Consider the following 72,089-nt stretch of genomic DNA (forward strand, 5'->3'; position numbering starts at 1 on the left):
GCCCGAGCCAGCGCCATCGCCGACTTCGTCGACAAGGGCGCCTTCGTCGCGGACCCGAACCCTCCTCCATCCGATGAAGATTACATGGAAGATGAGGAGGCGGAAGACGCGCCCGAGGACGACCCGGCAGCCGGCTCCGCTGATGCCCCTCCGGCTTAGTTTACCTGCTTTTCAGTTGTTCTTTTGCCAAGACAATTTATTAAATCCCCGGGATGCCGGGTGCGCGTGTATGAATATTATCGTCCTTTAATTATGTCACACTTTAATGTGTTTGTTAATCATTTGTGTGCCGAGTTGCTTTCTTCCGACTCGTTCGCTTTTTCCCATCCGCCCCACTCTTTGGCTGTGCTCTTGCCGGTCGTACGTCCGACTTGCGATCCGTCGCCGGATCAAGAGCGGGCCGCTGGGTGAGGCTGACAGTATTTCAGTCGGACGAGCTGAATTCGGCAATCCGGCACTTATATGAAAAGTTGCAAGTCAACTCGCTCTTACTCTTTCCCTTAGTCGTTTTTCGCGTGCCGGCTCCCTAGGCCTTACTCCCGCCAGCCGGACAGCCGGGTTGCGGTCTGTAGCTGGATCGGAAGCCGGCTGTCGGAAACCGGATCACGTTACTGAGCCGACCGTGTGAGAGGGTTCAAGTCAATTGGCGAAACAGAGGTAAAGTACGCGAAAAACTTGTCGGAAACGGCGCTCTTGGCGCGTGCTTTTTCATAGCTTACAAAAGGGATACAAGGGATACATACATTCCTGCTCTCATGTCTAAAATGGGCGGAGTAAGTTGACATTCCAGGGACGTTTAGTCTCCTCGTCAGCCTTGTCCGGCTTGTTTTTCTTAGCCTCTTGGGCATCTATGAGATAGTAGGAATCATTGCCTACTGCCTTGCTCACGATGAAGGGACCCTCCCATGGGGATGACAGTTTATGCTGTCCGGCTGTCCGCTGGATCAGCCGGAGCACTAGGTCTCCTTCTCGGAATGCTAAGGGCTGGACCTTCCGGCTGTGATAGCGTCGGAGGCTTTGCTGGTAGATAGTAGATCTAGACGCAGCAGCAGCCGGGCCTCTTCGACCAGGTCAACTCCATCTTCGCGGGCTTCTTTGGCCTCAGCTTCAGTGTAAAGCTTGATCCTTGGCGCGTCGTGCTCGATATCAGTCGGCAGGACGGCTTCGGCCCCGTATACGAGGAAAAATGGTGTGAAGCCGACTGAGCGGTTTGTCGTCGTGCGTAGGCTCCACAGCACATTGGGCAGCTCTTCAATCCAGCAGCCGGCTGCTCGCTCGAGCGGCTCCATCAGCCGGGGCCGGATGCCGGCTAGGACTAAGCCGTTAGCCTTTTCCACCTGTCCGTTGGACTCTGGGTGTGCCACAGAAGATAGGGCCATCCGGATCCCCATTTCCCCGCAATAGCGAGAGAAGATGCCTTGGGAGAAATTGCTGCCGTTGTCGGTGATAATGCTGTGGGGGTAGCCGAATCTCACAATGTTTTCCTTGAGGAATGTGACGGCTGTGGACCCGTCCAGTTTCTTTATCGGCTTGGCTTCAATCCACTTGGTGAATTTGTCAATCATCACCAAGAGATGTGTCATGCCGCCTCGCGCCGTTCTGAATGGGCCTACCATATCCAAGCCCCATACGGCAAATGGCCATGTGATGGGGATGGTTTTTAAGGCGGAAGCCGGCTGGTGTCTCTTCTTTGCGAAGCGCTGACAGCCGTTGAACTTCTTCACCAACTCTTCTGCGTCTTTGAGCGCAGTCGGCCAGTAAAAACCGTGCCGGAAGGCTTTGGCCACTATGGCTCTGGATGAGGCGTGATGTCCGCACTCTCCTTGATGGATTTCCCGTAGGAGTTCAATCCCTTCAGCCGGCTCGACGCACCGCTGGAACACCCCACTTACGCTGCGTTTGTACAGCTGGTGGTTGATGATGGTATAGGCCTTGGCCCTTCTCTCAATCTGCCTGGCCTGGACTCTATCCTCAGCAAAGACACCGTCGGTGAGGTAGGAGAGGAATTCTTGTGCCCATGAAGGTACGCATCTTATCTCGAATACGCTAACCAACAGGGCCTCCTGCGTGGGAGCTTCCGGATCCGACTGCATGGTCGCCGGGTTCGGCTTGCTAACCGGCGGGTTTGGCTTGCTAGCCCCCGAGTTTGGCGATGAAGCCCCCGGGTTGGACTGAGAAGTCCCCGGGTTCGGCATGGTAGCCGGCGGGTTCGGCTTGTTAGCCCCCGACTTGGGCGATGAAGCCCCCGGGTTTGGCTGAGAAGCCCCCGGGTCAGCCGGCACGAATATTGAATCCGAGTCCGGTGACGGTATGATGGACGGTTTCTTGAGAACCGCCAAGGCGATGCCCGGCGGAATGGCCTGCCGGGTTGAGCCAATCTTGGACAAGGCGTCAGCCGCCTCGTTGTTTGCCCGTGGCACATGGTGGAATTCGCAGCCGTCGAAGAAGCCGGATAGCTGCTGGACATGGAAGCGGTATGAGGCCATGTTGGCGTCCTTCGCGTCCCAGTCGCCAGATGCTTGCTGTATGACCAAGTCGGAGTCGCCGAAGCAAAGTATGCGACGCACGCCAATCTCCTTGGCCAGCTTCAGCCCATGGATGAGCGCTTCGTACTCCGCCACATTGTTAGATGCGGCGAAGTGGATCTGCAGGACGTAGTCCAGCTGGTCTCCCTTGGGAGAGGTGATGACGATGCCGGCTCCCAAGCCGTTGCGCATCTTCGAGCCGTCGAACTGCATCTTCCAGTGTGTGGAATCCGGCACAGGCGGCAGGTACTGCATCTCAGCCCGGGCCGACGAAGAAGTCCGCGAGGATCTGCGACTTGATGGTTGTGCGTGGCTCGTAGAGGATGGTGTGGGCGGCTAGCTCCAGGGCCCACTTGGCAACCCGGCCGTTGGCATCCTTGCTGCCGATGATTTCCGCCAAGGGCGCTGTGGCAACCACCTTGATGGGGTGTTCTTGGAAGTAGTGCTTCAGCTTCTTGGCCGCCATGTAGACGCCGTAGGTGACTTTCTGGTAGTGGGGGTAGTTTTGCTTCGACTGGGAGAGCACTTCGCTAAGGTAATAGACTGGACGTTGGACCAGCTGCTCCCTGCCGTCTTCTTTGCGCTCCACCACCAGGACAACGCTAACCACTCGATTGGTGGCTGCGATGTACAACAGCATCGGCTCCATTGAAGCCGGCGTTGCAAGGATTGGCGCGGTTGAGAGCACGCGTTTCAAGTCACGGAAGGCCTCATCCGCCTGCGGTGACCAGACGAATTTGTCCGCCTTCTTCATCAATTGATACAGGGGCAGTGCCTTCTCCCCCAGCCGGCTGACGAAGCGGCTCAAGGAAGCCAGGCAGCCAGCGAACTTCTGGACGTCCTTGAGACACTGCGGCAGTTCCATCTTCTCCAGGGCACTGATCTTGTCCGGGTTGGCTTCGATCCCTCGCTGAGAGACGAGGTAGCCAAGGAGCTGGCCAGACGGCACGCCGAATGTGCACTTGGCCGGGTTGAGCTTCATCCGAAATCTTCTCAGATTGGTGAAGGTTTCTCTCAGGTCATCAAGGAGGGTAGTCGTCTCCTTGGTCTTTACAACGACATCATCCACATATGCGTGAACGTTTCTGCCGATTTGATCCTGTAAGCATTTTTGCATGCACCTTTGGTAGGTGGCGCCTGCATTTTTCAAGCCGAACGGCATAGTCGTGTAGCAATAAGCCCCGTACGGGGTAATGAAGGAAGTCTTTATTTGATCAGCCGGATTCAAAGGAATCTGGTGGTAGCCTGAATAGGCGTCTAGGAAAGACAACAGTTCACAGCCGGCAGTCGAGTCTATGACTTGATCTATGCGCGGCAGGGGGAAGGGATCCTTCGGGCACGCCTTGTTCAGGCTGGTGTAGTCGATACACATGCGCCAGGAGCCGTTCCTCTTCAAAACCAGGACCGGGTTCGCCAACCAGTCCGGGTGCAGCACTTCCATGATGAAGCCGGCAGCTAGGAGCCGGGCGATTTCTTCACCGATGGCCTTCCTTCGTTCTTCGGCGAAGCGCCTGAGAGGCTGCTTCACCGGCTTGGCTTCAGGCCGGACGTGGAGGTGGTGCTCAGCCAACTCCCTCGGCACACCCGGCATGTCTCTTGGAGTCCACGCGAAGATGTCCCGATTCTCACGGAGGAAGCTGGTGAGCTCGCTTTCCTATTTCTTGCTCAAGCCGGCACCGATGGTGACGTACTTGTCCGGCTGCGCCGGGTCCAGCATTATCTTCTTGGTGTTGTCGGCCGGCTGGAAGTGAGTCGTCCCAGCCGGGTTGCCTGCAGCCGGCATGTCTGTCTGCGCGGCCTTGGCGAGGGCGACGGCGTCGCGGATGAGCTACTTCTCGGTGGCGATGACCAGCGTCTGGGCCATCTTGGAGCTCTGCGTGGCGCAGTCCATGGAGCGGCGATAGTCGCCGGCTACGGTGATGACCCCCTTGGGGCCAGGCAGCTTCATCTTCAGGTACCCATAATGGGGCACCGCCATGAACTTGGTCAGGGCCGGCCTGCCCAGGAGCGCGTGGTAGGGACTCACGAGGTCCACCACCTCGAACTCGATTCTCTCGGTGCGGAAGTGGTCCGGCTTCCCGAACATCACCTCCAGCGTGATCCGGCCGATCGGCTGGCAGCAGTGGCCTGGCACGATGCTATGGAAGACGGTGGGGGTGGGGCGCAACTCGGCCTCTTGGATGCCCAGCTTGCGGGCGGTGTCGCGGTAGAGGATGTTGATGCTGCTGCCGCCATCGATGAGGACGCGCGAAAAACGCACGCTGCGCCGGGTTGTGCCGATAGTGGGGTCGAGGACCATGGCGTAGCTGCCCGGCTTCGGCAGGACAGCCGGGTTATCGCGGCGATCAAAAGTGATGGCCTGCTCTGACCAGTTTAGGTACTGGGGGACCGGCGGTATGACCGCATTGACCTCGAGGGAACGGCTCTGCTGGCTCGTCTTGTCCTCGGGCTCGGAGGTGAAGATGATGTAGGTAGCATCTTCGGCCAGATATCGGCCGGCATGGTGCACTTGGTTAGTGATACGTCTCCGACGTATCGATAATTTCTTATGTTCCATGCCACATTATTGATGTTATCTACATGTTTTATGCACACTTTATGTCATATTCGTGCATTTTCTGGAACTAACCTATTAACAAGATGCCGAAGTGCCGCTTTGTTTCTGCTGTTTTTGGTTTCAGAAATCCTAGTAAGGAAATATTCTCGGAATTGGACGAAATCAAAGCCCAGGGGCCTATTTTCTCACGAAGCTTCCAGAAGTCCGAAGGAGAGACGAAGAGGGGCCACGGAGGGGCCACACCCTAGGGCGGCGCGGCCCCCCCCTTGGCCGCGCGGCCCTGTGGTGTGGGGCCCCCGTGCCGCCTCTTGACCTGCCCTTTCGCCTATAAAAAGTCTCCGTGACGGAACCCCAAGCATCGAGAACCACGATACGGAAAACCTTCCAGAGACGCCGCCGCCGCCGATCCCATCTCGGGGATCCAGAGATCGCCTCCGGCACCCTGCCGGAGAGGGGAATCATCTCCCGGAGGACTCTACGCCGCCATGGTCGCCTCCGGTGTGATGTGTGAGTAGTCTACCCCTGGACTATGGGTCCATAGCAGTAGCTAGATGGTTGTCTTCTCCCCATTGTGCTATCATTGTCGGATCTTGTGAGCTGCCTAACATGATCAAGATCATCTATCTGTAATTCTATATGTTGCGTTTGTTGGGATCCGATGAATAGAGAATACTTGTTATGTTGATTATCAAAGCTATGCTTATGTGTTGTTTATGATCTTGCATGCTCTCCGTTATTAGTAGATGCTCTGGCCAAGTTGATGCTAGTAACTCCAAGAGGGAGTATTTATGCTCGATAGTGGGTTCATGCCTCTGTGAATCTGGAGGAGTGACAAGAACCACTAAGGTTATGGATGTGCTGTTGCCACTAGGGATAAAACATTAGTGCTATGTTCAAGGATGTAGTCACTAGTTACATTACGCGCAATACTTAATGCAATTGTCTGTTGTTAGCAACTTAATACTAGAGGGGGTTCGGATGATAACCTGAAGGTGGACTTTTTAGGCATAGATGCAGTTGGATGACGGTCTATGTACTTTGCCGTAATGCCCAATTAAATCTCACTATACTCATCATGATATGTATGTGCATGGTCATGCTCTCTTTATTTGTCAATTGCCCAAGCGTAATTTGTTCACCCAACATGCTGTTCGTCTTATGGGAGAGACACCTCTAGTGAACTGTGGACCCCGGTCCAATTCTCTTTACTGAAATACAATCTACTGCAATATTGTTCTACTGTTTTCTGCAAACAATCATCTTCCACACAATACGCTTAACTCTTTGTTACAGCAAGCCGGTGAGATTGACAACCTCACTGTTTCGTTGGGGCAAAGTACTTTGGTTGTGTTGTGCAGGTTCCACGTTGGCGCCGGAATCTCTGGTGTTGCGCCGCACTACATCCCGCCGCCATCAACCTTCAACGTGCTTCTTGGCTCCTCCTGGTTCGATAAACCTTGGTTTCTTTCTGAGGGAAAACTTGCTGCTGTGCGCATCATACCTTCCTCTTGGGGTTGCCCAACGAACGTGTGAAATACACGCCATCAAGCATATTTTCTCGGGCGCGTTGCCGGGGAGATCAAGACACGCTGCAAGGGGAGTCTCCACTTCTCAATCTCTTTACTTTGTTTTTGTCTTGCTTAGTTTTATTTACTACTTTGTTTGCTGCACTAAATCAAAATACAAAAAAATTAGTTGCTAGTTTTACTTTACTTGTTATCTTGTTTGCTATATCAAAAACACAAAAAAATTAGTTTACTTGCATTTACTTTATTCATCATGTTTCCTTTTAATTTTACCACAAAAAACATACCGGTAGGACGTGGGTCTATAGTTGGGAGAAATAATATAGAAGAATTTTTCAATCATGTTAGTACTATTGAAAATTTTGAAGATAGACACTTGGTAGACCTTGCGCCTACTTATGAAATTGCTGCTGCACATTTAGTTCGCTTGTTGGAAACTAAATTTGTTAATCTTAATCCTATAATCCAACACATGTTCTTCACACTTGGCGATATGGAAGAAGGGGAAAAGAAAGATTTTGTATTAGAAACCCTTCTTAGAGAATTTGGTGGTCTAGCAAGAGAAGCTAGAAAGGTGTTTGCTAAATTTAATATGCTTGGTTCTCCTACTAATTTTGTTAGTCTCCTTGAAAAGATGGATATGGATAGAATAAGATTCACTAATAATATTGATGATGGAGGGGAGATAAAAGCACCAATACCATGTAAGCTCTTAGCTATGAATGATGCATTAGAAAATAACTATGCTTGGCTAGTTCCTGAAAATTTGTTTGATGAGAGTAGCACGCCTAAGACTAATGAAAAGGGAGATGCTGAAACTTATGTATCCAATATACTATGCCTAGTTGAGAAAACTCCACACCCCGCTGAGAATGCATCACCCTTCGATAATACTTGATACACACTTTCTGCGCCTAGCTGAAAGGCGTTAAAGAAAAGCGCTTATGGGAGACAACCCATGTTTTTACCTACAGTACTTTGTTTTTATTTTGTGTCTTGGAAGTTGTTTACTACTGTAGCAACCTCTCCTTATCTTAGTTTTGTGTTTTGTTGTGCCAAGTTAAGCCGTTGATAGAAAAGTAAGTACTAGATTTGGATTACTGCACAGTTCCAGATTTCTTTGCTGTCACGAATCTGGGTCCACCTCCCTGTAGGAAACTCAGAAAATTAAGCCAATTTACGTGCATGATCCTCAGATATGTACGCAACTTTCATTCAATTTGAGCATTTTCATTTGAGCAAGTCTGGTGCCATTTTAAAATTCGTCAATACGAACTGTTCTGTTTTGACAGATTCTGCCTTTTATTTCGCATTGCCTCTTTCGCTATGTTGGATGAATTTCTTTGATCCACTAATGTCCAGTAGCATTATGCAATGTCCAGAAGTGTTAAGAATGATTGTGTCACCTCTGAATATGTCAATTTATAATGTGCACTAACCCTCTAATGAGTTGTTTCGAGTTTGGTGTGGAGGAAGTTTTCAAGGATCAAGAGAGGAGTATGATGCAACATGATCAAGGAGAGTGAAAGCTCTAAGCTTGGGGATGCACCCGGTGGTTCACCCCTGCATATATCAAGAAGACTCAAGCGTCTAAGCTTGGGGATGCCCAAGGCATCCCCTTCTTCATCGACAACATTATCAGGTTCCTCCCCTGAAACTATATTTTTATTCCATCACATCTTATGTGCTTTTTCTTGGAGCATCGGTTTGTTTTTGTTTTTGTTTTGTTTGAATAAAATGGATCCTAGCATTCACTTTATGGGAGAGAGACACGCTCCGCTGTAGCATATGGACAAGTATGTCCTTGGTTTCTACTCATAGTATTCATGGCGAAGTTTCTCCTTCGTTAAATTGTTATATGGTTGGAATTGGAAAATGATACATGTAGTAATTGCTATAAATGTCTTGGGTAATGTGATACTTGGCAATTGTTATGCTCATGATTAAGCTCTTGCATCATATACTTTGCACCCATTAATGAAGAAATACATAGAGCATGCTAAAATTTGGTTTGCATATTTGGTTTCTCTAAGGTCTAGATAATTTCTAGTTTTGAGTTTGAACAACAAGGAAGACGGTGTAGAGTCTTATAATGTTTTCAATATGTCTTTTATGTGAGTTTTTCTGCACCGGTTCATCCTTGTGTTTGTTTCAAATAAGCCTTGCTAGCCTAAACCTTGTATCGAGAGGGAATACTTCTCATGCATCCAAAATACTTGAGCCAACCACTATGCCATTTGTGTCCACCATACCTACCTACTACATGGTATTTTCCGCCATTCCAAAGTAAATTGCTTGAGTGCTACCTTTAAAATTCCATCATTCACCTTTGCAATATATAGCTCATGGGACAAATAGCTTTAAACTATTGTGGTATTGAATATGTAATTATGCACTTTATCTCTTATTAAGTTGCTTGTTGTGCGATAACCATGTTTACTGGGGACGCCATCAACTACTCTTTATTGAATTTCATGTGAGTTGCTATGCATGTTCGTCTTGTCTGAAGTAAGAGAGATCTACCACCATATGGTTAAGCATGCATATGTTAGAGAAGAACATTGGGCCGCTAACTAAAGCCATGCTCCATGGTGGAAGTTTCAGTTTTGGACAACAATCCTCAAATCTCAAATGAGAAAATTATTAATTGTTGTTATATGCTTATGCATAAAAGAGGAGTCCATTATCTGTTGTCTATGTTGTCCCGGTATGGATGTCTAAGTTGAAGAATAATCAATAGCGAGAAATCCAATGCGAGCTTTCTCCTTAGACCTTTGTACAGGTGGCATAGAAGTACCCCTTTGTGACACTTGGTAAAAACAATGCATTGTGATGATCCGGTAGTCCAAGCTAATTAGGACAAGGTGCGGGCACTATTAGTATACTATGCATGAGGCTTGCAACTTGTAAGATATAATTTACATGATACATATGCTTTATTACTACCGTTGACAAAATTGTTTCATGTTTTCAAAATCAAAGCTCTAGCACAAATATAGCAATCGATGCTTTTCCTCTATGGAGGACCATTCTTTTACTTTCAATGTTGAGTCAGTTCACCTATTTCTCTCCACCTCAAGAAGCAAACACTTGTGTGAACTGTGCATTGATTCCTACATACTTGCTTATTGCACTTATTATACACTACAACAAAACAGAGCTTTGGTAACACAATCACGTAACACCGAGTAAAATATGTTACAGGAAAAATTGCAGTAACACGTAATTTGTGTGCCAACGGCCGATAGTAACACAAACAATATAAGTCCCTAAATTGTGTTACAAAGATATCGACGAAGTAACATATAAATATGTGTGGGAGGTAATGTGATACAAAATATATTGACATAGTAACATCGAGATATGTGTTGGCATGAGGGTGTTACAAACTTTAGTGCGAGTAACACATAATCTTGTGTCGATCGATAGTGTTACAAGCTCTATTATAGGACCGATCCCGAGTTTTGGGGGTCGTTGGGCGAAACTAGAACCGAGCGGCACATAATATTTATGCATAAAAATTGTATTGGATATATATATTGCATAAACCTATCGATAAAATATACTCCATCCGTACCACAAAACTTGTCTTAGAATTTCAAATTTTGGATGCATATAGATACTAGAGGGTATCTAGATACATCCAAATTTTACCAAATATAGGACCAAGAGTGAGTATAGGCAGTTGTTTCGGCCCCTGCACCACATGCTAATTCACCAGATTCATCCCTCTATTTGATGCTTGTGGTCGATGTCCGAGACTACAAATTCTTACTAGGTTGACTATTCTTTCCCCTTCCCTCGTTTCTCTGCTATGAATTCATGTCTTTTTGCAGTTCAAATTCTCGCTGGATATTTGATTAGTGAAAAGATATGGTTTTTTCTCATTTTTTGTAAATATGTTTTTAATAATTTTAATAAATATGCCGTGTCTCATGGTCAAAAAAGGTGAAGAGATAGGGTTCAGGATTACAAACGAAGCTATATGTAATTTAAGTGGTGGCAGTGCTCGTAATGTCAACAGAAAATATCGTAAATAAAAAGGGGCCAAAACTAGTATTTTTGCTTTTATTATTATGTCATATAGATGTATTATAAGTTGACTTGTTTAATATTTAATTAAATATGAAAACATAAAATACAATTAATGTGTTTCGATATTTTTTTAATAACTCCTGCTTTTTTTAGTCTTTTTACTAACTTCTTTGAGCGGGCCTGAAAGTTTTTCGACCCACGCGGGAAAGACAGGCGCGTAAATCAAAAATTCACAGGACTATAAGTGGGCCTAGGCTGGAGAGCCTTTATCATTATCTTCTCCCGCCGGGATGCTCGCCCTGACGGATCACGATCAGCGCTCCATCTTCCCCGCCGCCGCCGCCACAGCGGCACAACCCCCGCAGCCGTGCCTTGTCTTCATCCTCCTCCTTCCTCTGCGTCCTCCCGTGCGCAGCGCATCGATGCCCATGGTCTGCGGCGCGCAATCCCCTCGCCCCCCTCCTTCCTCCGTGTTCTCCACGTACATCAGATCGGTAGAGGGCATCTCCATCTCGACCGTCATCCCAGAAGGCATCGGGCTCAAGCTCGACTCGTAGTGCCCTCTTCTCGTGGAGAGCCGTGTCCTTGCTGTGTTTCTGTCAGTGCGTCGCAGGCGCATTGCTCTCTTGGAGCCAGCCACGCTCACCCCGCTCCCACGGATCCCGACCCGCCCGCCAATCAGGATGAAGAAGCACAGAAGAATGACGACGATCTGGTGAGTGCCCCATCCTTCTCTCCCCCAACTCCGTATGTGGCCGCGCCCGTAGTCATGACTAGGGGCTATCTCGGTTTTATCTGATGTTTTGCTCATCCTGATGTGTCTGTTGTTAGGTGCTGCCAGAGGAGAGATTCGAGGAGCACCTCCAGCTCTACGTCATGAGGATGTTTAGTCTTGTGCCTGGGCGAGCCTATCCATCTACAGCTCACGGGAACAGGAGACTGATCGAGCCTAGCATTATTAGCGATTTTCTGTGCAAGTATTACGTCAGTTTTGACAGGAGGAAGTATTCAGTCATTATTAAATAAATATGCAACTCTAAAGAGTGAAGCTTGCATTTAAGCATGAGAATAGTTTCTTCTGTTGTATAGAAAACCATATGTGACGTGTTTCTATGTTCATGAGAATTTCTTAATTTATCATCTTGTTATTATCTCAAACAAATTCATTGTCTTAGTTCTAGGAATGGAGTTAGCCTGTGCCAGTTTGCTTAGGTGCTGAACATTGAATTGGCTCAGATAACTGAAGTAAGCGTCCTCCTTTCCAGTTGTTTATTAGTGTGCTTTTAGAACGTGTGCTTAGTGTTATGCTTTTGTTTTTCATTTTTTTTATTATATTCATTGTAGCCTGTCCTCTAGCAGCAGTAGTGAATGTTATGCCATATATTTTTGCTTCAGATCAATCATTAAGAGAAAGGGAAAACAATAGGTACTTCTCTTTGGCTGCATACATGGTTCGTTATTAAGAACAATGGTTATTTGTACGCCCAAATGATGTTCTTGACTTCTTGGTATAAGCGGCTGTGTCCTTTTAGATACTGAACATAATTAGCAAACCACATAATTAGTTCACACCAATACAAAGAATTATTAGGAAACCGCATAATTAGCAAATGAAGTAATTGTTGTTTGGACTATGTTTTGGTGCCATCTCGTGGTGAACCTTGTAGCTCATAAATACTTTTCATTCTCGCATGCGTTCCGCCAAAGTGAAACCTCACTAACTTTGACTACATTTATTGAGATAATTATGTATATTTACAATATCTAATGCATACCATTGTAAAATATACTTCATGATAATTCGGATGGTATTGATTTGAGTTTCTAGATGTTGTTTTTGGTATAAATTTGGTCAAAGTTTACATGAGTTGACTTTGATAAAATCTTATAGGCACTATATTTTGGCATAGAGGGATTATATTGTTTACCTTCGCAGCTTATGGTAGAAAGATGTGTGGTAGGTAGAGGTATGTTTTGGTAAAGCCAAATTGAGGTGAAGGTGAACTTCTAGAAATATTTGGTTTCTTGTCAAACTGGGATTTTCTATGTAACTTCGATGACATTGTATGTTGTATTACCACAATGCGCATCAGATTATCACGTTGATATGTTTCCGAGGTTGGTTCATTTATAAGTTTGTTTGGGTTGTTATCGATTGCTATCACCCAAATATATGTCGATTGTGTAAAACTTTCGTAGCTGAATTTGTAGTTGCTTGTACGCTGGTTTAAGTTATTTTCTTAAATATTTTTACTATTTTTACGATGATTTAATCATAACTATAAAATCAAATGTTGTGTTGCAGATTCAAAAGCACGATGGTGGGAGTTGCAGTTGAAAGCTCAACAACAAATTAATGGAGAAGCCCAATAATTATTGTTAATTTAATAAGTATTGAGTGTTTTTCGGACTCATGAATTGAAAATGTAATGAAAGATGGTTTTTCTATAGTACAGCTTGTATGAATGATCTATTGATATATGAATAATATTGGTGTTGTTCTTATGTGATCTATATATTGTTGAGTCTGGCGTTTATGTTTCTGAATGTAATCAATTCATCCTTCTTTCCATTTACCAAGAATGTCAAATATGTGAAGTTATATATAAAAAATATATAAGTATGCATAAAATTATCGAGGAATTATGCAATGCAATACTAACGTATTAGTGTTACTACTTGTGTTACTTTTGGTTGACAATGTGTTACTTATCTGGTCGACAATCATCAGTTATTGTGTTACAATATTTGGATAAGTATGTTACTACTTGTGTTTCTAGAGCTAGAAAACTATGTTACTAGTATTGTTACTACATCTAGAAAGATGTTACTACATGTGTTCTTAAAGTTATAAATGGTGTTACTACCACATTTAGTAACACGTCTAATGCATGTTACTATAGCATAATTGTAACATTGTATTTAGCATCTAGGAACATTATTTTGTGTGACAGTGGACACATCTTAGTAACATGGCCTAAAGGAACACATCTCAAGTTGTGTTACTAAATGACCCAGTAACATGTTTTCAGACCTGTAGTAACACAAGAGTGTGTTACCAAAGCCATGTCCTGTTGTAGTGATATTACTCTATGTTGACAATATCCATGAGATATACATGTTACAAGTTGAAAGCAACCGCTGAAACTTAATCTTCTTTTGTGTTGCTTCAATACCTTTACTTTGAATTATTGCTTTATGAGTTAACTCTTATGCAAGACTTATTGATGCTTGTCTTGAAGTGCTATTCATGAAAAGTCTTTGCTATATGATTCACTTGTTTACTCATGTCATATACAATGTTTTGATCGCTGCATTCACTACATATGCTTTACAAATAGTATGATCAAGATTATGATGGCATGTCACTCCAGAAATTATCTGTGTTATCGTTTTACCTGCTCGGGACGAGCAGAACTAAGCTTGGGGATGCTGATACGTCTCCGACGTATCGATAATTTCTTATGTTCCATGCCACATTATTGATGTTATCTACATGTTTTATGCACACTTTATGTCATATTCGTGCATTTTCTGGAACTAACCTATTAACAAGATGCCGAAGTGCCGATTCTGTTTTCTGCTGTTTTTGGTTTCAGAAATCCTAGTAAGGAAATATTCTCGGAATTGGACGAAATCAAAGCCCAGGGGCCTATTTTCTCACGAAGCTTCCAGAAGTCCGAAGGAGAGACGAAGAGGGGCCACGGAGGGGCCACACCCTAGGGCGGCGCGGCCCCCTTGGCCGCGCGGCCCTGTGGTGTGGGGCCCCGTGCCGCCTCTTGACCTGCCCTTTCGCCTATAAAAAGTCTCCGTGACGAAAACCCCGCACCGAGAACCACGATACGGAAAACCTTCCGGAGACGCCGCCGCCGCCGATCCCATCTCGGGGATCCAGAGATCGCCTCCGGCACCCTGCCGGAGAGGGGAATCATCTCCTGGAGGACTCTACGCCGCCATGGTCGCCTCCGGTGTGATGTGTGAGTAGTCTACCCCTGGACTATGGGTCCATAGCAGTAGCTAGATGGTTGTCTTCTCCCCATTGTGCTATCATTGTCGGATCTTGTGAGCTGCCTAACATGATCAAGATCATCTATCTCGTAATTCTTTATGTTGCGTTTGTTGGGATCCGATGAATAGAGAATACTTGTTATGTTGATTATCAAAGCTATGCTTATGTGTTGTTTATGATCTTGCATGCTCTCCGTTATTAGTAGATGCTCTGGCCAAGTTGATGCTAGTAACTCCAAGAGGGAGTATTTATGCTCGATAGTGGGTTCATGCCTCTGTGAATCTGGAGGAGTGACAAGAACCACTAAGGTTATGGATGTGCTGTTGCCACTAGGGATAAAACATTAGTGCTATGTTCAAGGATGTAGTCACTAGTTACATTACGCGCAATACTTAATGCAATTGTCTGTTGTTAGCAACTTAATACCTGAGGGGGTTCGGATGATAACCCGAAGGTGGACTTTTTAGGCATAGATGCGGTTGGATGACGGTCTATGTACTTTGTCGTAATGCCCAATTAAATCTCACTATACTCATCATGATATGTATGTGCATGGTCATGCTCTCTTTATTTGTCAATTGCCCAACTGTAATTTGTTCACCCAACATGCTGTTCGTCTTATGGGAGAGACACCTCTAGTGAACTGTGGACCCCGGTCCAATTCTCTTTACTGAAATACAATCATCTTGCAATACTTGTTCTCTTGTTTCTGCAAACAATCATCTTCCACACAATACGGTTAACTCTTTGTTACAGCAAGCCGGTGAGATTGACAACCTCACTGTTTCGTTGGGGCAAAGTACTTTGGTTGTGTTGTGCAGGTTCCACGTTGGCGCCGGAATCTCTGGTGTTGCGCCGCACTACATCCCGCCGCCATCAACCTTCAACGTGCTTCTTGGCTCCTCCTGGTTCGATAAACCTTGGTTTCTTTCGAGGAAAACTTGCTGCTGTGCGCATCATACCTTCCTCTTGGGGTTGCCCAACGAACGTGTGAAATACACGCCATCGCTAGCCTGGTGGTGCTCGCGGTGGGCGTTCTCTGCGCGGGCTGGCCCCCCGGGCCCGCGGGCTGGGGGAGGGGGGGGGGCGGGGGGAGGGGTTTACCGCTTGTCAGCCGCTTCATGAAGTGGCAATCGCGGGTGGTGTGGTTGGAGGGGTTCTTGCCGCTGTGGTACTTGCACGGCGAGTCGAGCATCTGCTCGAAGGTGTACTTCGGCTTCCATTGCCGGTCTTGCTTCTCGGCGGCGCTGCCGCGCCGTCGCGTTGTCTGCCACGGCGGCTACGTGGGCGGAGCCGCATCGGCGGTCCGGCTGGTCACCGTGACGCTTGCCGCGGTAGTTGTCCCGCCGGCTGCCGTGCGAGGCGCCCTCGGCCGGCTTGTTGTTGTCTCTTCCGGCGGGGCCGGAGAAATTTCAGCCGGCGCCTTGCCGGCTTCCTCGCCCAGCGCGTGCTTGTCGGCGATGGCCATCAAGGCGGCCATCGACTTGGGGTGCTGCGGCGCAGCTTGTGCCACAACATGGTGTTGGGCCGACAGCCTCCCATGAAGAAGCCGATGGCTCGGATCTCGTGCACGCCCTCGCAGGAGTTGCGCATCTCGCACCAGCGCGTTAGGTATGCGCGATCCGTCTCGTCGGGCCCCGCTTGCACATCTCAAGCTGCCGGGGGCGACCCGGCCGGCGGTAGGTGCCGGTGAAGTTGCCGATGAAGGCCGCTTCGAAGTCCAGCCAGCCGTTTATGCCGCCGGCTGGCAGGTTGTTGAGCCATGTGCGGGCGGAGCCGACCAAAGATCGAGGGGAGTAGCGCACAGCCTGGCCGCTTGTTTCCTTTGGCAATGCCGACCGCGGTGGAGTAGTCCTGCAGCCAGTCCTCCGCTTGGCGGTGCCGTCGTACTTGGGGGTGTCGCGGGGAGCGTGAAGCCCTCAAGCGTGGGCTCGTTGGCGATGCGCGGGGCCCGAAGCACTTTGGGCCGGCTGGAGCTTCTTCTTCCGCAATGCAGGATTCGACCAGCCGGTCGAGGCGATCTCGGCGTCGGCGGGCTCGATGCGCGGGCCCAGCCGGAGTGTGCCGGCTGGCGTGTGCCGGCTGCTGCCGGAGCCGGCCGGTGCCGACGGCGGGGCTCGGAGTCTTGCTCCTGGTTCCGGCTCGGAGGAGGCCGGCTGCGGGCCGCTGCCGCCCGACCGGTGGCTCGGCCTGCTCGAGCTTGCGTGCGTGGCGCGGGAGTCATGGTGCCGGCTTGGCGCCGGGGAGGCGGACTCGGCCGCCGAGTCCCCGGCGCCTTCCCCGTCGTTGCTGCAGCTCCACGAGCGTGAGAAGCCTGGGGCATTGACATACCCGGGGTCGGCCGCCCGCTCGGTGGCTGCGCCGAGCAGCCTCGATTACCCGCTTGGTCCGGCGGCGTAACTCCTTCGCCCGAAGGCGATTCAGCTCTTCTGCGGCGGCTTGTGCCGCGCGCATGTTCTTGTCGGGGGTGTTGTAGACGGGGAGCTCCGCGGACGGAGCCGGCGAAGGAGCGCCGTCGCGGGCGATCTCGGCGCCGAGGTCACGGCCCTCGCGGCGGATGTGGCCGGCTCGGCTTGGCCCGTCGCCGCCCGGAGTGAGGCCGTGGGCGCGGTTGTACTCGCGCCGGGTGATCTCCATCCGGCGCCAGCAGCAGCCAGTTCTTCGGTTTGCTTGAGGAGGAGCCGGCGGTGCGCCTCCGCATCCGCCTCGACGGTGGTGGGGTCGCCGCCAGGCGTGAGCGGGGTGCTCAGCTTTGCCCGGACTTCGTCCAGCCGGGACGGTGGCGGTGGCGCCTTTGGGCCCGAGCCGGAGGCGTTGGGGTCGACGTTGCGCTCCAGGTTGGGGCCACGGGCGCGCGGGTTCTTGGTGGGGAGCTCCTCGCCAGCCATCATGACTTGCACGACGACGGGGCTGGCGGGTGCGCTGCTGCCGGCTCGCGGAGGAGGGCTTGCGCAGCGCAGGACCTGCCGCGGGTCGCGCGGCGGTGCGACGGTGGCGACGAGACGTCGTGGCCGCCGAAGGAGATGACGCCGCCGCCGGCCGGGGAAGGGCCGGTCAGCGAAGCAGCCAGCGTTGTCGCCGACGCAGCCGAGGGAGCCGAATCTCCAGATCAAGCCCGAAGCGACTCGCTCGCCGGTGGTGATGGTGAGGCCCGTCCGGATGAAGACACCGGCCGAGGATGCTGAGGGCCCCACGGTGGGCGCCAAATGTCGTGGTATCGTCACGGCATATGCCATAGGGTGGCTAATCGAACTGGTCCCTGAGGGATCTCACGGCGGTATCCGGATGCGGGTATGGGCACGAGCGACACGGCGACGTACCCAGGTTCGAGGCCCTCCGATGGAGGTAAAACCTCTACTCCTGCTATGAGTGTATATGATGATCACACAATACAATGGTGCTCCTAGAGCTGTGTCCGGCTGCTCCTGGGAGGCTAAGGGAGACGATGGTCTCTCTCTCAGGGCAGCTCTATGGGTGGAGTGGAGTAAGAATGATTGATCGATCGATCCCCTGCACGAGAGGGGGTAGTGCGGCTTATATAGGCGCCGGCACTTTACATATAAGACCCTATAGTTTATCGCCGGCTGGGCCGGCTCGGCTTCCGCTCCTTCCCGAGGCGGTGACGTCGGGAGTGGTTGAGGCATCGTGGCCTGTCCCATCCGGCTGCCACGGTCAGCGGTATGGAGAGGAGCTGTCCCTCGTCGCCGTCACCATCGTAGCCGGTACGGATCGTCGTAAGCCCCGACGGCCTGTCCGGCGCGCGGCACTATTGCTCCACAAAGGCTCCCGCACTTTACGGAAGATGGAGTCAGCGTGGACTTTAGGAACCCGGATCACCAACCCGGTTCCTTCCAAAGGCAAGACTCGCCACCTCGAGTCGGTCCGAGGTACAAACCCCAGTCGGATATGGCTTGTAGAAGCCGGCCCAGCCACAGCATTGGCGGCCGTAGCCAGGCCGACTAGGACCTAGAGCCAGCCGGCTTCCGGACCAGCCGGCCACGGCGCCAGCCGGCTGCTCCTCAGCCGGCCTTTGCCGCGAGCCGGCCAGTGGCCAGCCGGCTGCTCCGCGTCCATTGCCCTATCCGGGGTGTTCCCCCCGACACCAAGCCGCACCGCCTGGCCGCGCCGCTACTCATCACTGTGTCGTGCCGCTTCTCCTGGCCGAGCTGCTCAGCCAAGCCGCTCCACCATCTACTCCGCCTGGCCGCGTCGTGCCGCTCCTCCTAGCCGGGCAGAGGAGCCATCCCTCAACCTCACGTTCCTCCTCTCCCGGCCGTTGTGGGTGTAGTCAATCGCATCAAGGAAGACGTCACAGAGGGTGGGTGTTGGTGGGTCGGGAGGAGGGTGTGGGTGCGTGTGTTGTGTGTAGGTGGTGTGCCACGCATGTAGGGGTAGGTGGGTGCGTATGTTGTGCATTTTTTTAAATGTGGGTTGTTTCACACGAGGGGATCACGGTCAGACACAAACGGGCAACTACTATCGGCGTAGCCACATACTGGTACGCTATTGATAGCAATATACCGCTAGCGTACGAGTATATTGGTACGCTGACGATAAGGGGGGCTCAAATGTGTACATAGGCGAGGCTTATCCCCGACGTACCAAATTCTAGGTACGGCGACGGTAAGGGGGACATGGCTGTGTACCTGTGCGAGGCTTATCCCCTGCGTACTAAATTCTAGGTAAGCTCGTGGTATAATGGCATCGTCGGCGTACCAAATATGAGGTACGTTGGCGGTACACCTGCGGCTATGGGCCTTTTTCCTACTAGTTTCCAGATCCCGTCGCGCCGAACTAACAAAATCCTCACGGTCGCGCGATATTTCCATCCATAAAAAATTTTAGGGTTAAAGGTATGTGCTCTGCCATTCGATTAGATGGGAAGAAATGAGTTTCCTATAAAATGGCCTTAGAGGAGGCAAAAAAAAAAGTGAAGAAGGTTGTAGCCAAAACTTAGTTTTATACCTAATCTTGCTTTCTTCATTTGCAAAAAAACATACATTGTTAAATCTAAAAAAATACATGTAATTTTCCTTGAGGAGAATAAAAAAGGTCCATACAAATTGTATAAAATATAATCAAGATATGACCACCATTCATAATTTGTGTGAAAATTACAAGATGATTTTTCACGACAATCTAGGTAACTTTTATTTTATTGTTTAAAGTAAAATGATAAGAAAAATTAGCAAAAAAAACACAAAGACAATTTTTGTCTTGCCCTTTTCTACATGTATAGGTTGCTAGTTTTTCGATTTCCAGGAGTCATAAAGGTACGATTTTTGCCGAAATTTACAAAGAAACTAGTAATACTAAATATTTGCAGTACATATTCCTTTTGTTGGAGGCAAGTAGTTGTTTAGAAAAAATCACGTCCCGTCACTATAGTCTGCTACAGGACGTGATCTACAGTTGTGGCAGCAATCCAAGATTAGGAATAACAAATGTTTTCGGTTTAGTTTTCCGATCCGTTTGCTGGCGCTTGTTAATTGTTCTGGAAATTCCGTCCCATCGATGTTGGCAAGCTACAGGACGTGATGCAAAATGGTCGTACGTACACTAGCAATCCAAGACACTGAATAACAAAAAATTGATTCACAACGCAACATCGCCCATGTGGCGTGGTGGGGCCAGCTTTGAACTTCGGGCGCGGTATCGAGCTACCAGATTTGGTGCTTCCCTTCCACTGCAAGCCAGCCAGTGGCACGCTATCCGTAATTATCCGATAATTGAAGGCTTCCCTCATTTCCACCGTCGGCTAGTGATTTTTCGGTGGCGTCTGGCCGGATATGCTTTCTTGATTTGCTGGGAATGGGAATGGAGTGTACTACGTGTACGTGAGATATGGGCACGATCGAGGACATTCTTCCCATTCCCGCTGTTGTTGGCATTCGACTGGGACGATACTCCTCATATATGCTTCACCATAATCATGTCCTTTAATTTGAAACGAGATATAGGCTTGGCTTTATTTTTCCTAGGCATGTTTTGCGGTTGTAATCCGAATCTTTTACATCATCTCTTTTTCACAGAACCCTAGAAGCTAGAGGCCAAGATCAATCTTATCCCACCCACTAATCCCATTGCTAATCACGTCCATGAAATTTCTCAGCATGCCAAGTACGTAGTACCAAAAGGAAGAAAAGAGAAACTCAAAAGGCAATCCATAGATGGTGCCCACCCACACCAGTCACGCTCAGTTGATTGGATAGAAAAGCAGGACAGAGATTTGGTGCACATGGGCACCAGTGATCTCGTTTTTTTGAAAAAAATAAAAATCTTATTTTTGAGTTTCAAAAAAATCTGCAAAAAAATCCACACATAGTCAAAGATGTACCCCACAAACGTGCAAAAAATAAAATTCAAATACTTAATATTTTGAGCTACACAAAAATGACAAAATTGTAGATCTGAGTAGTCATTTTCAAATCTCAAAAACATATCAGATTTTGTCATTTTTCTCTAGCTCAAAATAAAAAGAATTTCGGATTGGGATTTTGCATGATTGTGGGATGTATCAATGACATTCTTGAATTATTTTCATGATTTTTATAACTTGTAAAAATATTTTCAATTTTTTTTGAACATAGCGAGAGCACTGGAGGTCGGGAGCTAAAAGCACTTTTCGAGAAAAGCATCCCATTAATTCTCTCATGTGAGGAATTTGCGATGGTTGGTCCTGATTCACACATAGATGTTAGGTTTATTATTATTTCAGTGCAAATTAACGGGTAATGAGAAATGTGATTTTGCAGTGATCCTTTTTTTTTTGGACAGACTCGGGTAGAAATTTTCCACGCCTTTGTTCACTTATTAAGGTCTTTGTCTTACAAGGGAAAAATCCTCTAGTTTACTTGTGATGAGAAAAGAACAACGATTCATCGAGTTTTTACCGCAACATTACATTTACACATGGTGCATCCTGACATCATGTCGTCGTATCGTGATAGCAGATGCCATGGGATGTTTAAGAGAGATGAGTGGGGCCTAATAGACTAGCGACAGTGTCCGGATGCGCGATTAGGCACGAAGCACACGGGGACGTACCTAGGTTCAGGGCTCCTCGGTAAAGGTTAAACTCCGGAGAAATTTTAATAACATATTAATGTATTTCCTGACTTTTTTAAAAAAATTCTAGTGTTTTCCAAGTTAATTATACCAGAAAGCAAGTCAGATGACATCTAAATGCCCTTCATTTAAATAAACTATAAGTATTTTTAGATTTTTTTGTTGGCTTCTGAAATATGGTTGGCACTAAAATTTGAAACCTAGCTATGTTAAACAATCAAGTGATCAGAGCATCTCCAGCAGCGCGACGCATTTTATTGTCCGCGAGCGTCCGTTTGCGTCGCGCCGCGGACGGTAAAATGACCGTTTTTGTCCGCGCGTCCGTTTGCGTCTGAGGATGGCTCCAGCGGGGCGACACATTTTTTTACTTGTTTTTTTTCCTCTTCTTTAAACATATTTCCAAATATTATATATTGGAACATGATTTTACACAAGCTAATACATAGTTTGGAACATGGTTTACATAAACTAATACATAGTTTGAACCATGGTTGACACAAATAAAATATTTTAAAAAAAAGAAACCAGTTGTGTTGATTTCCGTATGTTCGCTGCCAAGAAAGAACATTCGAGGGCACACACACAGTGGCGGCGCCAGGAAATGGCGCCTGGGTATTCCGCCCAAAAAAAAATTTTTGCTCTAAATGTAGTATATGAATCAAACACCGCAATACTATCAATATATGAATAAAACAACACTAGCATGACAACAATAGCAATATTTCAATTTATAAGCCCATAACGACATGAATACATAGGTACCTTTTGATTGATAAAGTGATGATGTTCCATCTTACATTATAACTTTGCGCTTGCCTTTTTGGAAGAGATTGATGATATCCTCATCCTTTACTTGCCTGAAGAAATCTCTCTCAACAAATGTAACCATACAATAGTTCAAATAGTCATCACCCATTTTGTTCCTTAGCTTATTCTTCTTCTACAATACCACTCTTCTTCTTCTACAATAAAAAACAAGAAATAGAAAATTAAAATCTTGCATCTATGATTCTATGAAGCTAATAGGAGTGAATGATTTGTCTAGAAAGCAAACAATGAAGTAAAGTAATAGCAAGAAATAAAATTGGGGGCAGTACGCCATTACCGCTGCTCGGCGCTGGGAAGCCTGGGATGGGGATGAGGCGGCGCGGACGGGAGGAGGGGCTAGGACGCGGGTCGGCAGGGGGCGGGGCCGGGGCGCCGCCGCCGCGGCGGGCGCTGGGGCCGTCGCCCGCTGCTCGGGGATGCATCGCCAGGCCGGATGCGGCGGCACGGACGGGAGGAGGGGCTAGGGCGCGGGTCGGCGGGGGCGGCGCCGGGCGCGCGCCCGCCGCGGGGCCGTCGCCTGCTGCTCCGGGATGCATCGCCGGCGGCGGTCGTGGGCAGGTCTGCGTGCTGCGTCGCGTGCCTGCTGCGAGTCTCCGACTCTGCGTGCTGCGTCGCGTGCGTCTGCCTGTGACTCTGCTGCGAGTCTGCCTGTTGGGCTGGACCAAATACGATCAAATTTTTTTTCCCATCAAAAACATGGGTATTCCATGGAAGACAGGGGAATACCCCCAGCGCCGCCCATGCACACACAGTCACCCAAACTGGAAAATCCAACTAGTGACAGTGGCCTTGTTGATTCTTTCGAGGAAGAACATCCATAAACCTCCACTAGCGGCTTCAATTGGCTCATAGTCATATTCGCTGCAAAGAAAGAACACTCTAAGTTCTAACTATCGGTGTCCGAGGCGGATTCGCCGGTATGGTAGTGCCTGCGGCACGCTGTGTCGTCGAACACCTTGACGATCATCTCGCCATCACCCTCGTAGAGGAAGGTGAGCTGGCAGCCAGGCTTGAGCTCGAGGTCGCGGGCGAACTTGTCCCACCCGGTGTGCAGGTACATCTTGTCCTACCCGTCGAACAAGACCTCGACATTCCACCGGCAGAAGTTGCAGCTGGCCTCCCGTAGCTGCAACTGCGCCAGCTCAACGCTGATGCTGTCCAGGACTGGCGCGTGGTTGACGAGGGAGGAAATCCCTGTTGTGTAGCTTTCTGGTCCCCGGCAACGGCGCCAGAAAATAAGCTTGATGTCTACGTTCCCCCTCCTTTCCTGTAGACAGTGTTGGGCCTCCAAGAGCAGAGGTTTGTAGAACAGCAGCAAGTTTTCCCTTAAGTGGATCACCCAAGGTTTATCGAACTCAGGGAGGAAGAGGTCAAAGATATCCCTCTCATGCAACCCTGCAACCACAAAGCAAGAAGTCTCTTGTGTCCCCAACACACCTAATAGGTGCACTAGTTCGGCGAAGAGATAGTGAAATACAGGTGGTATGAATATATATGAGCAGTAGCAACGGTGCCAGAAAATAGCTTGCTGGCGTGTAGTTGATGGTGGTAGTATTGCAGCAGTAGTAACACAGTGAAACAGTAAACAAGCAGTAGTAACGCAGCAGTATTTAGGAACAAGGCCTAGGGATTAGACTTTCACTAGTGGACACTCTCAACATTGATCACATAACAGAATAGATAAATGCATACTCTACACTCTTGTTGGATGATGAACACATTGCGTAGGATTACACGAACCCTCAATGCCGGAGTTAACAAGCTCCACAATTACTGTTCATATTTTAGTAACCTTGTAGTGTAAGATAGATCAACAGATTAAACCAAGTACTAACATAGCATGCACACTGTCACCTTCATGCATATGTAGGAGGAATAGATCACATCAATATTATCATAGCAATAGTTAACTTCGCAATCTACAAGAGATCATGATCATAGCATAAACCAAGTACTAACACGGTGCACACACTGTCACCTTTACACACGTGCAGGAGGAATAAAACTACTTTAATAACATTGCTAGAGTAGCACATAGATAAATTGTGATACAAAACTCATATGAATCTCAATCATGTAAAGCAGCTCATGAGATTATTGTATTGAGGTACATGGGAGAGAGATGAACCACATAGCTACAGCGAAGCCCTCAGCCTCGGGGGTGGATTACTCCCTCCTCATCATGGAGGCAGCGATGGCGGTGAAGATGGCGGTGAAGACGGCGGTGGAGATGGCTCCGGGGGCAATTCCCCGTCCGGCAGGGTGCCGGAACAGAGAGTTCTGTCCCCCGAATTGGAGTTTCGCGATGGCGGCGGCGCCACAGTAACTTTTCTGGAGTTTCGTCGAACGTATCAGGGTTTTCGCGACGGAGGCTTTAAATAGGCGAAGAGGCGGCGCATGAGGGTCGAAGGGGTGCCCACACCATAGGGTGGCGCGGGCCCCCTGGCCGCGCCGGCCTAGGGTTTGGTGGGCCTGTGCCCCCCCTCTGGTCCTTCTCGTGTGTTCTGGATGCTTCCGGTGAAAATAGGAACCTGGGCGTTGATTTCGTCCAATTCCGAGAATATTTCGTTACTAGGATTTCTGAAACCAAAAACAGCAGAAAACAGAGGAGCTGCACTTCGGCATCTTGTTAATAGGTTAGTTCCAGAAAATGCACGAATATGACATAAAGTGTGCATAAAACATGTAGATAACATCAATAATGTGGCATGGAACATAAGAAATTATCGATACGTCGGAGACGTATCAGCATCCCCAAGCTTAGTTCTGCTCGTCCCGAGCAGGTAAAACGATAACACAAATAATTTCTGGAGTGTCATGCCATCATAACCTTGATCATACTATTTGTAAAGCATATGTAGCGAATGCAGCGATCAAAACAATGTATATGACATGAGTAAACAAGTGAATCATATAGCAAAGACTTTTCATGAATATCACTTCAAGACAAGCATCAATAAGTCTTGCATAAGAGTTAGCTCATAAAGCAATAATTCAAAGTAAAGGTATTGAAGCAATATAAAAGAAGATTAAGTTTCAGTGGTTGCTTTCAACTTGTAACATGTATATCTCATGGATATTGTCAACATAGAGTAATATAATAAGTGCAATAAGCAAATATGTAGGAATCAATGCACAGTTCACACAAGTGTTTGCTTCTTGAGGTGGAGAGAAATAGGTGAACTGACTCAACAATAAAAGTAAAAGAATAGTCCTTCAAAGAGGAAAGCATCGATTGCTATATTTGTGCTAGAGCTTTGATTTTGAAAACATGAAACAATTTTGTCAACGGTAGTAATAAAGCATATGTATCATGTAAATTATATCTTACAAGTTGCAAGCCTCATGCATAGTGTACTAATAGTGCCCGCACCTTGTCCTAATTAGCTTGGACTACCGGATCATCGCAATGCACATGTTTTAACCAAGTGTCACAAAGGGGTACCTCTATGCCGCCTGTACAAAGGTCTAAGGAGAAAGCTCGCATTGGATTTCTCGCTATTGATTATTCTCAACTTAGACATCCATACCGGGACAACATAGACAACAGATAATGGACTCCTCTTTTATGCATAAGCATGTAACAACAATTAATAATTTTCTCATATGAGATTGAGGATATATGTCCAAAACTGAAACTTCCACCATGGATCATGGCTTTAGTTAGCGGCCCAATGTTCTTCTCTAACAATATGCATGCTTAACCATAAGGTGGTAGATCTCTCTTACTTCAGACAAGACGAACATGCATAGCAACTCACATGAAATTCAACAAAGAGTAGTTGATGGCGTCCCCAGAAACATGGTTATCGCACAACAAGCAACTTAATAAGAGATAAAGTGCATAATTACATATTCAATACCACAATAGTTTTTAAGCTATTTGTCTCATGAGCTATATATTGCAAAGGTGAATGATGGAATTTTAAAGGTAGCACTCAAGCAATTTACTTTGGAATGGCGGAGAAATACCATGTAGTAGGTAGGTATGGTGGACACAAATGGCATAGTGGTTGGCTCAAGTATTTTGGATGCATGAGAAGTATTCCCTCTCGATACAAGGTTTAGGCTAGCAACGTTATTTGAAACAAACACAAGGATGAACCGGTGCAGCAAAACTCACATAAAAGACATATTGTAAACATTATAAGACTCTACACCGTCTTCCTTATTGTTCAAACTCAATACTAGAAATTATCTAGACCTTAGAGAAACCAAATATGCAAACCAAATTTTAGCATGCTCTATGTATTTCTTCATTAATGGGTGCAAAGCATATGATGCAAGAGCTTAAACATGAGCACAACAATTGCCAAGTATCACATTACCCAAGACATTAATAGCAATTACTACATGTATCATTTTCCAATTCCAACCATATAACAATTTAACGAAGAAGAAACTTCGCCATGAATACTATGAGTAGAGCCTAAGGACATACTTGTCCATATGCTACAGCGGAGCGTGTCTCTCTCCCATATAGTGAATGCTAGGATCCATTTTATTCAAACAAAAACAAAAACAAAAACAAACCGACGCTCCAAGCAAAGCACATAAGATGTGATGGAATAAAAATATAGTTTCAGGGGAGGAACCTGATAATGTTGTCGATGAAGAAGGGGATGCCTTGGGCATCCCCAAGCTTAGACGCTTGAGTCTTCTTGATATATGCAGGGGTGAACCACCGGGGCATCCCCAAGCTTAGAGCTTTCACTCTTCTTGATCATAGTATATCATCCTCCTCTCTTGACCCTTGAAAACTTCCTTCACACCAAACTCGAAACAAACTCATTAGAGGGTTAGTGCATAATCAAAAACTCACATGTTCAGAGGTGACACAATCATTCTTAACACTTCTGGACATTGCCCAAAGCTACTGGAAGGTAATGGAACAAAGAAATCCACCCAACACAGCGAAAGAAGCAATGCGAAATAAAAGGCAGAATCTGTCAAAACAGAACAGTCCGTAAAGACGAATTTTAAAATGGCACCAGACTTGCTCAGATGAAAATTCTCAAATTGAATGAAAGTTGCGTACATATCTGAGGATCACTCACGTAAATTGGCATAATTTTCTGAGTTACCTACAGAGAATTAGGCCCAGATTCGTGACAGCAAGAAAACAGTTTCTGCGCAGTAATCCAAATCTAGTATTGACTTTACTATCAAAGACTTTACTTGGCACAACAAAACACCAAACTAAGATAAGGAGAGGTTGCTACAGTAGTAAACAACTTCCAAGACACAAATATAAAACAAGGTACTGTAGCAAAATAACACATGGGTTATCTCCCAAGAAGTTCTTTCTTTATAGCCATTAAGATGGGCTCAGCAGTTTTAATGATGCACTCGCGAGAAATAGTATTTGAAGCAAAAGAGAGCATCAAGAGGCAAATTCAAAACACATTTAAGTCTAACATGCTTCCTATGCATAGGAATCTTGTAAATAAACAAGTTCATGAAGAGCAAAGTAACAAGCATAAGAAGATAGAACAAGTATAGCTTCAAAAATTTCAGCACATAGAGAGGTGTTTTAGTAACATGAAAATTTCTACAACCATATTTTCCTCCCTCATAATAACTTTCAGTAGTGTCATGAGAAAACTCAACAATATAACTATCACATAAAGCATTCTTATCATGAGTCTCATGCATAAAATTATTACTACTCCCAACATAAGCATAGTTATTCTTATTAATTGTAGTAGGAGCAAATTCAACAAAGTAGCTATCATTATTATTCTCATCAAGTGTAGGAGGCATAGTATTATCATCATAAAAATTACTCTCCATAGTAGGCGGCACTAAAATACTAATATCATTATAATCATCATAAATAGGAGGCAAAGTATCATCAAAGAAAATTTTCTCCTCAATGCTTGGGGGACTAAAAATATCATGCTCATCAAAGCCAGCTTCCCCAAGCTTAGAATTTTCTATATTATTATCAACAATGGTGTTCAAAGCGTTCATACTAATATTACTACCAGCATGCAAATAAGATTCCATAGGTTTTTTAATTTTCGCATCAAACAATCCATGTTTTAAATCAGGAAATAGAATAAGAAGCTCATTCTTGTCCATTATGCCAAACTAGTGTAAACAAGAAACAAAAAGATGCAATTGCAGGATCTAAAGGAAATAGCTTCGAGTACTTACGGCACCGGGAAATAGCTTAGTAGCCGAGATCCGGAGTGTGAGTACCTTTTACCTTTCCTCCCCGGCAACGGCGCCAGAAAATACTTGATGCTGTCCAGGACTGGCGCGTGGTTGACGAGGGAGGAAATCCCTGTTGTGTAGCTTTCTGGTCCCCGGCAACGGCGCCAGAAAATAAGCTTGATGTCTACGTTCCCCCTCCTTTCCTGTAGACAGTGTTGGGCCTCCAAGAGCAGAGGTTTGTAGAACAGCAGCAAGTTTTCCCTTAAGTGGATCACCCAAGGTTTATCGAACTCAGGGAGGAAGAGGTCAAAGATATCCCTCTCATGCAACCCTGCAACCACAAAGCAAGAAGTCTCTTGTGTCCCCAACACACCTAATAGGTGCACTAGTTCGGCGAAGAGATAGTGAAATACAGGTGGTATGAATATATATGAGCAGTAGCAACGGTGCCAGAAAATAGCTTGCTAGCGTGTAGTTGATGGTGGTAGTATTGCAGCAGTAGTAACACAGTGAAACAGTAAACAAGCAGTAGTAACGCAGCAGTATTTTGGAACAAGGCCTAGGGATTAGACTTTCACTAGTGGACACTCTCAACATTGATCACATAACAGAATAGATAAATGCATACTCTACACTCTTGTTGGATGATGAACACATTGCGTAGGATTACACGAACCCTCAATGCCGGAGTTAACAAGCTCCACAATTACTGTTCATATTTTAGTAACCTTGTAGTGTAAGATAGATCAACAGATTAAACCAAGTACTAACATAGCATGCACACTGTCACCTTCATGCATATGTAGGAGGAATAGATCACATCAATATTATCATAGCAATAGTTAACTTCGCAATCTACAAGAGATCATGATCATAGCATAAACCAAGTACTAACACGGTGCACACACTGTCACCTTTACACACGTGCAGGAGGAATAAAACTACTTTAATAACATTGCTAGAGTAGCACATAGATAAATTGTGATACAAAACTCATATGAATCTCAATCATGTAAAGCAGCTCATGAGATTATTGTATTGAGGTACATGGGAGAGAGATGAACCACATAGCTACAGCGAAGCCCTCAGCCTCGGGGGTGGATTACTCCCTCCTCGTCATGGAGGCAGCGATGGCGGTGAAGACGGCGGTGGAGATGGCTCCGGGGGCAATTCCCCGTCCGGGAGGGTGCCGGAACAGAGAGTTCTGTCCCCCGAATTGGAGTTTCGCGATGGCGGCAGCGCCACAGTAACTTTTCTGGAGTTTCGTCGAACGTATCAGGGTTTTCGCGACGGAGGCTTTAAATAGGCGAAGAGGCGGCGCATGAGGGTCGAAGGGGTGCCCACACCATAGGGTGGCGCGGGCCCCCTGGCCGCGCCGGCCTAGGGTTTGGTGGGCTCGTGCCCCCCTCCGGTCCTTCTCGTGTGTTACGGATGCTTCCGGTGAAAATAGGAACCTCGGGCGTTGATTTCGTCCAATTCCGAGAATATTTCGTTACTAGGATTTCTGAAACCAAAAACAGCAGAAAACAGGAACTGGCACTTCGGCATCTTGTTAATAGGTTAGTTCCAGAAAATGCACGAATATGACATAAAGTGTGCATAAAACATGTAGATAACATCAATAATGTGGCATGGAACATAAGAAATTATCGATACGTCGGAGACGTATCAAACGCCATCGACAAACTCGACGAACTTGTCCGGGAGCCGCTTGATGCCGAGTGGATCATCGTCGATGCTGAGGAGGAACTCGAAGCAGCGGTCCTCCTGCGAAGACGAGGAGGACGCAGGCGACGGCGACAGTGGTGTCGTAGCTGCTCCACCACGACGGCCCATGCCCCGGCCACGGCCCCGGGGGCGCCCAGGCCCGCGGCCTCGACCGCCTTGCTGGCCACCAAGTCCCGCCATGAACTTCCTCGCGGGCCTGGCTGCGTCGCAGGAAGAGTTAGACGGCACTACGACGGAGCCTATAGCGGATATGGTTTGCTTGGAGGAGTGGATGAGGAAGAAGAACGCGCGTCGTCTTTATATAGGCCGAAGGCAGGAGACGGACGCGTGACGCGTGGCATCGCCATTAACTTCGTTGGCGGAGGTGGGGGACGGCCGCTCGGCAGCCGATGCGTCGCCATTAACGTGGCGCAGACTGCCGAAGCGGCGCCAGTCGCTGGCGCGCCTGAGAAAACGCATCGACGCAAGGTCGCTGCCAGGCGAGCCCGACGAAACATCCGCCAGACACGAGCGGACACTTTCCATGTCCACGCAGCGTCCGCAGAGACGCATCCGAAACGCATATTTGGATCAGGTTTGCGTCGCCCCAGGACCGACGGGGACGCAAACGGATGTTGATACCCTCAGTAGAAAACAGAGGTAGCTAGACGTGCCACCCACGTGCTGATCTGCCGTCCGCGGCAAGCTATAGCCATAGGTAGTAGAAACAAAAACCCACGAGGCCGAGGGGAACCACCCTGCCCCCATCCCACGCATCCACGCGAAAATCCACCTCCGTCGATCGTGACCGCGTGTGCATGGCATGACATGCACGGCGCAGACCGACCGGGGAAGGTGGCGGTGGGCGCAGCCGCTCTGAAGACCGGAGAAATGGCAGAACCACAAGACCTGCAGAAAGCTGGCTCTCGGTCACTCCAGTCCATCTCCTCCTTGGTCGCTAGCCGCCGCTGTTTTGGCTACCTTCCAATTGCTGCCCTGGTTGCTTGGCTGCACGTAGCCACTGCTCCTCCAGCCGTCCGACGTCCGTCCGAAGGCTTTCCACCGCTTCATCATCGTCCCTACGTCGATCCTTTTGGGTTGTACCGCCCGCCCGCTCTACAGAGTTAATGACGGCCCGCTCCATGCACCAATGCTACGTGCCATTTCGCTGGCCACCTACAGCTACGTACAGTACACTGGTAGTAGTAGCTTTTCAACAGAACGAAAAGTTTGGGGGAGAACGCAGCGTGCTCGCGGTGCTGATTTCGTCCGCCACGCTTTTCTAGGAGCTACGGACAAACCAAGTTTAACACCACCCAGCAGCCAGGTGTTGGCATACGGCGTCGCCTGGCGTGACTACTGCAATTTTCCTTTTGATTTTTTACCACGGGTAGAGGTGCAGAAGCTGCCAGAATTTTGGAGCGTCGGGCTTACAATTTTACACCGACACCATCACATATAGAAGATAAATACAACGCAATCCCTAACTTTCTTTTTTGCAAAAACAACCTTCTCTGCCATCGATGTAGACGAGCACGTCACTTCCGCCACCAGCACCACCGTCGTGGACGCCACCACCTGGACACTAGAGGGAGATGAGATCGACGGTACCAACACATGGACCGACACGATAGCTCGGGGCGGCGGCCTAACGGACATTAGAGTCAGCACCAGACTTCCCCGCACTGTCATGGAGGTGATACCGAGGATCCAGGAGATCTCCATGCACGGATGCAACCGAGAAACGGTGCTTCCTAGCTCCATCTCGAAGCAGAGACAACCAACGCCCTCGTCACCCATCACCATGATTCCCTACCTACCAAAGGTAGTTGTGCTGGCTAGATTCGGGTTGCCGCCACGCCCGGCTTATCGACGAGAATCCCGCAATATTCACCTCCAGATCTCGAGATCATAAACCTCGGAGATCCACCGGAGAACGCCTCCCATAGCCACCAAACACCGCGCGAGAGTACAAGGAGGGGAAATCCCAATGGCATGACACTTAGGCACCATATAGGCAAGCAAACTACAAACCCTAGCACTACAACCGCCCCTACTACTATATACAGGAGGCTGCCTTCCTCTCCTCCACCCCCTCCGCTCGGCGAGGCCAACAAAGAAGAGGGGGAGAAGAGCCAAGGGTGACGGTGATACTCTCAAGGGAGAGATAACTAGAGGGGGAAGAACTGTCTACGAAAGAAAATAGAGAGAGTAATCATAGGACTCCGTTATAGTTACACGAGTACACCGACACTACGGATGTCAACGGTTATCCTGTGGTCGAGAGATGGAAGGAAGTAAATCGTCTGATTTCAATTAAAGCTTGGGAATTACATTTTCAGATTTAGAAGATCTGTTTGTAAAATGCCCAAAAGCATCGCCTCCTCCTGTGTTAGCACTTATGACTAATTCAATTATTAACCCCTCAATCCCTCCGGACCATCCATGCCACCTCCTCGCTCTAGTTCATAACGCAAATATTCAGCATACATGCCATTTTGATAGCTACCAATTTACAACTTCAAAAAGATAATGCAATGTTCTCGCGGTATTTATTTAGCCTGACAACGCTATGCTAGATGCACAATTTAATTCACAATACATTTGGATATGACATTCCCTCCAGCGGGACAGCGCTACGCTAGATCCACAATTTAATTCACACTATGCCATTCACTTCAGCCCAGCAGCGCAATGCTAGCAATTCACAATTTAATTCACACTATATTTGGATGTGACATTCACTTCAGCCCAGCAGCGCTACGCTAGATCCACACTTTAATTCACACTTTATTTGGATGTGTCGTTCACTTCAGCCCGACAACCCAACAACGCTGCGCCTACATCCACAATTAAAGTCACGCGACATTTGGATGTGTCGTTCACCCCGCCATTCCGGTCATTCAGAATGTGTGGGCTACGGCCCAACTAAATTCAAACGCGGCTAATGGGACGGTTACCGCGCTCAAACGATATCGACAAGCCCTTTGAAAAATGGCGCCAAACTCTTCTTCCCGCGCGATTCCAGGAATCAAACGCCAAGGTGGTCATTTCCTTTCTAGACCACGTTGATGAATCTAGAAATGTTTGCTCACTTGAACTTAGCCTTAGATCGTCGCCACTGCGCCACAACGTGCTATGCGCGAAAGGGCCGCATACTAGAAACAACGAGGAAAATAAGAGCATAGCGATGAGAGATCTGTTATGTGCATTTGAATTTTAATTGAACAAATTTAGGTGGGGATTTTCTCCTCTCTAGTGAACATTTAAAAAGAAACACTTGGATATGTTGTCATCCGGTTACGAGAGAGTAAGTGTCGTTATGTGAATTTTCTCGCTACTTGTTGCACATGCTCAAAAACCGTGTGAAATGGAGAAAATTATATTTATCGTTAGAGTACTTGTTACATCCCTTTCATAGGTAAATTATATATTTTGTATGTTTATGTCACCTTTATAATTGAACTTCGTTGCCCCATATAAAATGGGTAGATGAACACAAATAATAATCCTATTGTTATTATAATATAAAGATCCACCTGTAAGATGCACAAACTCGTGTAGTAAACAGCATCACTGGCAGTCAGCAGTTAAGGATATAAATAAATTCGTTCATAGCAAACTAAACCCCACAAAGTTGCAATTAAACCCTCATAAAAGCTTTTCATTTCTTTCGCCTCCCTGCCACTCCCCTCTGTCCACTGCCGCTATTTAACACTTCGCGCTACCGCCCCCAACCTCTCTCTCTCTCGTTGTCCATTTTTTTACCCAGCTCCTGCACCCACCCGAGAACAAGAATTCGATCCCATTCCAATTCCACCCACTTGCGCGGCGAATTTCACCGCTGATTCGGCCGACAGCGATGGCCTCTTCCGCCGACGAGGGCTTACCGCCGCTGACGCCGATCAAGACGGCGCCTTTGGCTCCCCCTTCGCCGTCCACCGCTGATGCCGCCTCTAGCGCTCCGTCCCAGGCGACGTCGACGACGACCACGCTAGTTTCGGCAGCAGAGGAGGACACAACGAAGCCGGCGATGGAGGATCAGAAGGACCCGGCGACTCCCACGTCGGAGGAGACCAGGCTCCGGTCACCCGCGGTGTGCCCTCCGGCGCCGCGCAAGCCGCCTGTGCCTCGTCTGCCGGCCCTGAAGCGGAAGTCGCGGCCTACTTTTACGACGACGCCGACAGCCCGGGCGTGCTTCATCGTCCCGCGAGACCTCACCGCCGTGTTCCGGGCCATGCCCATGCCGCCGGAGAAGCGGATCAGGGCGTCCTGATGCTGATGCTGCGATCTGCCACCGGCCGTCCTCCTGATCGGTTCGGTCGTTTAATCTCTTGGAGAATTCTTCCAGTTCTTGTCTTTCTTTTTTTCTCTTCTCCTTCCTTGGGCGCATGGCCATGGTATAAATTATGATTCTCTCTATATATAAATAAGATGTCGCTGTTCTTAGTTATATGTCCCTATTATTTCTTCCCATGGCTTCGATCTTGTAAAGGAGAATTTGCAGCTGTACAATTTGAGGAGGATGCTAGTGTACTGGATGGAGGCTGATAAAGGCCAAAAAAAAAGCTGTAAGAAAAATTCAGTGATCTTGGTAGTAGTTATGATAGCTCTCTGAATTGTAATTATCTCCAGTTCATCTCTGTGTTCTCTGCTGATGCCGTATCTGCGAGTGATTTGGCCAATTTACCATGAATCCTCGTGCTAATCGCCGTTCAGCACACGGCGAATGTGGCCGGCCGGCGGGCTGCGCTTGAAGAACAAGACAAAAGCGCTAATTAATTTGGGTAGATCGATCCACCAATCTCACTACCACTAATCAATTTGGATGCCTTCTCTGTCTGGCAATTCAGGGGGGTTTGGATGGCGAGCGTACTTTTGGCGGTGCCGCTGTCCGGCCAAATGCTGCTGAGAGAACAGACACCGAGAATCTTCTATGTTCATCAGGACATGACATACTTTCCTTCCCCTCTGCTACTTCTCTCCACGGGTAAATTGCCTTCTTTTTCCTTCCAGAAATCTCAATTTGTCTCAACCGTAACAGCCTACATGTACTCTCCAAAATCAACAATCTGAATTTGTCTCTACCGTAACAGCCTACATGTACTCACCAAACCGCACATGTGAACTGTTTGTGTCACAGCCGAAAACAGAGCCAAAAAGGAAAAATACAGAGCTCACAGTTGTGAAAGAAGGGATATGCAGGGCATGTGTAGCTGTATACATGGCCATCATCCTCCAAAGTTTGCTCTCAGGCATTTCACTTCTGTCTTTATTACAAGCCATACACAGCATAGCAGCAGTGATACACATATGCATATTGCCACCTGCTGTCAGCCAGACCATATTCTTAAGGCAGCAGCCATGGAAACTAAGCTCCAAAAAAACATGCAGAGTACACTGATATGAGTATTTCTTTTAACCACATTGGCTATACATACCCAAATCATGAACAAAGTGTAAAAGGTAGACCAAAGCTGTTGATTAATTGTGCAGCTACTCACATTTCAGTTCACCAATCCAAAACATCTCTGTCTAGAAGAACAGGAAAAGGATCTGAGAGAGAGATAAAGCTTAGTTGGTGCCGTCACATGGGTTGTTACTTGCAGTTACGGACTGTGCAGTTGCCTCGAGGAACAGGTCGCAGCGCGCTTTTCTCTATATATCCTAGGTAGGAGGAGATCAGGCTGACGCCGTTCTGTTATAGTACTGCATCGCAACTGCTCCTGCACCAACCTACTCGTACTTCTTTTTCCAACTAGTTTTTCACTCCTCTACTCTACTCACCCAAGGAATGTCCTTGATTTTCCTTTTACGGCCGCCGGCGATCCCAGTTGATGATATGATATATACCGGCGGTAAACAGTACAATAATCGTCATTAGGTACGTCGTGACGGCACGTTGGGCACACGCTCGATTTTAGAATTCGGTAGATCGGGAGATAAAAAAAAATGGGCAGGTGATGAAGTCAAATGGGGGTCCGTGAACATGCAAGTTGCAAGATTCATTTGGATTTTGGGGGTTGAAATAGAATAACTGGTAATTTCTTCTGTCCGCTGGAATGTGAAGCGTTGAAATTCTCCTGCAGTGAATGAGTGAACTCCTCCAGCCGTTGGCTAGCTCTCTATAGCTACAAATAGCAGTGATTTCTTACGTTTCTTGTGGTGATTAAAAGCCAAGCTAGGCACTCTGCGATCGTGGTAATAACAGCGGTGCGGTGCTAATTTAATCTGCGACCGTTTTCTGACTGTTTATATATATGAGTAAGCGGCCGTTCATGCATGCATCGGCCAGTTAAGTTAGTAACATTACCTGCGATGTCGATCGTGCCGTACATGCTGTCAGGAGCTGCCTGCATCAAGAGGCATGTTGCGGGATGATGATCCAGAACTCCAGATAATTATCTTTTTTCACTAGTATAAGATTCTTTGACAATTAATGTCTGCGACAGAACTCTCTGAATCACTCGTTTATAAAAGGGATTGATATCCACAAGTCGTACGTACATGATCGGCTCTGCCATTGTGAGGACGTCGATCGATCCCAGCAGGAACACTATAAAAATGTAGGCGGCCTGTCCCCACTCAGTTTTTGTAGCGGGCAAGAACAAAAATAGAGAGTGTACGGTAATTGTGGCAACATTTTTCACCTTCTCTTGCGGGAATCCAGGCACATTTCTGGATGGCGTGTTGCCAGTTTTGGGTCTGCATTTTCTCTTTTCGTTTAATATTTTTAGAGGGAGATGAGAGGAGAGATGAGAGATGAGAGAGGGAGAGAGAGTTATTTTGTACAGCCACTGCGTGCTGCTAGCAATAGAAGCAATCAACAGAACAGTAAACCCACATGAATCCACACCATAAGCATTTGTGCGTTAATTAGAGAGACAGCTATGGTAGATCCAAACTTTGTTGGCCACTTTACTCAGCCACACCAACCAGCTATATCTTTTTTCTAACAGTGCTACCACTGCGACTAAACTCGCTATATCCGCTTTAAGCTTTGGTAACCGCCTTCCTTGCTACAGAAGCCAGTAGCTGGCGTCTTTCCTTAACTTGACACACGGTTTCTATCTTTCTACATTTGTCATTTTTTTCTTCTTCAATGGGTCAATGCAAGTTATTGTTCATGGAACACAACATATAATTCTCGATCTCTCCAAACCATCAGGTCAAAGTTTTGCGCTACTAGAACTGCGCATTTCTTTGATGCAATATGTTGTGGTCATCTGTCCGCTGCCAAAATGCGAGCAGGAGTCCAAGTAGCACAATCAGCTGCAACTCTGTCATTGATTTCGTTTCCTTGGAGAAGTGAGATGGACTTCCAAATGGCACTAGACTATGCTGCTGTTGCTTTCTGGGCCCATTTCGTCAGACTTCCAATCCTTAAACACTCCAGGAGCCAGGAGATATATATATATATAGTATACAGCAAGATTGAAAATAGAGCTGAAACAATCAGGGTTCTTTTTTTTAGATGAAGGCGTCTGCTTCAGTACAACCCCCCCCCCCCCCCCCCCCTCCAAAATTGGTTTTGGCTCAAAAGCCCACCAAACCCATATCCAAGCCCGTATGACGCCCGTATGTGAACTCGTATATGACCGTCCCTATACCGTATGCGTCTTCCTCCCACGATCGTGATCTGATCGTTCTCCTGTTGGAACTCACGAGCCTCGACGAGCCGGCTGCCGCCCCGCCGTCCCGTCGCACGATCACCTCCTCACCACCGCACTCCTCCGCCACAGGTGGTTTGTCTTCAGGGAGCTTGACGCCGCCGTCCCGTCGCACTCCTCCGACGAGCGAGAAGCATCTCCCCGGAGCTCGACGAGCCGCCGTCGGCGCCGCACTCCGTCACCATAGACCTCCTCCACCAGGGCATATCTTCCCGACGATCTCGGCACGTTCATCTCCACGATCTTCAGGGCCTGCTCGACGAGACGCCTCTGCTGCACGCCGTCCCGACGATCTCTCCGGCGAGCCGATCTTCCGCTGGACACGACGGGAGGTAAGTTTGAATCTCTGCCTCCGGACATGTCCGGCGGATCATTTTGCGTGTCCGGCGCCCGGAAGACAGGCCGGCACACAAGGACCAGACAGTCCGGCCAGCGGCGGACAGGCCGGCGTCTCTCTGCCAGACTGTCCGATGTCCGTGTGGGTTTAATTAAGTGTATTAAATATGAAATAGTGATTTGCATTGCGTTATTGTTTAGTATTTTGCATTAGTTCTTTATTGCGTGCGGGTTTTGTGTAGTTTTTGGAGAAATGGGGGACTATAGCTCAACTTGGAGTGACGGGGATGACGGATATACGGGCGATGATGATTCTACTTCGGAGAATAGTTCCAAATCCAGGATCTATAAAAATGTACCTCCTTTTGGGGAGAACCTTCCATCATCGGCCTCCTCAGAAAACATGAGTGAAGTATGTTGATTATTTTTTAATGGCTACCAATGAATGGAAGCAATGAAGTGACATGTTACATTCTTTGTTTTTGGCTGTGTAGGTGCTATACGGTGGTCACGAGGAGGATGAGTATTCAGACATGGAGGTTGGGTTTGATGAATATAGCGTGGAGGTAGGACTACATCACGAGGAATCAAGCTCTGAAAATAAGAGCGAAGTAAGTATATAGTTTTAGTATGGCAAACCGTCAATGTTACCGTTGGAACGACAACTTTTATGACTTATTTTCCCCTCATGTGTAGGTGATATGTGGTGCTGACAATGGGCGTGAACATCACAGTCAAGCAGATCCAGATATTGTGAGTAATGAATATAAGATGCACTCTGTGGAAGAGCACTGTAAAATACTGGACATGACATTTTCTTCCGAACCGGCGGCTTTTGTCTGGTACAACAGCTATGCGAGAGAGCATGGCTTCAGCATCCGAAAGGACATTTTGAAGAGGGCAAAGCGAGGGAAACGTGGTAAGGGAGAAATACGGTTAAGGCGGTATGTCTGTTCCAGGGCAGGGAAACGTCAGGAAAAGCTTTTAACGCAGGAAGGCCGCAGTCGTAGGCTAAGACCCAAGACTCGTTGCAACTGCAATGCCAATCTCACTGTGAAGCGTGACCAATCGAGAGGAGTATGGGTTGTCAAAAGTTTTTACGGCAATCACAGACATAAACCAGCTAGACCGGACGAAATACCATTTCTTCGATCGCACAGAAAGATTAAGCCGTACCAGAGAGCTGAGATACTATCTTTGGGAGCAAGTGGGATGAGAAAGTACATGATTATGAAACACTTTCTCAGAAGACATGGCTACGATGGTGTAGGCTTCGTAAGGCGAGATCTGTACAACCTATGTTGCAGGGAGAAGAGGAAGCTTATTGCGAAGGGTGATGCTGCCACATCACTTGGTATTATGGTCGCGAGGAAGAAGAGTGATCCTGAATATTTTTTTTTGATTACCAAGTAGATGATGAAGGACGGTTGAAAAGCATGTTTTGGTGTGATTCTCAGTCACGGCAGGACTATCAGGATTTTGGCGACGTGGTGGTGTTTGATAGCACGTACAAGATGAACCGGTATGCTATGCCATTTATTCCTTTTGTAGGCCTGAACAATCATCGTAAGACTACGGTGTTTGCATGCGCTCTCGTGTCAGACGAGACAGAAGATACATATGCTTGGCTGCTTCGGACATTCTTGACTGCAATGTGTCAGAAGAAGCCCAAAGGTCTTATTACTAATGGGGACGCCGCGATGATATTAGCTATTCAGAATGTCCTTCCAGACGTGTGGCACCGTCTATGTACTTGGCATATAGAGAAAAACATGAAGAGACACCTTGGTCATAAGTCGCTAAAAGAATTTCGGCCATTCTTATACAACGCCACTTCAGAAGCCATTTTTGAGGAAAGATGGAGCGCGTTTCGTCGCAAGTGGGAGACAAAAAGTACCCAAGAATGGCTCAAAAGGATGTACAATAAGAAGAGAATTTGGGCTGCCGCGTATCTGACCGGTGGATATTTCCTTGGTATGAAAAGCAATCAGAGAAGTGAGAGTTTGAACTCATGCCTTCACCTTCACCTGGATTATGGTATGACCCTAGTTGACTTGATAATGCATTACGAGAATGCCATTGTTCGCATCCGTGAGAGCGAGGCCGAAGATGACTGCATCTGTTCCCAGAGTTTACCGGTGGCAGTTACTGAATCCAAAGAGATAGAGGTTGCTCTTGCCCACGCCTTCAGTCCAGCCAACTTCTACATCTTGCAGCAGGATGTGAAGAAGCTTGGTGACCTCGAGATTTTTGAGGAATATGTGGGAACAGGGGGCTCTAAACAGTTTATGGTCAAATGGAGGAATAGCGGCAGATACTCGTTTATCGTGGAGTATAGTCCTAATCAGCCGAAAGAGTTAATACAGTGCAGCTGCCGAAGAATGAATCGTAAGGGGCTTCCATGCAAGCATATCCTATATGTATTGAAGCACCTGAAATTGTCCGAAATACCGGACTGTTGTGTTCTTCGGCGATTCTCCAAACTGGCAAGAAATGGATTGCCAGCAAGGCGCAGAAGCGATCTTTTCGCGTACGGTTACTCAGGGCCGGGGAAGCGAAAAAGATACAACGACATGGAAACTGTATCGGCGGAAGCTATGGATGCGGTAGTAGATGATCCAGCAATGTATAATGAGTTCATGGCATATATGAAGGGCTTAGTAGCAACAAAATATGCGAAAAAGAATGGACATGATGGTCACACAGCCTTCGCTGAAGAAGACGCATATGATTTTCAAGGCAATGCTGTTCCGATTGGTGATCCCGAAAAGGTTACCACGAGAGGAGCACCTAAGCAAAACACAAAAACTGCACAAGAGGTAAATCACCCCGTGACGAAAAATGGTAGACCACTAGTGTTCGACGAGCGTAAGACCCGGAATCAGGGGTGCACCGCCTGTGGTGTCATCGGTCATAACAAACGGAACAAAAAGTTGTGCAAAAAACATCCAGAGTAAGTGTGCTTACAGATTTTTCTTAGCTAGACCGATTAATTAAATCTATGTTAAACGAGTACTAAATAATTTCGTTTTGTAATGCAGGTATATGGAAAAAGAAAACAAGTAGAAGTGCATCTTCACTACCGAAATTACAAAATTATCGCTTTACGTTGAAGATTATGTATTTACTTCGCCTTAATTGTAATTGACCGAAACCGTTTGTGATTCTATACCATTTTTTATTTTCATGTACTTCCATACTTCCATTCATTGTAATTTATTATATAAATTTCAGTTTCAATGTGTTTCCACAACTAAGAAACGTCAAACAAAATACCACCACGGACTGCCCAGACATGTCACCGGCCTGGCCGGACTAACATGTTGCACGTTTTCCATTCACCGGACAGACCGGCATGTTCTCCTGCAAGTCCGGCCGAGGATGCGGACAGGCTGGTAAAAGCGCCGGACAGGCCGGGTAGCGTGGTGTTAAGTTCCAGGGGCTACAGGAACTGCCCGGACAAGTGACCGGCCAGGCCGGCAAAATGTACTGTGTGTCCGTCCAGGGCGCCGGACAGGCCGCCAGATTCGACCGGCCAGACCGGAGGAGGTGCTGTTAAGTTACAGGGGCTATAGGAACTACCCGGACAAGTGACCGGCCAGGCCGGCATACTGTACTATGTGTCCGTCCAGGGCGCCGGACAGGCCGCGACATTCGGCCGGCCAGACCGGCGGAGATGGTGTTAAGTTCCAGGGGCTACAGGAACTGCCCGGACAAGTCACCGGACAGGTCGTGCAGCGACCTTGTTTGGCCGGCATGGCCATGCGTTGCTTTGCCGGCCTGTCCGTCCCACGTGTCCGGCCTGTCCGGCTTGAGTAAGAACAAGCATATTTCTTCTGCCGGACTGTCCGGCTGTACTTCCCGGCCTGTCCGGCTGAAGGTTTACACATGACAGAGTCAGTGTAAACAAGCAAACTTATTGTCAACGAAATTCACATGTGAAAATACAGGAAGTATCACAAGCATTCCATTACAAAACAATAGCTAATGGAATACAACATATAAAATCATACACATGGAATCCAACACACATAGTCTTACACATGAAATCGATGAAACATAGTCTTACACATAGGTAATGGATAAACAAGTTTCACATGCCAATAATAATCAAAGATTGAGCGAGACATGCAACTTTGTCATTACGTACGGAAACTATCATTCTACTTGCTTCAACTATGACGGGCCTCGCCTTCATTTCCCTCGGGCTCATCTCCATCTCCATCGTTTGAATCGTTGTCAAAGTACTCCGCATAGCGTTTGGTGGGAAATGTATACCTTGGAGAAGCGGTGCTTGATGATGCAACCACTTCATCATCACTAGCCTGTCCACCAAGTTCACGCACTTGAGCTTTGTACTTGTTGATTTTCACACGATCAACTGATTTGAGTTTGGCTATCTCTTCGGCATTGGATTTGCAAATCCCAAAGAGCAATTTTTGAGTCTTTGCCATGAATTTCTCAAACTTGGAAGGCATGGTACAACGATCACGAGAAGGACCAGCTTGCTTTTTCTTGGAGGGTCGAGCGGCGGCGGCGGTCTCACCAGTGCCATCTGTTTGAGGAGTCCACATTTTTTGCTTGCAATCCTTGAAGATCTTCTTCTGAAACTTCGCATCAATGAGCACTTGGATGTATGGTGCATATGGGAAGGTCCTATCTTGCAAATAAGAGGCAAGGCGGATTTGTTCGTAAAGAAAATCCGTCAAATCAAACCTCTCGGTACCATGAGTGTGCATCCGAACCAATAGGTCTATGGCAAAGTTCCTCACCTTCTCCCTATCACCAATCTTAGGAACTAGCGCCATGTTGATGACCTTGTGCATGAAAGGATACGGTGCCACTAGTAGAGATGTGCTCTGTGCATTGTCTATGGTAACAACAGCATTCGCACGACGAAGAGGGGCAAGAGCAACACCGGTCATTGAGTCACATGTGTCCGATCTGGCATGGATCTTATAGAGATTTGCATCCGTATGAATATTGAGTAGGCGGGCAAACTCTTCGAAGGTAACACTCAACTACGTCCCTTCGGTACTCCATACAAGTGACTTGTCATCATCTGGAACAAACCGACACGTGGCATAGAATTGCATTACAGCTTCTTCACTCCAGTCTCGAGAAAGAGTCAAAATGCCACGCAGCCCCATAGCATCAATTAAGTCCACACACCCTGGAAAGCTTGCACTGTTGCTATCAATGAACTCCATGTTGACTGATTTCCGAGGAAGGATAGCATGCTTTAAAATTATGCTTTCATAGATATCTTGGTGCACACGAGACCAAAACCTTGGATCAGTAGCATTCTTTCTTTGCGCAAAACAATCAGCTTTCCTTGCAAGAATGTAATCCTTCCTCGACATTTTCTTGTAGTCTTTTAACTTGTAGTTTTGGGGGGTGTTTTGGCCTTCTTTTCTCCATGACTAAGCCAGTACGCATGGGCAATCCACGAGCAGGAGCAGGAGCACGAGACTGTACAGGAGCACGAGCACGAGAACCAACCATGGGATCACCATGAAACAGACAACCAACCTAGAAAACCATGGTTAGGAAGGGTGGGCCATCCCACCATTCACAAGTGTGCCAAATATTTGCCACATCCGAGGTGGTTACATCTACTTCTGGCCATGTTAGATCCATGTTGACCCTAAAACCCTTGTTTCAGCGTCACCCCACCATGGGATCACCATGAAACAGACAACCAACCTAGAAAACCATGGTTAGGAAGGGTGGACCATCCCACTATTCACAAGTGTGCCAAATATTTTCCACATCCGAGGTGGTTACATCTACTTCAGGCCATGTTAGATCCATGTTGACCCTAAAACCCTTGTTTCGGCGTCTCCCCACCATGGGATCACCATGAAACAGAAAACCAACCTAGAAAACCATGGTTAGGAAGGGTGGACCATCCCACCATTCACAAGTGTGCCAAATATTTGCCACATCCGAGGTGGTTACATCTACTTCTGGCCATGTTAGATCCATGTTGACCCTAAAACCCTTGTTTCGGCGTCTCCCCACCATGGGATCACCATGAAACAGACAACCAACCTAGAAAACCATGGTTAGGAAGGGTGGTCCATCCCACCATTCACACGTGTGCCAAATATTTGCCACATCCGAGGTGGTTACATCTACTTCAGGCCATGTTAGATCCATGTTGACCCTAAAACCCTTGTTTCGGCGTCTCCCCACCATGGGATCACCATGAAACAGACAACCAACCTAGAAAACCATGGTTAGGAAGGGTGGGCCATCCCACCATTCACAAGTGTGCCAAATATTTACCACATCCGAGGTGGTTACATCTACTTCTGGCCATGTTTGAACCATGTTGACCCTAAAACCCTTGTTTCGGCGTCTCCCCACCATGGGATCACCATGAAACAGACAACCAACCTAGAAAACCATGGTTAGGAAGGGTGGGCCATCCCACCATTCACAAGTGTGCCAAATATTTGCCACATCCGAGGTGGTTACATCTACTTTTGGCCATGTTAGATCCATGTTGACCCTAAAACCCTTGTTTCGGCGTCTCCCCACCATGGGATCACCATGAAACAGACAACCAACCTAGAAAACCATGGTTAGGAAGGGTGGGCCATCCCACCAATCACAAGTGTGCCAAATATTTGCCACATCTGAGGTGGTTACATCTACTTGAGGCCATGTTAGATCCATGTTGACCCTAAAACCCTTGTTTCGGCGTCTCCCCACCATGGGATCACCATGAAACAGACAACCAACCTAGAAAACCATGGTTAGGAAGGGTGGGCCATCCCACCATTCACAAGTGTGCCAAATATTTGCCACATCCGAGGTGGTTACATCTACTTCTGGCCATGTTAGATCCATGTTGACCCTAAAACCCTTGTTTCGGCGTCTCCCCACCATGAGATCACCATGAAACAGACAACCAACCTAGAAAAACATGGTTAGGAAGGGTGGTCCATCCCACCATTCACAACTGTGCCAAATATTTGCCACATCTGAGGTGGTTACATCTACTTCTGGCCATGTTAGATCCATGTTGACCCTAAAACCCTTGTTTCGGTGTCTCCCCACCATGGGATCACCATGAAACAGACAACCAACCTAGAAAACCATGGTTAGGAAGGGTGGGCCATCCCACCATTCACAAGTGTGCCAAATATTTGCCACATCCGAGGTGGTTACATCTACTTGAGGCCATGTTAGATCCATGTTGACCCTAAAACCCTTGTTTCGGCGTCTCCCCACCATGGTGTCACCATGAAACTGACAAGCAACCTAGAAAACCATGGTTAGGAAGGGTGGGCCATCCCACCATTCACAAGTGTGCCAAATATTTGCCACATCCGAGGTGGTTACATCTACTTCAGGCCATGTTAGATCCATGTGGACCCTAAAACCCTTGTTTCGGCGTCTCCCCACCATGGGATCACCATGAAACAGATAACCAACCTAGAAAACCGTGGTTAGGAAGGGTGGGCCATCCCACCATTCACAAGTGTGCCAAATATTTGCCACATCCGAGGTGGTTACATCTACTTGAGGCCATGTTAGATCCATGTTGACCCTAAAACCCTTGTTTCGGCGTCTCCCCACCATGGGATCACCATGAAACAGACAACCAACCTAGAAAACCATGGTTAGGAAGGGTGGGCCATCCCACCATTCACAAGTGTGCCAAATATTTGCCACATCCGAGGTGGTTACATCTACTTGAGGCCATGTTAGATCCATGTTGACCCTAAAACCCTTGTTTCGGCGTCTCCCCACCATGGGATCACCATGAAACAGACAACCAACCTAGAAAACCATGGTTAGGAAGGGTGGGCCATCCCACCATTCACAAGTGTGCCAAATATTTGCCACATCCGAGGTGGTTACATCTACTTGAGGCCATGTTAGATCCATGTTGACCCTAAAACCCTTGTTTCGGCGTCTCCCCACCATGGGATCACCATGAAACAGACAACCAACCTAGAAAACCATGGTTAGGAAGGGTGGGCCATCCCACCATTCACAAGTGTGCCAAATATTTGCCACATCCGAGGTGGTTACATCTACTTCTGGCCATGTTAGATCCATGTTGACCCTAAAACCCTTGTTTCGGCGTCTCCCCACCATGGGATCACCATGAAACAGACAACCAACCTAGAAAACCATGGTTAGGAAGGGTGGGCCATCCCACCATTCACAAGTGTGCCAAATATTTGCCACATCCGAGGTGGTTACATCTACTTGAGACCATGTTAGATCCATGTTGACCCTAAAACCCTTGTTTCGGCGTCTCCCCACCATGGGATCACCATGAAACAGACAACCAACCTAGAAAATCATGGTTAGGAAGGGTGGGCCATCCCACCATTCACAAGTGTGCCAAATATTTGCCACATCCTAGGTGGTTACATCTACTTCTGGCCATGTTAGATCCATGTTGACCCTAAAACCCTTGTTTCGGCGTCTCCCCACCATGGGATCACCATGAAACAGACAACCAACCTAGAAAACCATGGTTAGGAAGGGTGGGCCATCCCACCATTCACAAGTGTGCCAAATATTTGCCACATCCGAGGTGGTTACATCTACTTGAGGCCATGTTAGATCCATGTTGACCCTAAAACCCTTGTTTCGGCGTCTCCCCACCATGGGATCACCATGAAACAGACAACCAACCTAGAAAACCATGGTTAGGAAGGGTGGGCCATCACACCATTCACAAGTGTGCCAAATATTTGCCACATCCGAGGTGGTTACATCTACTTCTGGCCATGTTAGATCCATATTGACCCTAAAACCCTTGTTTCGGCGTCTCCCCACCATGGGATCACCATGAAACAGACAACCAACCTAGAAAATCATGGTTAGGAAGGGTGGGCCATCCCACCATTCACAAGTGTGCCAAATATTTGCCACATCCGAGGTGGTTACATCTACTTGAGGCCATGTTAGATCCATGTTGACCCTAAAACCCTTGTTTCTGCGTCTCCCCACCATGGGATCACCATGAAACAGACAACCAACCTAGAAAACCATGGTTAGGAAGGGTGGGCCATCCCACCATTCACAAGTGTGCCAAATATTTGCCACATCCGAGGTGGTTACATCTACTTCTGGCCATGTTAGATCCATGTTGACCCTAAAACCATTGTTTCGGCGTCTCCCCACCATGGGATCACCATGAAACAGACAACCAACCTAGAAAACCATGGTTAGGAAGGGTGGGCCATCCCACCATTCACAAGTGTGCCAAATATTTGCCACATCCGAGGTGGTTACATCTACTTCTGGCCATGTTAGATCCATGTTGACCCTAAAACCCTTGTTTCGGCGTCTCCCCACCATGGGGTCACCATGAAACAGACAACCAACCTAGAAAACCATGGTTAGGAAGGGTGGGCCATCCCACCATTCACAAGTGTGCCAAATATTTGCCACATCCGAGGTGGTTACATCTACTTCAGGCCATGTTAGATCCATGTTGACCCTAAAACCCTTGTTTCGGCGTCTCCCCACCATGGGATCACCATGAAACAGACAACCAACCTAGAAAACCATGGTTAGGAAAGGTGGGACAACCAACCATTCACAAGTGTGCCAAATATTTGCCACATCCGAGGTGGTTACATCTACTTCAGGCCATGTTAGATCCATGTTGACCCTAAAACCCTTGTTTCGGCGTCTCCCCACCATGGGATCACCATGAAACAGACAACCAACCTAGAAAACCATGGTTAGGAAGGTTGGGCCATCCCACCATTCACAAGTGTGCCAAATATTTGCCACATCCGAGGTGGTTACATCTTCTTCTGGCCATGTTAGATCTATGTTGACCCTAAAACCCTTGTTTCGGCGTCTCCCCACCATGGGATCACCATGAAACAGAAAACCAACCTAGAAAACCATGGTTAGGAAGGGTGGACCATCCCACCATTCACAAGTGTGCCAAATATTTGCCACATCCGAGGTGGTTACATCTACTTCAGGCCATGTTAGATCCATGTTGACACTAAAACCCTTGTTTCGGCGTCTCCCCACCATGGGATCACCATGAAACAGACAACCAACCTAGAAAACCATGGTTAGGAAGGGTGGGCCATCCCACCATTCACAAGTGTGCCAAATACTTGCCACATCCGAGGTGGTTACATCTACTTCTGGCCATGTTAGATCCATGTTGACCCTAAAACCCTTGTTTCGGCGTCTCCCCACCATGGGATCACCATGAAACAGACAACCAACCTAGAAAACCATGGTTAGGAAGGGTGGGCCATCCCACCATTCACAAGTGTGCCAAATATTTGCCACATCCGAGGTGGTTACATCTACTTCTGGCCATGTTAGATCCATGTTGACCCTAAAACCCTTGTTTCGGCGTCTCCCCACCATGGGGTCACCATGAAACAGACAACCAACCTAGAAAACCATGGTTAGGAAGGGTGGGCCATCCCACCATTCACAAGTGTGCCAAATATTTGCCACATCCGAGGTGGTTACATCTACTTCAGGCCATGTTAGATCCATGTTGACCCTAAAACCCTTGTTTCGGCGTCTCCCCACCATGGGATCACCATGAAACAGACAACCAACCTAGAAAACCATGGTTAGGAAAGGTGGGACAACCAACTATTCACAAGTGTGCCAAATATTTGCCACATCCGAGGTGGTTACATCTACTTCAGGCCATGTTAGATCCATGTTGACCCTAAAACCCTTGTTTCGGCGTCTCCCCACCATGGGATCACCATGAAACAGACAACCAACCTAGAAAACCATGGTTAGGAAGGTTGGGCCATCCCACCATTCACAAGTGTGCCAAATATTTGCCACATCCGAGGTGGTTACATCTACTTCTGGCCATGTTAGATCCATGTTGACCCTAAAACCCTTGTTTCGGCGTCTCCCCACCATGGGGTCACCATGAAACAGACAACCAACCTAGAAAACCATGGTTAGGAAGGGTGGACCATCCCACCATTCACAAGTGTGCCAAATATTTGCCACATCCGAGGTGGTTACATCTTCTTCTGGCCATGTTAGATCTATGTTGACCCTAAAACCCTTGTTTCGGCGTCTCCCCACCATGGGATCACCATGAAACAGACAACCAACCTAGAAAACCATGGTTAGGAAGGGTGGACCATCCCACCATTCACAAGTGTGCCAAATATTTGCCACATCCGAGGTGGTTACATCTACTTCAGGCCATGTTAGATCCATGTTGACACTAAAACCCTTGTTTCGGCGTCTCCCCACCATGGGATCACCATGAAACAGACAACCAACCTAGAAAACCATGGTTAGGAAGGGTGGGCCATCCCACCATTCACAAGTGTGCCAAATACTTGCCACATCCGAGGTGGTTACATCTACTTCTGGCCATGTTAGATCCATGTTGACCCTAAAACCCTTGTTTCGGCGTCTCCCCACCATGGGATCACCATGAAACAGACAACCAACCTAGAAAACCATGGTTAGGAAGGGTGGGCCATCCCACCATTCACAAGTGTGCCAAATATTTGCCACATCCGAGGTGGTTACATCTACTTCTGGCCATGTTAGATCCATGTTGACCCTAAAACCCTTGTTTCGGCGTCTCCCCACCATGGGATCACCATGAAACAGACAACCAACCTAGAAAACCATGGTTAGGAAGGGTGGGCCATCCCACCATTCACAAGTGTGCCAAATATTTGCCACATCCGAGGTGGTTACATCTACTTCAGGCCATGTTAGATCCATGTTGACCCTAAAACCCTTGTTTCGGCGTCTCCCCACCATGGGATCATCATGAAACAGACAACCAACCTAGAAAACCATGGTTAGGAAGGGTGGGCCATCCCACCATTCACAAGTGTGCCAAATATTTGCCACATCCGAGGTGGTTACAACTACATTATCCCATGTTAGATCCATGTTGACCCTAAAACCCTTGTTTCGGCGTCTCCCCACCATGGGATCACCATGAAACAGACAACCAACCTAGAAAACCATGGTTAGGAAGGGTGGGCCATCCCACCATTCACAAGTGTGCCAAATATTTGCCACATCCGAGGTGGTTACATCTACTTCTGGCCATGTTAGATCCATGTTGACCCTAAAACCCTTGTTTCGGCGTCTCCCCACCATGGGATCACCATGAAACAGACAACCAACCTAGAAAACCATGGTTAGGAAGGTTGGGCCATCCCACCATTCACAAGTGTGCCAAATATTTGCCACATCCGAGGTGGTTACATCTACTTCTGGCCATGTTAGATCCATGTTGACCCTAAAACCCTTGTTTCGGCGTCTCCCCACCATGGGATCACCATGAAACAGACAACCAACCTAGAAAACCATGGTTAGGAAGGGTGGACCATCCCACCATTCACAAGTGTGCCAAATATTTGCCACATCCGAGGTGGTTACATCTACTTCAGGCCATGTTAGATCCATGTTGACCCTAAAACCCTTGTTTCGGCGTCTCCCCACCATGGGATCACCATGAAACAGACAACCAACCTAGAAAACCATGGTTAGGAAGGGTGGGCCATCCCACCATTCACAAGTGTGCCAAATATTTGCCACATCCGAGGTGGTTACATCTACTTGAGGCCATGTTAGATCCATGTTGACCCTAAAACCCTTGTTTCGGCGTCTCCCCACCATGGGATCACCATGAAACAGACAACCAACCTAGAAAACCATGGTTAGGAAGGGTGGGACATCCCACCATTCACAAGTGTGCCAAATATTTGCCACATCCTAGGTGGTTACATCTACTTCTGGCCATGTTAGATCCATGTTGACCCCAAAACCCTTGTTTCGGCGTCTCCCCACCATGGGATCACCATGAAACAGACAACCAACCTAGAAAACCATGGTTAGGAAGGGTGGGCCATCCCACCATTCACAAGTGTGCCAAATATTTGCCACATCCGAGGTGGTTACATCTACTTGAGGCCATGTTAGATCCATGTTGACCCTAAAACCCTTGTTTCGGCGTCTCCCCACCATGGGATCACCATGAAACAGACAACCAACCTAGAAAACCATGGTTAGGAAGGGTGGTCCATCACACCATTCACAAGTGTGCCAAATATTTGCCACATCCGAGGTGGTTACATCTACTTCTGGCCATGTTAGATCCATATTGACCCTAAAACCCTTGTTTCGGCGTCTCCCCACCATGGGATCACCATGAAACAGACAACCAACCTAGAAAACCATGGTTAGGAAGGGTGGGCCATCCCACCATTCACAAGTGTGCCAAATATTTGCCACATCCGAGGTGGTTACATCTACTTGAGGCCATGTTAGATCCATGTTGACCCTAAAACCCTTGTTTCGGCGTCTCCCCACCATGGGATCACCATGAAACAGACAACCAACCTAGAAAACCATGGTTAGGAAGGGTGGGCCATCCCACTGTTCACAAGTGTGCCAAATATTTGCCACATCCGAGGTGGTTACATCTACTTCTGGCCATGTTAGATCCATGTTGACCCTAAAACCATTGTTTCGGCGTCTCCCCACCATGGGATCACCATGAAACAGACAACCAACCTAGAAAACCATGGTTAGGAAGGGTGGGCCATCCCACCATTCACAAGTGTGCCAAATATTTGCCACATCCGAGGTGGTTACATCTACTTGAGGCCATGTTAGATCCATGTTGACCCTAAAACCCTTGTTTCGGCGTCTCCCCACCATGGGGTCACCATGAAACAGACAAGCAACCTAGAAAACCATGGTTAGGAAGGGTGGTCCATCCCACCATTCACAAGTGTGCCAAATATTTGCCACATCCGAGGTGGTTACATCTACTTCAGGCCATGTTAGATCCATGTTGACCCTAAAACCCTTGTTTCGGCGTCTCCCCACCATGGGATCACCATGAAACAGACAACCAACCTAGAAAATCATGGTTAGGAAGGGTGGACCATCCCACCATTCACAAGTGTGCCAAATATTTGCCACATCCGAGGTGGTTACATCTACTTCAGGCCATGTTAGATCCATGTTGACCCTAAAACCCTTGTTTCGGCGTCTCCCCACCATGGGATCACCATGAAACAGACAACCAACCTAGAAAACCATGGTTAGGAAGGGTGGGCCATCCCACCATTCACAAGTGTGCCAAATACTTGCCACATCCGAGGTGGTTACATCTACTTCTGGCCATGTTAGATCCATGTTGACCCTAAAACCCTTGTTTCGGCGTCTCCCCACCATGGGATCACCATGAAACAGACAACCAACCTAGAAAACCATGGTTAGGAAGGGTGGGCCATCCCACCATTCACAAGTATGCCAAATATTTGCCACATCCAAGGTGGTTACATCTACTTCTGGCCATGTTAGATCCATGTTGACCCTAAAACCCTTGTTTCGGTGTCTCCCCACCATGGGATCACCATGAGACAGACAACCAACCTAGAAAACCATGGTTAGGAAGGGTGGGCCATCCCACCATTCACAAGTGTGCCAAATATTTGCCACATCCGAGGTGGTTACATCTACTTCAGGCCATGTTAGATCCATGTTGACCCTAAAACCCTTGTTTCGGCGTCTCCCCACCATGGGATCATCATGAAACAGACAACCAACCTAGAAAACCATGGTTAGGAAGGGTGTGCCATCCCACCATTCACAAGTGTGCCAAATATTTGCCACATCCGAGGTGGTTACATCTACTTCAGGCCATGTTAGATCCATGTTGACCCTAAAACCCTTGTTTCGGCGTCTCCCCACCATGGGATCACCATGAAACAGACAACCAACCTAGAAAACCATGGTTAGGAAGGGTGGGCCATCCCACCATTCACAAATGTGCCAAATATTTGCCACATCCGAGGTGGTTACATCTACTTGAGGCCATGTTAGATCCATGTTGACCCTAAAACCCTTGTTTCGGCGTCTCCCCACCATGGGGTCACCATGAAACAGACAAGCAACCTAGAAAACCATGGTTAGGAAGGGTGGGCCATCCCACTATTCACAAGTGTGCCAAATATTTGCCACATCCGAGGTGGTTACATCTACTTCAGGCCATGTTAGATCCATGTTGACCCTAAAACCCTTGTTTCGGCGTCTCCCCACCATGGGATCACCGTGAAACAGACAACCAACCTAGAAAACCATGGTTAGGAAGGGTGGGCCATCCCACCATTCACAAGTGTGCCAAATATTTTCCACATCCGAGGTGGTTACATCTACTTCAGGCCATGTTAGATCCATGTTGACCCTAAAACCCTTGTTTCGGCGTCTCCCCACCATGGGATCACCATGAAACAGACAACCAACCTAGAAAACCATGGTTAGGAAGGGTGGGCCATCCCACCATTCACAAGTGTGCCAAATATTTGCCACATCCGAGGTGGTTACATCTACTTGAGGCCATGTTAGATCCATGTTGACCCTAAAACCCTTGTTTCGGCGTCTCCCCACCATGGGATCACCATGAAACAGACAACCAACCTAGAAAACCATGGTTAGGAAGGGTGGGCCATCCCACCATTCACAAGTGTGCCAAATATTTGCCACATCCGAGGTCGTTACATCTACTTCTGGCCATGTTAGATCCATGTTGACCCTAAAACCCTTGTTTCGGCGTCTCCCCACCATGGGATCACCATGAAACAGACAACCAACCTAGAAAACCATGGTTAGGAAGGGTGGACCATCCCACCATTCACAAGTGTGCCAAATATTTGCCACATCCGAGGTGGTTACATCTACTTCAGGCCATGTTAGATCCATGTTGACCCTAAAACCCTTGTTTCTGCGTCTCCCCACCATGGGATCACCATGAAACAGACAACCAACCTAGAAAACCATGGTTAGGAAGGGTGGGCCATCCCACCATTCACAAGTGTGCCAAATATTTGCCACATCCGAGGTGGTTACATCTACTTCAGGCCATGTTAGATCCATGTTGACCCTAAAACCCTTGTTTCGGCGTCTCCCCACCATGGGATCACCATGAAACAGACAACCAACCTAGAAAACCATGGTTAGGAAGGGTGGGCCATCCCACCATTCACAAGTGTGCCAAATATTTGCCACATCCGAGGTGGTTACATCTACTTGAGGCCATGTTAGATCCATGTTGACCCTAAAACCCTTGTTTCGGCGTCTCCCCACCATGGGATCACCATGAAACAGACAACCAACCTAGAAAACCATGGTTAGGAAGGGTGGGCCATCCCACCATTCACAAGTGTGCCAAATATTTGCCACATCCGAGGTCGTTACATCTACTTCTGGCCATGTTAGATCCATGTTGACCCTAAAACCCTTGTTTCGGCGTCTCCCCACCATGGGATCACCATGAAACAGACAACCAACCTAGAAAACCATGGTTAGGAAGGGTGGACCATCCCACCATTCACAAGTGTGCCAAATATTTGCCACATCCGAGGTGGTTACATCTACTTCAGGCCATGTTAGATCCATGTTGACCCTAAAACCCTTGTTTCTGCGTCTCCCCACCATGGGATCACCATGAAACAGACAACCAACCTAGAAAACCATGGTTAGGAAGGGTGGGCCATCCCACCATTCACAAGTGTGCCAAATATTTGCCACATCCGAGGTGGTTACATCTACTTCAGGCCATGTTAGATCCATGTTGACCCTAAAACCCTTGTTTCGGCGTCTCCCCACCATGGGATCACCATGAAATAGACAACCAACCTAGGAAACCATGGTTAGGAAGGGTGGGTGATGTCTACGCCCCCTCCTTTTCCTGTAGACAGTGTTGGGCCTCCAAGAGCAGAGGTTTGTAGAACAGCAGCAAGTTTTCCCTTAAGTGGATCACCCAAGGTTTATCGAACTCAGGGAGGAAGAGGTCAAAGATATCCCTCTCATGCAACCCTGCAACCACAAAGCAAGAAGTCTCTTGTGTCCCCAACACACCTAATAGGCGCACTAGTTCGGCGAAGAGATAGTGAAATACAGGTGGTATGAATATATAGTAGCAGTAGCAACGGCACCAGAAAAGTGCTTTGCCCAGGACAGTAAACAAGCAGTAGTAACGCAGCAGTAGTAACACAGCAGTAGTAATGCAGCAGTAGTAAACAAGTAGCGATAGCAGTATTTAGGAATAAGGCCTAGGGATTACACTTTCACTAGTGGACACTCTCAACATTGATCGCATAATAAATAACTCTTTCTCATATGTGCTACATACACTCTTTTGTTGGATGATGAACACATTGCGTAGGATTACACGAACCCTCAATGCCGGAGTTAACAAGCTCCACAATTCAATGTTCATATTTAAATAACCTTAGAGCATAATAGATCATTGCAAAATAAACCAAGAACTAACATAGTGCACACACTGTCCACATTACACTATGAAGGAGGAATAGATCACATCAATACTATCATAATGATAATTAACTCCGCAATCTACAAGAGATCATGATCATAGCCTACGACAAGAACCACATGGTGCACACACTAGTCACCTTTACACCATGCAGGAGGAATAGACTACTTTAATAACATCACATGAGTAGCACACAACTAGTAGCGATACAAAGCTCATCATATGGATCTCAATCATGTAAAGCAGCTCATGAGATCATTGTATTGAAGTACATAGGAGAGAAATTAACCACAAAGCTACCGGTACAGCCCTGAGCCTTGATGGAGAACTACTCCCTCCTCATGGGAGCAGCAGCGGTGATGAAGATGGCGGTGGAGATGGCAGCGGTGTCGATGGAGAAGCCTTCCGGGGGCACTTCCCCGTCCCGGCGGCGTGCCGGAACAGAGACTCCTGTCCCCCAGATCTTGGCGTCGCGATGGCGGCGGCTCTGGAAGGTTTCTGTGGGTTTCGTCGAACGTGATAGGGTTTTCGCGACGGAGGCTTTAAATAGGCGGAAGGGCAGCCTCAGGGGGCCTGGGGCCACCACACCATAGGGCGGCGCGGCCCCCCCCTCTGGCCGCGCCAGGGTGTAGTGTGGGGCCCCCAGGGCTTTCCTCTGGCGGCTCTCGGGTGTTCTGGATGCTTCCGGGCAAAATAGGAACCTGGGCGTTGATTTCGTCCGATTCCGAGAATATTTCGTTACTAGGATTTCTGAAACCAAAAACAGCAGAAACAGAAGCGGCACTTCGGCATCTTGTTAATAGGTTAGTTCCAGAAAATGCACGAATATGATATAAAGTGTGCATAAAACATGTAGATATCATCAATAATGTGGCATGGAACATAAGAAATTATCGATACGTCGGAGACGTATCAGCATCCCCAAGCTTAGTTCCTGCTCGTCCCGAGCAGGTAAAACGATAACAAAGATAATTTCTGGAGTGACATGCCATCATAACCTTGATCATACTATTTGTAAAGCATATGTAGTGAATGCAGCGATCAAAACAATGTATATGACATGAGTAAACAAGTGAATCATATAGCAAAGACTTTTCATGAATAGCACTTCAAGACAAGCATCAATAAGTCTTGCATAAGAGTTAACTCATAAAGCAATAATTCAAAGTAAAGGCATTGAAGCAACACAAAGGAAGATGAAGTTTCAGCGGTTGCTTTCAACTTGTAACATGTGTATCTCATGGATATTTTTCAATGCAAAGTAATATAACAAGTGCAATATGCAAGTATGTAGGAATCAATGCACAGTTCACACAAGTGTTTGCTTCTTGGGATGGAGAGAAATAGGTGAACTGACTCAACATAAGAGTAAAAGAATGGTCCTCCATAGAGGAAAAGCATCGATTGCTATATTTGTGCTAGAGCTTTGATTTTGAAAACATGAAACAATTTTGTCAATGGTAGTAATAAAGCATATGTATCATGTAAATTATGTCTTACAAGTTGCAAGCCTCATGCATAGTGTACTAATAGTGCCCGCACCTTGTCCTAATTAGCTTGGACTACCGGATCATCACAATGCACATGTTTTAACCAAGTGTCACAAAGGGGTACCTCTATGCCGCCTGTACAAAGGTCTAAGGAGAAAGCTTGCATTGGATTTCTCGCTATTGATTATTCTCAACTTAGACATCCATACCGGGACAACATAGACAACAGATATGGACTCCTCTTTTATGCATAAGCATGTAACAACAATTAATAATTCTTCTCATATGATATTGAGGATATTTGTCCAAAACTGAAACTTCCACCATGGATCATGGCTTTAGTTAGCGGCCCAATGTTCTTCTCTAACATTATGCATGCTTGACCATAAGGTGGTAGATCGCTCTTACTTCAGACAAGATGAACATGCATAGCAACTCACATGAAATTCAACAAAGAGTAGTTGATGGCGTCCCCAGAGAACATGGTTATCGCACAACAAGCAACTTAATAAGAGATAAAGTGCATAATTACATATTCAATACCACAATAGTTTTTAAGCTATTTGTCCCATGAGCTATATATTGCAAAGGTGAATGATGGAATTTTAAAGGTAGCACTCAAGCAATTTACTTTGGAATGGCAGGAAATACCATGTAGTAGGTAGGTATGGTGGACACAAATGGCATAGTGGTTGGCTCAAGTATTTTGGATGCATGAGAAGTATTCCCTCTCGATACAAGGTTTAGGCTAGCAAGGCTTATTTGAAACAAACACAAGGATGAACCGGTGCAGCAAAACTCACATAAAAGACATATTGTAAACATTATAAGACTCTACACCGTCTTCCTTGTTGTTCAAACTCAATACTAGAAATTATCTAGACCTTAGAGAGACCAAATATGCAAACCAAATTTTAGCATGCTCTATGTATTTCTTCATTAATGGGTGCAAAGCATATGATGCAAGAGCTTAAACATGAGCACAACAATTGCCAAGTATCACATTACCCAAGACATTTATAGCAATTACTACATGTATCATTTTCCAATTCCAACCATATAACAATTTAACGAAGAAGAAACTTCGCCATGAATACTATGAGTAAAGCCTAAGGACATACTTGTCCATATGCTACAGCGGAGCGTGTCTCTCTCCCACAAAGTGAATGCTAGGATCCATTTTATTCAAACAAAACAAAAACAAAAACAAACCGACGCTCCAAGAAAAGCACATAAGATGTGATGGAATAAAAATATAGTTTCAGGGGAGGAACCTGATAATGTTGTCGATGAAGAAGGGGATGCCTTGGGCATACCCAAGCTTAGACGCTTGAGTCTTCTTGATATATGCAGGGGTGAACCACCGGGGCATCCCCAAGCTTAGAGCTTTCACTCTTCTTGATCATAGTATATCATCCTCCTCTCTTGACCCTTGAAAACTTCCTTCACACCAAACTTCTCATAAACTTCATTAGAGGGGTTAGTACATAATCAAAAACTCACATGTTCAGAGGTGACACAATCATTCTTAACACTTCTGGACATTGCTCAAAGCTACTGGAAGGTAATGGAACAAAGAAATCCACCCAACACAGCGAAAGAAACAATGCGAAATAAAAGGCAGAATCTGTCAAAACAGAACAGTTCGTAAAGACGAATTTTTAATAAATACTTCCGTTGTTCAAATCAGAAAACTCAAAACTAATGAAAGTTGCGTACATATCTGAGGAACACGCACGTAAATTGGCATATTTTTCTGATTTTTCTACAGAGAAAACAGCCCAGATTCGTGACAGATAGAAATCTATTTCTGCGCAGAAATCCAAATCTAGTATCAACCTTCGATTAGAGGCTTCACTTGGCACGACAAAACACAAAACTAAGATAAGGAGAGGTTGCTACAGTATTAAACAACTTCCAAGACACAAATATAAAACAAAGTACTGTAGCAAAATAACACATGGGTTATCTCCCAAGAAGTTCTTTTCTTTATAGCCATTAAGATGGGCTCAGCAGTTTTAATGATGCACTCGCAAGAAATAGTATTTTAAGCAAAAGAGAGCATCAAGAGGCAAATACAAAACACATTTAAGTCTAACATGCTTCCTATGAAGAGGAATCTTGTACACAAATAAATTCATGAAGAGCAAAGTGACAAGATTAGGAAGATAAAACAAGTATAGCTTCAAAAATTTAAGCACATAGAGAGGCATTTTAGTAACATGAAAATTTCTACCACCATATTTTCCTCTCTCATAATAACTTTCAGTAGCAACATGAGCAAACTCAACAATATAACCATCACATAAAGCATTCTTATCATGAGTCTCATGCATAAAATTATTACTCTCCACATAGGCATAATCAATTTTATTAGTAATAGTGGGAGCAAATTCAACAAAGTAGCTATCATTATTATTCTCATCAAGTGTAGGAGGCATAGTATAATCACAACAAAATTTAATCTCCATAGTAGGTAGCACCAAAAGACCACTATCATTATAATCATCATATATGGGAGGCAAAGTATCATCAAAGAAAATTTTCTCCTCAATGCTTGGGGGACTAAAAAGATCATGAAAACCAGCTTCCCCAAGCTTAGAACTTTCTATATTATTATCAACAATGGTGTTCAAGGCGTTCATACTAATATTACTACCAGCATGCAAATAAGATTCAATAGGTTTTTAAATTTTTGCATCAAACAATCCATGTTTTAAATCAGGAAATAGCATAAGAAGCTCATTCTTGTCCATTATGCCAAACTAGTGTAAACAAGAAACAAAAAGATGCAATTGCAGGATCTAAAGGAAATAGCTTCGAGTACTTACGGCGCCAGAAAATAGCTTAGTAGCCGAGATCCGGAGTGTGAGTACCTTTTACCTTTCCTCCCCGGCAACGGCGCCAGAAATTAGCTTGATGTCTACGCCCCCTCCTTTTCCTGTAGACAGTGTTGGGCCTCCAAGAGCAGAGGTTTGTAGAACAGCAGCAAGTTTTCCCTTAAGTGGATCACCCAAGGTTTATCGAACTCAGGGAGGAAGAGGTCAAAGATATCCCTCTCATGCAACCCTGCAACCACAAAGCAAGAAGTCTCTTGTGTCCCCAACACACCTAATAGGCGCACTAGTTCGGCGAAGAGATAGTGAAATACAGGTGGTATGAATATATAGTAGCAGTAGCAACGGCACCAGAAAAGTGCTTTGCCCAGGACAGTAAACAAGCAGTAGTAACGCAGCAGTAGTAACACAGCAGTAGTAATGCAGCAGTAGTAAACAAGTAGCGATAGCAGTATTTAGGAACAAGGCCTAGGGATTACACTTTCACTAGTGGACACTCTCAACATTGATCGCATAATAAATAACTCTTTCTCATATGTGCTACATACACTCTTTTGTTGGATGATGAACACATTGCGTAGGATTACACGAACCCTCAATGCCGGAGTTAACAAGCTCCACAATTCAATGTTCATATTTAGATAACCTTAGAGCATAATAGATCATTGCAAAATAAACCAAGAACTAACATAGTGCACACACTGTCCACATTACACTATGAAGGAGGAATAGATCACATCAATACTATCATAATGATAATTAACTCCACAATCTACAAGAGATCATGATCATAGCCTACGACAAGAACCACATGGTGCACACACTAGTCACCTTTACACCATGCAGGAGGAATAGACTACTTTAATAACATCACATGAGTAGCACACAACTAGTAGCGATACAAAGCTCATCATATGGATCTCAATCATGTAAAGCAGCTCATGAGATCATTGTATTGAAGTACATAGGAGAGAAATTAACCACATAGCTACCGGTACAGCCCCGAGCCTTGATGGAGAACTACTCCCTCCTCATGGGAGCAGCAGCGGTGATGAAGATGGCGGTGGAGATGGCAGCGGTGTCGATGGAGAAGCCTTCCGGGGGCACTTCCCCGTCCCGGCGGCGTGCCGGAACAGAGACTCCTGTCCCCCAGATCTTGGCGTCGCGATGGCGGCGGCTCTGGAAGGTTTCTGTGGGTTTCGTCGAATGTGATAGGGTTTTCGCGACGGAGGCTTTAAATAGGCGGAAGGGCAGCCTCGGAGGGGGCCTGGGGCCACCACACCATAGGGCGGCGCGGCCCCCTACGGCCGCGCGGGGTGTAGTGTGGGGCCCCCAGGGCTTCCCTACGCGGCTCTCGGGTGTTCTGGATGCTTCCGGGCAAAATAGGAACCTGGGCGTTGATTTCGTCCGATTCTGAGAATATTTCGTTACTAGGATTTCTGAAACCAAAAACAGCAGAAAACAGGAACTGGCACTTCGGCATCTTGTTAATAGGTTAGTTCCAGAAAATGCACGAATATGACATAAAGTGTGCATAAAACATGTAGATATCATCAATAATGTGGCATGGAACATAAGAAATTATCGATACGTCGGAGACGTATCAGTGGGCCATCCCACCATTCACAAGTGTGCCAAATATTTGCCACATCCTAGGTGGTTACATCTACTTCTGGCCATGTTAGATCCATGTTGACCCTAAAACCCTTGTTTCGGCGTCTCCCCACCATGGGATCACCATGAAACAGACAACCAACCTAGAAAACCATGGTTAGGAAGGGTGGGCCATCCCACCATTCACAAGTGTGCCAAATATTTGCCACATCCGAGGTGGTTACATCTACTTGAGGCCATGTTAGATCCATGTTGACCCTAAAACCCTTGTTTCGGCGTCTCCCCACCATGGGATCACCATGAAACAGACAACCAACCTTGAAAACCATGGTTAGGAAGGGTGGGCCATCACACCATTCACAAGTGTGCCAAATATTTGCCACATCCGAGGTGGTTACATCTACTTCTGGCCATGTTAGATCCATGTTGACCCTAAAACCCTTGTTTCGGCGTCTCCCCACCATGGGATCACCATGAAACAGACAACCAACCTAGAAAACCATGGTTAGGAAGGGTGGACCATCCCACCATTCACAAGTGTGCCAAATATTTGCCACATCCGAGGTGGTTACATCTACTTCTGGCCATGTTAGATCCATGTTGACCCTAAAACCCTTGTTTCGGCGTCTCCCCACCATGGGATCACCATGAAACAGACAACCAACCTAGAAAACCATGGTTAGGAAGGGTGGGCCATCCCACCATTCACAAGTGTGCCAAATATTTGCCACATCCGAGGTGGTTACATCTACTTCAGGCCATGTTAGATCCTTGTTGACCCTAAAACCCTTGTTTCGGCGTCTCCCCACCATGGGATCACCATGAAACAGACAACCAACCTAGAAAACCATGGTTAGGAAGGGTGGGCCATCCCACCATTCACAAGTGTGCCAAATATTTGCCACATCCGAGGTGGTTACATCTACTTGAGGCCATGTTAGATCCATGTTGACCCTAAAACCCTTGTTTCGGCGTCTCCCCACCATGGGATCACCATGAAACAGACAACCAACCTAGAAAACCATGGTTAGGAAGGGTGGGCCATCACACCATTCACAAGTGTGCCAAATATTTGCCACATCCGAGGTGGTTACATCTACTTCTGGCCATGTTAGATCCATGTTGACCCTAAAACCCTTGTTTTGGCGTCTCCCCACCATGGGATCGCCATGAAACAGACAACCAACCTAGAAAACCATCATTAGGAATGGTGGGCCATCCCACCATTCACAAGTGTGCCAAATATTTGCCACATCCGAGGTGGTTACATCTACTTCTGGCCATGTTAGATCCATGTTGACCCTAAAACCCTTGTTTCGGCGTCTCCCCACCATGGGATCACCATGAAACAGACAACCAACCTAGAAAACCATGGTTAGGAAGGGTGGGCCATCCCACCATTCACAAGTGTGCCAAATATTTGCCACATCCGAGGTGGTTACATCTACTTGAGGCCATGTTAGATCCATGTTGACCCTAAAACCCTTGTTTCGGCGTCTCCCCACCATGGGATCACCATGAAAAAGACAACCAACCTAGAAAACCATGGTTAGGAAGGGTGGGCCATCCCACCATTCACAAGTGTGCCAAATATTTGCCACATCCGAGGTGGTTACATCTACTTGAGGCCATGTTAGATCCATGTTGACCCTAAAACCCTTGTTTCGGCGTCTCCCCACCATGGGATCACAATGAAACAGACAACCAACCTAGAAAACCATGGTTAGGAAGGGTGGGCCATCCCACCATTCACAAGTGTGCCAAATATTTGCCACATCCGAGGTGGTTACATCTACTTCAGGCCATGTTAGATCCATGTTGACCCTAAAACCCTTGTTTCGGCGTCTCCCCACCATGGGATCACCATGAAACAGACAACCAACCTAGAAAACCATGGTTAGGAAAGGTTGGACAACCAACCATTCACAAGTGTGCCAAATATTTGCCACATCCGAGGTGGTTACATCTACTTCAGGCCATGTTAAATCCATGTTGACCCTAAAACCCTTGTTTCGGCGTCTCCCCACCATGGGATCACCATGAAACAGACAACCAACCTAGAAAACCATGGTTAGGAAGGGTGGGCCATCCCACCATTCACAAGTGTGCCAAATATTTGCCACATCCGAGGTGGTTACATCTACTTCGGGCCATGTTAGATCCATGTTGACCCTAAAACCCTTGTTTCGGCGTCTCCCCACCATGGGATCACCATGAAACAGACAACCAACCTAGAAAACCATGGTTAGGAAGGGTGGGCCATCCCACCATTCACAAGTGTGCCAAATATTTGCCACATCCGAGGTGGTTACATCTACTTCAGGCCATGTTAGATCCATGTTGACCCTAAAACCCTTGTTTCGGCGTCTCCCCACCATGGGATCACAATGAAACAGACAACCAACCTAGAAAACCATGGTTAGGAAGGGTGGGCCATCCCACCATTCACAAGTGTGCCAAATATTTGCCACATCCGAGGTGGTTACATCTACTTCAGGCCATGTTAGATCCATGTTGACCCTAAAACCCTTGTTTCGGCGTCTCCCCACCATGGGATCACCATGAAACAGACAACCAACCTAGAAAACCATGGTTAGGAAAGGTGGGACAACCAACCATTCACAAGTGTGCCAAATATTTGCCACATCCGAGGTGGTTACATATACTTCAGGCCATGTTAGATCCATGTTGACCCTAAAACCCTTGTTTCGGCGTCTCCCCACCATGGGATCACCATGAAACAGACAACCAACCTAGAAAACCATGGTTAGGAAGGGTGGGCCATCCCACCATTCACAAGTGTGCCAAATATTTGCCACATCCGAGGTGGTTACATCTACTTCTGGCCATGTTAGATCCATGTTGACCCTAAAACCCTTGTTTCGGCGTCTCCCCACCATGGGATCACCATGAAACAGACAACCAACCTAGAAAACCATGGTTAGGAAGGGTGGACCATCCCACCATTCACAAGTGTGCCAAATATTTGCCACATCCGAGGTGGTTACATCTACTTCAGGCCATGTTAGATCCATGTTGACCCTAAAATCCTTGTTTCGGCGTCTCCCCACCATGGGATCACCATGAAACAGACAACCAACCTAGAAAACCATGGTTAGGAAGGGTGGGCCATCCCACCATTCACAAGTGTGCCAAATACTTGCCACATCCGAGGTGGTTACATCTACTTCTGGCCATGTTAGATCCATGTTGACCCTAAAACCCTTGTTTCGGCGTCTCCCCACCATGGGATCACCATGAAACAGACAACCAACCTAGAAAACCATGGTTAGGAAGGGTGGGCCATCCCACCATTCACAAGTGTGCCAAATATTTGCCACATCCGAGGTGGTTACATCTACTTCTGGCCATGTTAGATCCATGTTGACCCTAAAACCCTTGTTTCGGCGTCTCCCACCATGGGATCACCATGAAACAGACAACCAACCTAGAAAACCATGGTTAGGAAGGGTGGGCCATCCCACCATTCACAAGTGTGCCAAATATTTGCCACATCCGAGGTGGTTACATCTACTTCAGGCCATGTTAGATCCATGTTGACCCTAAAACCCTTGTTTCGGCGTCTCCTCACCATGGGATCATCATGAAACAGACAACCAACCTAGAAAACCATGGTTAGGAAGGGTGGGCCATCCCACCATTCACAAGTGTGCCAAATATTTGCCACATCCGAGGTGGTTACATCTACTTCAGGCCATGTTAGATCCATGTTGACCCTAAAACCCTTGTTTCAGCGTCTCCCCACCATGGGATCACCATGAAACAGACAACCAACCTAGAAAACCATGGTTAGGAAGGGTGGGCCATCCCACCATTCACAAGTGTGCCAAATATTTGCCACATCCAAGGTGGTTACATCTACTTGAGGCCATGTTAGATCCATGTTGACCCTAAAACCCTTGTTTCGGCGTCTCCCCACCATGGGATCACCATGAAACAGACAAGCAACCTAGAAAACCATGGTTAGGAAGGGTGGGCCTTCCCACCATTCACAAGTGTGCCAAATATTTGCCACATCCGAGGTGGTTACATCTACTTCTGGCCATGTTAGATCCATGTTGACCCTAAAACCCTTGTTTCGGCGTCTCCCCACCATGGGATCACCATGAAACAGACAACCAACCTAGAAAACCATGGTTAGGAAGGGTGTACCATCCCACCATTCACAAGTGTGCCAAATATTTGCCACATCCGAGGTGGTTACATCTACTTCTGGCCATGTTAGATCCATGTTGACCCTAAAACCCTTGTTTCGGCGTCTCCCCACCATGGGATCACCATGAAACAGACAACCAACCTAGAAAACCATGGTTAGGAAGGGTGGGCCATCCCACCATTCACAAGTGTGCCAAATATTTGCCACATCCGAGGTGGTTACATCTACTTCAGGCCATGTTAGATCCATGTTGACCCTAAAACCCTTGTTTCGGCGTCTCCCCACCATGGGATCACCATGAAACAGACAACCAACCTAGAAAACCATGGTTAGGAAGGGTGGACCATCCCACCATTCACAAGTGTGCCAAATATTTGCCACATCCGAGGTGGTTACATCTACTTCAGGCCATGTTAGATCCATGTTGACCCTAAAACCCTTGTTTCGGCGTCTCCCCACCATGGGATCACAATGAAACAGACAACCAACCTAGAAAACCATGGTTAGGAAGGGTGGGCCATCCCACCATTCACAAGTGTGCCAAATATTTGCCACATCCGAGGTGGTTACATCTACTTCAGGCCATGTTAGATCCATGTTGACCCTAAAACCCTTGTTTCGGCGTCTCCCCACCATGGGATCACCATGAAACAGACAACCAACCTAGAAAACCATGGTTAGGAAAGGTGGGACAACCAACCATTCACAAGTGTGCCAAATATTTGCCACATCCGAGGTGGTTACATCTACTTCAGGCCATGTTAGATCCATGTTGACCCTAAAACCCTTGTTTCGGCGTCTCCCCACCATGGGATCACCATGAAACAGACAACCAACCTAGAAAACCATGGTTAGGAAGGGTGGGCCATCCCACCATTCACAAGTGTGCCAAATATTTGCCACATCCGAGGTGGTTACATCTACTTCTGGCCATGTTAGATCCATGTTGACCCTAAAATCCTTGTTTCGGCGTCTTGATACGTCCAATTTGCATCACTATTTTATATCATAATTTGCTGTTATTCATTGATATATTTCATATTGGGACACAATACTTATGTTATTTCATCTATTTTGCATGTTTCATCATTATTGGAGGATCGAACACCGGAGCCAGGATTCTGCTGGAAAAAGCACCGTCAGAACGCAATATTTCGGAAGATCAACTCTGGAAGGAAATTATACCAAAAATCCTATTTTTCAAGATGACGAAGGAAGCCAGAAGGAGGAGCCAGGAGGAGCATGGGGGGGCCCACACCCTAGGGGGGCGCGGCCCAGGCCCGGGCCGCGCCGGCCTTTGGTCGGGGGGGCCCACGACCCTTTTCGCCTCCTTTTCTTCGCCAAACCCTTCGTCCCGAAGACCTAAGCCACAGAGGGTACCTCGCGAAGAGTTACAGCCGCCTCTGCGGGGCGGAGAACACCAGAGAGAAAAGAGCTCTCCGGCGGGCAGGAACTGGGGAAATTCCCTCCGGGAGGGGGAAATCGACGCCATCGACACCGTCATCGAGCTGGACATCATCGCCATCACCATCATCATCATCTCCACCATCATCACCGCCGTCATCACCGCTGGACACTGCCACCGCCGTAGCAAATTGGGTTTGATCTTGATTGTTTGATAGGGGAAACTCTCCCGGTATCGATTTCTACTTGTTGTTGATGCTATTGAGTGAAACCATTGAACCAAGTTTATGTTCAGATTGTTATTCATCATCATATCACCTCTGATCATGTTCCGTATGATGTCTTGTGAGTAGTTCGTTTAGTTCTTGAGGACATGGGTGAAGTCTAAATGTTAGTAGTGAACTATGGTTGAGTAATATTCAATGGTGTGATATTTAAGTTGTGGTGTTATTCTTCTAGTGGTGTCATGTGAACGTCGACTACATGACACTTCACCATTTATGGGCCTAGGGGAATGCATCTTGTACTCGTTTTGCCAATTGCGGGTTGCCGGAGTGACAGAAACCTAAACCCCGTTGGTATATCGATGCAGGAGGGATCGCAGGATCTCGAGTTTAAGGCTGTGGTTAGATTTAATTCTTAATTACTTTCTTGTAGTTGCGGATGCTTGCAAGGGGTATAATCACAAGTATGTATTAGTCCTAGGAAGGGCGGTACATTAGCATAGGTTCACCCACACAACACTTATCACAACAATGAAGATTATTTAGCCGTATGTAGCGAAAGCACTAGACTAAAATCCCGTGTGTCCTCAAGAACGTTTGGTCATTATAAGTAAACAAACCGGCTTGTCCTTTGTGCTAAAAAGGATTGGGCCACTCGCTGCAATTATTACTCTCGCACTTTACATACTCGTACTTTATTCAACTGTTACATCAAACCCCCCGAATACTTGTCTCGTGAGCATTTACGGTGAATCCTTCATCGAAACTGCTTTTCAACACCTTCTGCTCCTCGTTGGGATCGACATTCTTACTTATCGAAGATACTACGATACACCCCCTATACTTGTGGGTCATCAAGACTATTTTCTGGCGCCGTTGCCGGGAGTGAAGCGCTATTGGTAAGTGGAATTGGTAAGGAAAACCTTCTTGTTGTGCTGATTTTATTTCTGCTCGCTGCTATAAGTCATTATGGAGAGATCTTCTCTTCAATTTCTATTTGGGAAATCTACTACTACTGCAACGGTAGTGGATGAGGCGCTAGGTGAGGAAGTGATACCATATAAAATACCTATGAAAATTATTGAACGTGTTATGGATAACCGCTATGAAGGGGATGGAACTGTCCATCCTGGTGATCATTTACTGTTTTTGCATGAATTATGCGGGTTATTCAAATGTGCAGGTATTGCTATGGATGAAGTGAGGAAGAAACTATTCTCTTTGTCGCTGTCCCAAGGCGGCGCATTGGTATAAATTCTTGGATAATGGGGATTCTCTTGAATGGAATGATATTGTGCCCCGGTTTTATTCTAAGTTCTATCCTCCAAGTGAAATTCATAAGGATCGGAATCGCATATATAATTTTTGGCCTCATGATGGAGAGAGTATTGCCCAAGCTTGGGGGAGATTGAAGTCTTTAATGCTCAAATGCCCCATTCATGAGATTACTGGTAATGTTATTATTGATAATTTCTATGCAAGACTTTCTTTTCAAGACAAGACCTTGCTGGATACTTCTTGTTCTGGATCATTTACACGCAACAAAGAAGAGTTTAAAAGGGACCTTCTTGATCGGATCCAAGAAAATACTGAAGGTTGGGAGAACGATAAGGATAGAGAATCGTATACTTTATGATTATAAATGCATTGAAGCTTTTATGGATACTGATAAATTTCGTAATATGAGTGCTATATATGATCTTGATTCTCAAGTTGCTGTAAATCTTTATAAAGCTTTTGCCTCTCATTATGAATTGCCAAGGAAGAATTTTGATAAGTATCATGAACCGTATAAAGATAAAATTGATTCATCTATTAATAAATGCGTTGTAGTTGAAACTGCTGATCGTGTTATTGAAGCTTATATTGAAAAAACTCCTTTCCCTGCTAAAATGAAAGAGTACTCTGTTATAAATAGTGCGGTTCATAAAAGTGAAAAGAAACCTGTAGAACCTGAAGAACAAATAAAAGTTGAACTCTTTGTTGCAATAGTTAAAGATCTTGTGACTGAAAATGTGGAGGATGGTCATATTATTTTCTGTGAAGATGCTTCTAATATTGTCTCACATCCTAATAAACCCAAACGAGCTAGTGTTCCTATGCTATCTGTTAAAATTGGTGATCATTGTTATTATGGATTATGTGATATTGGTGCAAGTGTTAGTGCTATTCCGTATGAGCTTTACACGGAGATTATGCACGAAATTGATTCTTGTGAACTTGAAGATATTGATGTGGTTATTCAGCTGGCTAATAGAGAAACTATTTCTCCAATTGGTATTGTTCGAGATGTGGAAGTTTTATGCGGTAAGATTAAATATCCAGCTGACTTTTTGGTACTTGGTTCTGCTGCTAGTGATTATTGTCCAATTATTTTTGGTAGACCTTTTCTAAATACTTGTGGAGCTATTATAGATTGCAAGAAAGAGAAAATTTTGACTAAATTTGCTGGTGAATCTTATGAGTTTAACTTCTCTAAATTTACTAAAACTCCTTATAAAGCTGATTTGCCTAGTAATGATTTTAAAATGGAGCAATGTGCATCTATTGTTCTTGTTCCTAATAATCCTTTGCAGCAACATTTGGAGGATAGCGAGAGCGAAGTTTTTAGGAAAGAAAGAGATGAGCTTGAGGAAATTTTTCTTCGCCAACCTATTCTCAAGCATGATTTACCGGTGGAAGATTTGGGTACAACACCGCCACCAAAGGAAGATCCTGTTTTTGATTTAAAGCCTTTACCTGATAATCTTAAATATGCTCATATTGATGATAAGAAAATATATCCTGTTATTATTAGTTCTAAGCTTTCAGAGATTGAGAAAGAAAGGTTATTGGAAATATTGAAGAAGCATCGAGGCGCTATTGGCTACACTCTTGATGATTTGAAGGGGATTTCTCCGTCTATATGCCAACATGCTATTAATATGGAAGATGATGCAAAGCCTGTTGTTGAACCTTAGCGTCGTCTAATTCCGAAGATGAAGGAAGTGGTAAGGAATGAGGTATTACGACTTCTTGAAGCTGGTATTATATATCCTATTGCTGATAGTAGATGGGTTAGTCCTGTGCATTGCATTCCCAAGAAAGGAGGTATGACTGTTGTGCCTAATGATAATGATGAGCTCATTCCTCAAAGAGTAGTTGTAGGGTATAGAATGTGCATTGATTTTCGAAAAGTTAATAAAGTTACTAAGAAAGATCATTACCCTTTACCATTTATTGATCAAATGCTAGAAAGATTGTCTAAAAATACTCATTTTTGCTTTCTTGATGGTTATTCTGGGTTTTCACAAATTGCTGTTAAAGCTAAAGATCAAGAGAAAACCACCTTTACTTGTCCTTATGGAACTTATGCTTATAGACGCATGCCTTTTGGTTTATGTAATGCTCCTGCTACTTTTCAAAGATGCATGTCTGCTATTTTTCATGGTTTTTGTGAAAGTATTGTAGAGGTATTCATGGATGATTTTTCCGTCTATGGGAATTCTTTTGATAGTTGCTTGCGAAACCTTGATAAAGTTTTGCAGAGATGTGAAGAAACTAACCTTGTTCTTAATTGGGAGAAATGCCACTTTATGGTTAATGAAGGAATTGTATTGGGACATAAAATTTCTGAGAGAGGTATTGAAGTTGATAGAGCTAAAGTTGAAGCAATTGAGAAGATGCCCTATCCGAGGGATGTTAAAGGTATTCGTAGTGTTCTTGGTCATGCTGGGTTTTATAGGAGATTTATTAAAGATTTCTCCAAGATTTCAAAGCCTCTTACTAATCTTCTTCAAAAAGATGTACCATTTGTTTTTGATGATGATTGTAAGGAAGCTTTTGAAACTCTTAAGAAAGCCTTAACAACTGCTCCTATAGTTGAACCTCCTGATTGGAACTTACCCTTTGAAATTATGTGTGATGCTAGTGATTTTGCTGTAGGCGCTGTTCTTGGACAGCGAGAAGATAAAAAACTGAATGTTATTCATTATGCTAGTAAAACTCTTGATGCTGCTCAAAGAAATTATGCTACAACTGAAAAGGAATTATTAGCTGTAGTCTTTGCTTGTGATAAATTTAGATCTTATATTGTTGATTCAAAAGTTACTATTCATACTGATCATGCTGCAATTAGATACCTAATGACAAAGAAAGATGCTAAGCCGAGGCTTATTAGATGGGTACTTCTTTTGCAAGAATTTGATCTACATATTGTAGATAGGAAAGGTGCTGATAATCCTGTTGCTGATAATTTGTCTAGATTGGAAAATATTGCTTATGATCCTGTTCCTGTTAATGATAGTTTTCCAAATGACAATTGGCTGTAATAAAGGTGAGCTCGCGAGACAGTCCTTGGTATGCTGATTATGCTAACTTTATTGTTTCCAAGTACTTGCCTCCAACCTTTTCAGCTCAGCAAAGGAGGAAATTCTTTTATGACTTGAGGCATTATTTCTGGGATGACCCACACTTATATAAAGAAGGAGTGGATGGTATTATGCGAAGATGTGTTCCTGAGTATGAACAACAGGAGATATTGAGTAAATGTCATGGTAGTGCTTATGGAGGACATCACGCTGGAGAAAGAACCGCGCAAAAGGTTTTACAATCAGGTTTTTATTGGCCAACTCTC

The 72,089-nt window shown here is 46.5% G+C and overlaps 1 protein-coding gene across 1 annotated transcript; it reads left to right on the plus strand.

Annotated features, from left to right (window-relative positions):
* Positions 1–34,141: 34,141 nt before the first annotated feature.
* LOC127302220 (uncharacterized) lies at positions 34,142–35,070 on the plus strand. Its single transcript, XM_051332633.2, has one exon. The coding sequence runs from the start codon at positions 34,277–34,279 to the stop codon at positions 34,688–34,690; it is 414 nt and encodes a 137-aa protein (XP_051188593.1). The 5' UTR covers positions 34,142–34,276; the 3' UTR covers positions 34,691–35,070.
* The last annotated feature ends 37,019 nt before the right edge of the window (positions 35,071–72,089 follow it).

Source organism: Lolium perenne, chromosome 5, assembly GCF_019359855.2.
Source record: "Lolium perenne isolate Kyuss_39 chromosome 5, Kyuss_2.0, whole genome shotgun sequence".
In the NCBI taxonomy this organism is placed as follows: Eukaryota; Viridiplantae; Streptophyta; class Magnoliopsida; order Poales; family Poaceae; genus Lolium; species Lolium perenne.

What these genes read in the sequence shown, in the direction of transcription:
- LOC127302220 (XM_051332633.2), top strand. Translation starts at nt 34,277, where the DNA reads ATGGCCTCTTCCGCCGACGAGGGCTTACCGCCGCTGACGCCGATCAAG.